At 39.3% G+C, this 72,089-nt stretch overlaps 2 protein-coding genes across 3 annotated transcripts in view; both read left to right on the top strand.

The window, feature by feature from the left end:
* Window positions 1-22,568: 22,568 nt before the first annotated feature.
* MTMR9 (myotubularin related protein 9) lies at window positions 22,569-55,986 on the top strand. Its single transcript, XM_083348438.1, has 11 exons — window positions 22,569-22,843; window positions 23,771-24,130; window positions 30,680-30,788; window positions 37,540-37,665; window positions 40,552-40,725; window positions 41,993-42,210; window positions 43,723-43,884; window positions 44,484-44,625; window positions 51,531-51,751; window positions 53,200-53,351; window positions 54,777-55,986. The coding sequence occupies exons 2-11, from the start codon at window positions 23,946-23,948 to the stop codon at window positions 54,953-54,955; spliced, it is 1,668 nt and encodes a 555-aa protein (XP_083204564.1). The 5' UTR covers window positions 22,569-22,843; window positions 23,771-23,945; the 3' UTR covers window positions 54,956-55,986.
* Window positions 55,987-64,097: 8,111 nt separating this feature from the next.
* Window positions 64,098-72,089, top strand: part of LOC310632360 (L-threonine 3-dehydrogenase, mitochondrial-like) — a 17,742-nt gene continuing 9,750 nt past the window's right edge. The window contains exons 1-2 of one of the 2 annotated variants that reach the window (XM_083349540.1): window positions 64,098-64,185; window positions 71,591-71,786. In XM_083349540.1, coding sequence (XP_083205666.1) covers window positions 71,603-71,786 — 184 coding nt within the window. In that variant the 5' untranslated portion in view covers window positions 64,098-64,185; window positions 71,591-71,602. The remainder of the gene's footprint in view (window positions 64,186-71,590; window positions 71,787-72,089) is intronic. The other variant, XM_083349541.1, reaches the window with a different exon arrangement.

Here is a 72,089-nt window from a genome sequence, read left to right as displayed (position 1 = left end):
GAATTAGTGATCTTCTTTTAGCAATATTCTAGTTGGCTATGTAATTTTAAGCTATCCATATAAAAAAATAATTGATTTTTAAAATTTGGTTTTAAAATTGGTAACCCTATTTTGCATTATTAAGCAACCTTGTCAATGGAACCATTACTAAACTGAACAATAAAGTTGATCATTATTGTCATTGGTGTTATTATTAGTATTATTATTTCTACATAAAATCAAATGTTGAAGGCACAAAAATGGCCTTCTCTTTGTTACTGCTGTATGCCAGGGCCAATGTTCAAAATTGCCCCAATGTCTATTGCCTTTGCCAAGTTACCAAACATTTGCTAGACAATAGCAGGCTCCTTGCTCCAGAGAACTCAGACAGTATGGAGCCAGCCAGAGAATACTCTTGGCAGGCACATCCAAATATCACTGTACTCCAGCAACTAGAGCACATTGTGAAAAGAACGATACTATAGTAATTCCAAAAAATATGACCTTAATTACACAAAAACAAACCACAACAACGAAAACTTTTAACATTCAGAACTTCAGAATCTTGGCTAGCATTCAATGGTTTTACTGTTGCTTCTGTCCATTATGGATATGAATTGTGATTATTACATCAAAAGCCACTAAAATCAGATAATAAGAATATTTTAAAAGGTGTGGAAAATTGTAGACAAGAAGGCATTGTTGAAAGAAAAATCTTCATCAGGGTCCAGTCCAAGCTGGGAATAAGCAAAATGGAGACTGCTTTAGAAAGAAGGTTGGAGCTTCTTGAAGAGCAGAGCCAGACAGAAGCATGGCTCTGGGAAAGCTGACCACATGTTGCTGGGAGTGGTGGTTTTTATACCTTCTGGGGCTTTTGAGGTTGTTTCCTGTTCCTGTTTGAGGCTTTGTATTTTCTGTGTCATGTATTTTGACCTAAGTCTGAGTGTGCCCTTTTGGTATTGGTGGGTTAATCCTATTATGTCCCCAGAGGTCATGTTTTTTAGATTTGGGTGGGGTATGTAGATTTTAGAGGTCATTGTCTTCTTAATCTCATAGTTTCTAGATTCCTGGCCCCAACCTTCCTGAAAGGATGATTGAATTTGCATTTCTAAAAGCTGGTTTCTGCGTAGTTTCTGCTTGGAGCTATTAAGAAAACTGCGCTTGCTTTTCTGCCTTTGAGATCTTCTCCATTATTCATTTGGAATAATAATAATAATAATAATAATAATAATAATAATAATAATAATAATAATAATAATAATAATAATAATAATAATAATAATAATAATGTTGGAAGGGACCTTGGAGGTCATCTAGTCCAACCCCCTGCTCAGAATTCTGTCTTTTTAATATTTCCAAAATATTCTTTCTCTGGATTCTTCCCACAGCATAATCAGCAATCAGGCAGGAATGACCCTAAGTCAAAGTAGTTTTTACAGAATATTACATAGCTGAGTATGGTAAGGATAGAACTTACACATTTCCAGGGAATCAAGCAGATGTATTATTATAAATGATCCATGATTATTATGAATTATGTATAGTCCACAGTACTATACAAAATTAGCTGGATATAAATCTTAAGCAATAACAGAGGAATGGTAGAGTCTGTAACAGGGGTTAAGTCACCAAGCTAGACACTGGAAGACTATGAGTTCTACTCTTACCTTACACATGAAGCCAAGTGAGTGACTTCGTGCCAATCACTGTTTCTTAACCCTTCAAAGGAATCAAAACTCTCCTGAAAATGTTGCCAAGAAAACTGTATAGATTTGTGCAGGCAGTTGTCAAAAACCAACATTGACTTGAAAATGCACCTACAGACACACACTTGTAAATGCAAATTATTTTAATAAAATTTATTTTATGCAGACTTGCATAGGATTCAGTTTTAAAAACTGTAATTCATCTGAGAGCTACTTATGCAAACCCATTGTTTTTGAGGCTATATGTTGCTAATTAACCCAGCTTTTCTGAGCTGAGGGCTGCCCAGAGGTTTGGCTTAAATTTGTATTGCAAACACTGACCCATTGGCTTGAACTGATTACATGGTCCAATCCAATTTGAAGAGCAAGAATTTTTGCTTCCAGTACGCCTACAAAAATATGTGGGCAAGCAAGATGAGAGAGATTTAAATGCATATTTTGCCTTTTCCCATAATTTGTTACTATTGTATATCACCAGATTGGACCGAGTGCTGCATAACAGAGTGAGCGCCTGTTACTCGTCCCAGCTTCTGCCAACCTAGCAGTTCGAAAGCACGTAAAAATGCAAGTAGAAAAATAGGGACCACTACGGTGGGAAGGTAACAGCGTTCCGTGCGCCTTTGGCATCTAGTCATGCCAACCACATGACCACGGAGACGTCCTCGGACAAGCGCTGGCTCTTCGGCTTTGAAACGGAGATGAGCACCGGCCCCTAGAGTCAGAAATGACTAGCACGCATGTGTGGGGCAACCTTTACCTTTTACCTTTTTATGAATGATGAGATTTTAAGGATCTGTGTAAGGGATGAGATATAGGATGAAGAAATGGATGTATGAAGAAATGGCTGTATTTCAAGAGAAAGACATAAATTGCTAAATTGTTTATACCTGTGATGAGGGAAGCCACACATTGTTGTTAGCTGCGAAGTCGTGTCCGACTCATCGCGACCCTATGGACAACATTCCTCCAGGCCTTCCTGTCTTCTACCATCTTCTGGAGTCCATTTAAGCTCACGCCTACTGCTTCTGTGACTCCATCCAGCCACCTCATTCTCTGTCGTCCCCTTCTTCTATTGCCCTCGATCTTTCCCAGCATTAGGCTCTTCTCCAGTGAGTCCTTCCTTCTCATAAGGTGGCCAAAGTATTTGAGTTTTAGCTTCAGGATCTGGCCTTCTAAAGAGCAGTCAGGATTGATCTCCTCTAGGACTGACCGGTTTGATCGCCTTGCAGTCCAAGGGACTCGCAGGAGTCTTCTCCAGCACCATAGTTCAAAGGCCTCAATTCTTTGGTGCTCAGCCTTTCTTATGGTCCAACTTTCACTGCCATACATTGCAACTGGGAAGACCATAGCCTTGACTATACGCACTTTTGTTGACAGGGTGAGGTCTCTGCTTTTTAGTGTGCTGTCTAGATTTGCCATGGCTTTCCTTCCCAGGAGCAAGCGTCTTTTAATTTCTTGGCTACAGTCCCCATCTGCAGTGATCTTGGAGCCCAGGAAAACAAAATCTGTCACTACCTCCATTTCTTCCCCATCTATTTGCCAGGAATTGAGAGGGCCAGATGCCATGATCTTGGTTTTCTTAATGTTAAGTTTCAACCCAAGTTTTGCACTCTCCTTCTTCACCCGCAACAAGAGGCTCTTTAGTTCTTCTTCACTTTCTGCCATTAGAGTGGTATCATCTGCGTATCTTAGGTTGTTGATATTTCTTCCAGCAATCTTAATTCCAACTTTTGATTCATCTAGCCCTGCCTTTCTCATGATGTGCTCTGCATATAAGTTAAATAGGCAGGGCGACAGTATACAGCCTTGCCGGACTCCTTTCCCAATTTTGAACCAATCAGTGGTTCCGTGTCCAGTTCTCACTGTTGCTTCTTGACCCGCATATAGGTTTCTCAAGAGACAAATAAGATGGTCTGGTACTCCCATCTCTTTAAGAACTTGCCACAGTTTGTTATGATCCACACAATCAAAGGCTTTAGCATAGTCAATGAAGCAGAAGTAGATGTTTTTCTGGAACTCCCTAGCTTTCTCCATGATCCAGCGTATGTTAGCAATTTGATCTCTAGTTCCTCTGCCTCTTCGAAATCCTGCCTGTACTTCTGGTAGTTCTCGATCCACATACTGCTGAAGTCTAGCTTGTAGGATTTTAAGCATGACTTTACTAGCATGAGAAATGAGTGCAATGGTGCGATAGTTTGAACATTCTTTGGCACTGCCTTTCTTTGGAATTGGAATGTAAACTGATCTTTTCCAATCCTGTGGCCACTGTTGAGTTTTCCAAATTTGCTGGCAAATTGAGTGTAGCACTTTTACTGCACTGTCTTTTAAGATTTTGAATAGCTCAGCTGGAATACTGTCACCTCCACTAGCTTTGTTGTTGCTCAGCTTTTCTAAGGCCCACTTCACTTCACATTCTAGGATGTCTGGCTCGAGGTCAGTGACCACCTCATTGTGATTATCTGGGACGTTAAGTTCATTCTTGTATAGTTCTTCTGTGTAATTTTGCCACCTCTTCTTAATCTCTTCTGCCTCTGTTAGGTCCCTGCCATTTTGGTCCTTTATCATGCCCATTTTTGCATGGAATGTTCCCTTCATCTCTCCAATTTTCTTGAAAAGATCTCTGGTCCTCCCTATTCTATTGTTTTCTTCTATTTCTTTGCACTGTTCATTTAAGAAGGCATTCTTATCTCTTCTAGCTATTCTCTGGAATTCTGCATTCAATTGGGCATATCTATGTTTTTCTCCCTTGCCTTTCGCTTTCCTCCTTTCCTCAGCTATTTGCAAAGCTTCCTCAGACAGCCATTTTGCTTTCTTGCATTTCTTTTTCTTTGGGATGGTTTTGGTTGCTACCTGTTGTACAATGTCGCGAACCTCTGTCCATAGTTCTTCAGGCACTCTGTCTATCAGATCTAATTCCTTAAATCTGTTTGTCACTTCTACTGTATATTTAACAGGGATATGATTTAATTCATACCTGAGTGGCCTAGTGCTTTTCCCTACTTTCTTCAGTTTAAGCCTAAACTTTGCAACAAGAAGCTCATGGTCTGAGCCACAGTCAGCTCCTGGTCTTGTTTTTACCGACTGTATAGAGCTTCTCCATCTTTGGCTGCAGAGCATATAGTCAATCTGATTTCTGTGTTGACCATCTGGTGATGTCCATGTGTAGAGCCTTCTCTTGGGTTGTTGGAAAAGAGTGTTTGCTATGACCATCGTATTCTCTTGACAAAATTCTATCAGCCTGTGCCCTGCTTCATTTTGTACTCCAAGGCCAAACTTGCCTGTTATTCCAGTTATCTTTTGGCTTCCTACTTTAGCATTCCAATCCCCCATGATGATAAGGACATCATTTTTTGGTGTTAGTTCTATAAGGTGCTGTAGGGCTTCATAGAACCGGTCAATTTCATCCTCTTCAGCACTGGTGGTTGGGGCATAGACTTGGACTACTGTGATATTGAATGGTTTCCCTTGGATTCGAACTGAGATCATTCTGTCATTTTGAGGATTGTATCCCAGTATTGATTTTCCTACTCTTTTATTAACTATGAAGGCTACTCCATTTCTTCTGAGGGATTCTTGCCCACAGTAGTATACCTGATGGTCATCTGAATTAAATTCACCCATTCCTGTCCATTTTAGTTCGCTGATACCTAAGATGTCAATGTTTAGTCTTGTCATCTCTTGTTTGACCACGTCCAGCTTTCCTTGATTCATGGATCTTACATTCCAGGTTCCTATGGAGAAAAAATCTTTACAGCATCGGACTTTCCTTTCACCACCAGACATATCCACAGCTGAGCGTCCTTTCGGCTTTGGCCCAGTCGCTTCATTCTTTCTGGAGCTACTAGTACTAGCCCTCTGCTCTTCCCCAGTAGCATATTGGACGCCTTCCGACCTGAGGGGCTCATCTTCCAGCGTCATATCCACACATACTTATGTATAAACATATACATATACAGTACATATACATTTCTCTGCTATATTCTTTTTTTCTTTTTGTGTTATTCTTTTTCTCTGGTGGGTGGGCATATAAATATAACAACTAGGCAATAATGTAAATTCAGGGAGGCAATGCTTTTTGCAAGGAACAGATCTGTACCTCCAAGAAGCTTAGAGTAAAAAATCTCACATAGAAGAAACAACTGAATATGAAGAATAAAAAATAATTGTACCTGTCCTGTCCTGTCCTGTTCTGGTATGAAGAATAAATTAAAAGAATCCTGAGAGCTATTTTTTTAAAAAAAATCTCCAGGACCCACTAGATGTGTTATTGGTGAAATTGTGATAATAACTTAATTGGGAAGTGCCGAAATGTCAGCTATTTGGAGGGAAAGGATTGCCAAGGGACAAAATTTAACCTTATAGTCTTTCTCAAAGGGGAAAAATGAGCTAGATTTCTTGAAGTTCAGAGATTATTTTTAAAGAGAGGAATTGTTTGCTTTAACATCACCATCCCACCCCCCACCCCGCAAAGTGTCCCTCTGAACTATAGGGATACTCTTGCTCAGTGCTTTTTTTGTAAAAGAAAAAGGTGCCAGAACTCACACGTGTCATACAACCCGCCTTGCCTACCCTACAAGGTTCCATCCAAAAAAAGGTGCCGGAACTCCGTTCTGAGCGTTCTATGACAAAAAAAGCCCTGCTCTTGCTCCAGCATGAGGTACTAGAAGCCATGTTGTCTATTCTTGAGATAGAAGAAATGAAAGATTTTTAAAAAGTGTAGCAATTTTCAAAAGACAATGAAGAAAGGTTAGCTTGGCCAATCAAACTTGCCTTGTCTTAGAAACAAACAATCCCAATTTGGGGGAAAACACTTTATTGGTTTCTTAGGCCAATAACCTCACATGAGTATTTTGCTAAACGTTCAGTTGCTTTATTTTCACCAGGCACTTCTATTACATTATTCCATCCCAGTGTTCGTTTAGTTTGTTAATTTTAACATGGCAGGGATTCGCATTTTTAATCTTATCAAGGAATATATGTGTATGTGTGTGTGTGTGTGTGTGTGTGTGTAAATTATTCAAATTGCTAATAAAGAATTTGGGAGGCTGATATGGCCATTTCAAACTTATTTTGTTCTCATCAGTCAGTCATACCCTTTATCTGAGATTCGAACCTGGGCTAATTATATATTAGGCAGTTGTTTTAATCCCTAGGCCACAGGCTCTTTCTCTCTTTATTAGCTAGGAAGCAAGGGAGATATATGTGTTAAGTATTTGTCAAGTCTTTTTGAATACCTTGCTAGTTAAATCTTCTTTCCTGTTTCAGCCTAGCCCAAGGCAGGCTATAGTCACAACTTACGACAGTTCATTATTTGTGTAAATTATTCAAATTGCTAATAAAGAATTTGGGAGGCTGATATGGCCATTTCGAACTTATTTTGTTCTCATCAGTTAAACAACTGCCTAATATATAATTAGCCCAGGTTTGAATCTCAGATAAAGGGTATGACTGACTGATGAGAACAAAATAAGTTCAAAATGGCCATATCAGCCTCCCAAATTCTTTATTCTTTGTTAGCAAGCCAAAAAAATTACATATATCTATATATCTATATCTATCTATCTATCTATCTATCTATCTATCTATCTATCTATCTATCTATCTATGTTTTCTGAGGTTTTCGCGGGTGTTTGTATGTGGATCTTTGGTCATTCGGGTTTTTCCCCACGTAGAATTGAAGGTGTAAGAGCAACGTTTCGACGGAATCCCATCCGTCATCCTCCGGCTGGTGGCTTCAGCTTCCTTCTTCTGGGAGAAGCATGTGGTAGTGGCTGTTTGTTCCTCTTTTTTAAACTGCCAGAGCGGGTGTGTTCTGTGGGTAGAGGTGTGCTCTGATTGGGTGGGGGATTAGCTGTGTTCTGATTGGGTGGGAGTGTGTTTTGAATGGGGGGGTGTTCTGATTGGGTGGGGGTGTGTTTTGAGTGGAAGGGCTGGTCTCAGCTGCCAGCCTTAGACCTGAGCTGGTGAGTTGTGCTGCTTTTGTTCGGCTTCGTGTTTGTGGTGGTGCCATGTTTTTGCAGTGGCTGTCAGTTTGCTTATTGTGTGGTTTGGAGGGGTTTAAAGTGGCTGGTGTTGCAGCTGTGGTTAGGTTTCTGTTTTGTGGTTGTGTGTCGTTATCGTTGTGAGTTCGGATTTGCTTTTTGAATGGTTGTGTGGTGGTGTTGTCATGTGATGTTATCATGAGTTTGGGTCTGGTATCATTCTTGGTGGTTGGGACTTGTCTGTCAATCAAGGCGGGTTTCCAAATGGCTGGTAGGCGAGAGGTATCATCTCGTTTGTTCATGCTGTGGGGGCATTTTTCTATCTCAATGGCTTCTCTGATTATTCTGTTGTTAAAATGTTCAATTTTGGCAATAGTTTTGGTTTTTTTAAAATCAATTTCATGTCCCGTGGCTTTAAAGTGTTGGAACAGGGATGAAGTTTGTTCTCCCTTTCTGAGTGAGTTCCTGTGCTCTTCAATGCGTGCACTTATTCTTCTGTTGGTCTGTCCGATGTATGTGGTGGGGCATGAACAGCTGTCACTGTTGTGACTACTGCCTGTCGATGGCCTTCGGTTAAACAGGAAATAAAGATTTGCCACATGTTTGGGGCCTAGCAAGGTAATCTAAGAGTTAACATATGACACACACACACACACACACACACACACACACACACACACACACATATATATATATATATATATATATATATATATATATATATATATATATATATATATGCATCTTTGGTTATTCGGGTTTTTCCCCGCGTAGAACTAAAGGTGTAGGGGCGACGTTTCGACGGAATCCCATCCGTCATCATCAGGCTGGTGGCTTCTGCTTCCTTCTTCTGGGAGAAGCATGTGGCTGTTTGTTCCTCTTTTTTAAACTGCCAGAGGGGGTGTGTTCTGTGGGTGGTGTGCATATATATAAAAAATCACACAACAACTATTTGAAATGGTATACGGTTTCTTGTCTGAGCAGGGGACTGGACTAGAAGGTCTCTTCCAACTTTGTTATTCTGTTTAAAAAGAATTTTGTGGCCCAAAAACATTGTAAATTTTGCACCCATTAAAGTAGGGGTTAGCAACTTTTTGGTGACAGGGGACCACATTTAATTTAGGAGGAGGAGAAGCTCTACACTGAGCAAAGGAGTTATTCAAGAAGGCAGAACTTTACCGTATGTTTCAGAAGTCTGCTGGACTGGAATGGCTTGTCAGCCCCAGGACGTAAGCAAATACTGTAAACACACTTTAACATTTTGCTTTATTTATGGATTCACAGGGAATGCTAAGCTTGGCATTTCTATCTTGCTGTTCCAAACTTTTGTCAGAAAAAAATCTAGTTAAGGGACTTGGGAGACTTGGGTTTGGGGTTTGGAGAATTGCCATCTCTGGTCTTCAATGGGATGGCACTGTCCCAGATGGATCCAGTGCATAATCTGGGGATTCTTCTAGGTTCACAACTCCTGCTCAAGGAGCAGTTGGCAGTCATGGCCCGGAGGGCCTTTGTACAACTGCGGGTTGCACATCAATTACACCCTTTCCTGGACTAACATATAGGAAATGGTGTAACTGGCACCCTTTATCTGCTCACAGTCACTCATTCCCTAGTCTTGACTATTACAAACTGCTCTACATGAGGCTGCCCTTGAAAAGCATGTGGCAGCTCCAGTCTAGTTAGCATAATATTTTGAAACTGCTAATGTTCATAGAATAAAAAGGATTCAGCCCTTCATAAGTTTTCTGAGCTCAGCCAAAGTTAGCTAAATGCTGCCATCTGCTGTGTCTAGACCAGGGGTAGGCAACCTCAGCTCTTTTATGACTCATGGACTTCAACTCCCAGAATTCCTGAGGAATTCTGGGAATTGAGTCCATGAGTCATAAAAGAGCTGAGGTTGCCTACCCCTGGTCTAGTCCTGCTACTGCCACTATTTGTAGTAAACTGTGGATTTCTAATGATGCAATTAATGTTATATGCAGATCTCATCAGTCAGAATAGCCTCTTTCAAGGTTGTAACATTCATTTAACAAAATGCTTTGCATCTCTCTGGTTCATGTAATCAGATGGTCTCTTATAAGAAACTTAAAAATCATAGTTTGACATGAAATCTTTGGAATGTTTTGCACATTCAGTAAATACATAATACTACATCTGGCTTTTAAGCAGTGGTATGATACTTATCTGATATCAGAACAAGATATTTGATTTAATTTGCCATACCTACAGGACCGTCTGCTGCCAGGAACGACTTCCCATTGCCCTGTGCGCTCACACAGAGAGGGCCTCGTCAGGGTGCCGTCGGCCAGACAATGTCGGCTGGCAACCCCCAGGGGGAGGGCCTTCTCTATGGGGGCACCTGCCTTGTAGAATCAGCTTCCCCTGGAGCTCCGGATGACCCCAGACCTCCGGTTCTTTCGTCGTGACCTTAAGACATTTCTTTTCCAACAGGCCGACCTGGACTGATGATAAGGGGTTTAAAATATGGTTTTAAGGTTTTATTGGTTGTAGTTGGGGCTATAGATATAGTTTAATTTTTAATATTTGTATTTTTACTTGTATTTTACTGTTGTTAGCCGCCCTGAGTCCTTCGGAAGATAGGGCGGCATATATTGTTGGGGGCAATTAAGCTGACTTTGTAATAATGCCGCTTGGGGGTGTGTATGAAAGCCCTAATAAGCAGGCATATACATAGAATGAAGGCTACTGCTAAGCTTGTAAGCCGTCCTGAGTCTTCGGAGAAGGGCGGGATATAAATGGAATTAAAATAAAATAAATAAAATAAGTCCCAATAAATAAATAAATAAATAAATAAATAAATAAATAAATAAATAAATAAATAAATAAATAAATAAAAGGACTTGGGGAGGGGCATATACAAATCAAAAGAATCTTTTCCACCCAGAAATGGACTTTCCATTTTTTTATCCCAATATGTATCTTTTGTAACTGCTACAACTTCAGCATTATTTTTAAAGTTCCTCCAGAAATTACCGATAACATTCTATAATTTTAAAGGATGGTCATACTGAGAATGAAGACAGTGAATTCAAAGTAATAGCAAGATTTTGCTTATTCCTTTCCACTATCCTTACTCCAAATGGGAATAGCAAGTGATGTCCAATATTCATGAACGGGACACTACTCTTTTATGGTAGGGTAATTTGAGGTGAGAAGTGTCTGTGGCTTTGTGGTTTGGAAAATGCTACAGGCCCTCTTTTCTCCCTCGAAATTTCCATCTCCTGCACCAAGGAAACACACACACAAACACACAAAATCAAGATATTGATGTGGCTTTATTGAAGAGGATCAGACATGATGATGTTTCCTAAACAGGATGCTTGGGGTGTGTGTGAAAGCCCTAATAAGCAGGCATATACATAGAACGAAGGCTACTGCTAAGCTTGTAAGCCGCCCTGAGTCTTTGGAGAAGGGCGGGATATAAATGGAATTAAAATAAAAAAATAAAAATAAAAATTTCTAAACTCATCACATACTAGTAGGTTCTCCATGCATCTTATAGGATCCACCATCTAATCCAGACATGTCAAACACAAGGCCCGGGGGCTGGATCCGGCCCACGAAGTGGTTTCATGTGGCCCGTGAAGCCATCCTGGAAACAGTGAGGGAATGGCCCCCACTGCCTTGGCCCTGGCCCAGAGACCCTCTTTCTGCCCGAGACCCTCAGATCTGTCCCACTCCTGCTCAGGCCCCCATAGGCATCCTTGATGCGCATGATGTAGAGCTGGCCATGCCCATCCAGTAGGCCATACACACTCTAGCCATGCCCACCCAGTAGGCCACACCCACCCTGGCCATACCCACCCGGCCCCCTGAGGGCAACCACAATGCTGATGCAATGAAATTGAGTTTGACACCCCTGCTCTAGATGTTTCAGATTATGTCTGCCTTGTCTGACAGCTAGCGGTAGTTTAATACATCTACAGTTTATCCGATTGGAAGACTATTTTAAGGCCACTGCCTCAGTTAATCCACTTGTTTAAAGTGCATTGTAACTTGATTTTATTTCAAGTGTTTCAAATGTTTAAAGTGTTGTCAACCATTTCAAATCTCTATTTTTCACATGTAACTACGCAAATTCAAATACATCATAGCAGATGGCAGCATCCAAGGCACCCTAGATGATCCCCCAAAAGCTAAAGACAGTAAGACCTTGTTAGTACAGGGAACTGTCATTAGCAATTGCCTTGTTTAGTAACTACCAGCAGTTACAAAGGTGATGAACTGCACGTTTTCTTCTTTGTCAGGTACTGACTGATTCATTGCAGTTTCTCCATTGATGGATTGGTAGAAACGTTTCTGATTGGATTGAAATTGGAGGTTCTGCTTATAATTTGCAATTCGAGGTTTGTATCTGCTGATCTTCCTGGCTATAGCTGTTATTTGCTGCTTTATTATTTCTAGTGCTTCCTTGATCTTCCTTGTTTCTAAGTGGTATTTCTTGATTATGTATTCTTTGGTCTTCTTGTTCTTCAGCTTCTTTTCTTTCACCTGTTCTAGCTTGCTTGCAACTTGCTGATCTTATTTTCCAGTCAAACCTTCCATTTTTGTGGTGCACTATTTGTTTTATTTTTCTTCTTTGTTGATTTTGCATCCCAGGTATTCAGTTATAACTGTAGCTGTGCTGTACATTAGTTGGTTTGTTTCTTGCAGTGAGTTGGTGCTTATACTTGATATTGCAGCATTTGCATCTTTTAATGCTTGTGTTAGCTGTTTCTTTGACACAAGCTTCGATACAGGTGGCCTTATTTTGTTGTTTTTGGGTTGTTCTAGATCAGGGGTGTCAAACTGCCAGCCCGCGGGCCGGATGCATCATGGCAAAACTGCGCCCACCCCATTGCCAGCAATGGGGAAAAAGTCACGATACATCATGGCACGTCATCAAACGTTGTGAGTTTGAAACCGCTGTTCTAGATGCTCAGTTATTCTTTATTTCAGTTCTTTTATTTCTTTAGTTAAAGGATTTTGTTCTTCCTGAGGAAGAGTTGCCTAGTTTCCAAATGAAAACAGCTATACATCTTTGCTGGATTTCGCTACTATGAACTCCCCCTGGTTTGCCTCTACATTCTGAGTTACCTGTGGCAAGGCTTTGATTTCTTTGCCCTGGGTCAGGAGTAGGCAACCTTGGCTCTTTAATGACTCATGGACTTCAACTCCCAGAGTTCAATTCTGGGAGTTGAAGTCCACGAGTCATAAAAGAGCCAAGGTTGCCTACCCTTGCCCTGGGTAAACCTTCGCAGTTCATCCAATTCTGTTGCTGTGAATACTTTATTTCGTATTATAAATCGATGTTGACCTGCTAGTCTCTGTTCTGTTATTTCTGATTCTGGATGTTGTTCTTTCCAGAACTGTTTTTGTTGTTAACAACCACTCAATGACTGAGTTGCCAGTCCCAACTGTGATTGCTAAGAGAGATCTTCTCCTCAAAAAACATGTTGACCACTAGATGGCAGTACGAGTTAGCATAGGCCAAGTTGACATGCTATAGTCAGCTAAAAGAAAGTTGGCTAGTTTGTTTCATACATTGTGGCCTTTTCAGGTATTTCTCATCCTATCTTTATTAGTTACACTAAATCCATTAATTCTAATTTGCCAGGGAAGAAAAGAAAGAATAGTAACGTGGATTGAGAAGCTGTTATTTTCATTCATAATGGCCTAATCTTCAGTGAGAAAATGTTAGAAGCTTCCAGAAAACCCCACAAGACCAACCACTTTGGATTAGGACTTTTCAATTTTAACAGATGACTGTTAATGGCCATTTTGCAAGGTTTAAGGTTTATTAAATTTATATGCCACCCTTCTCCCTGAGGACTTTACAAAGTATTTATTGAAAGCATGCCTCTTTTATCAACTTGTTTCTGTCAAACCTGGTGCCATCTAACACTGAATATTCGGTTTTTTTTCTTTTCCCTTTTCTTATTTTACAATGCTTGAATTTTGGGGGGAGCTTTTTCCTCCTCCACCACTGGCATTCTGTGGGATAAATTGATTTTTATTTTTTATTTTTTTAAAAAATCATTTATTTTGTGTTAATGCTGCTTTATTTTGCCTTCCTACATTTTTATATTGGGACGCTATTTCATAATTTGTTACATTTAATGTTGTTCTTGAGCCAAAGTTGGTGAAAAGTGGAACAAATGGTAATGTTGGACAGAAACTAATTTTAAAGTGCAGGCCATGTTCCCTTCAGACTTGTTTAGAGACAGTGAAGGGGCTACCATCCTAATCGGGGACATTCAACCTTTTTCTTTCTTTCCTGCGCTATGCGCTCCAGATGCTCTTGATTTTTTTTTTATTGAAAAGTTTTAACATACAATTTTTCCTTTAAAAATCCCCCCTCCCCCTCCCTTCTCCCTCCCCCCCTACCTCTCCCCCCCGACTTCCCAGAGCTAAATACAAGGTATATATAAAAAAAACAATCATAAACAACCATATACTAACAACCATAAACTCTAAAATCCATCACTCTCTAGCTTATATAGGATAAAACAAACCTTAGTGATATTAAATATATATAGAAAAACTAAAATAGAAAAAGAAAAAAAAGAAGACTTATTCAAATGCTACATAAAACTTCTTAACCCTATACTTGTTCTGGATAAACTCAATCCATTTTCTCCATTCCATAATATAGCGTTCTTGCGAGTGATCTTTCAAATAGGCCGAAATCTTCGCCATCTCAGCCAGGTCGGAAACCTTTAAAGTCCACTCTTCTATGGTCGGCAGTTCCTCTTTCTTCCAGTACTGACCTATCAAAAGTCTTGCTGCCGTAATTAAATTCAACATCAACTTAGTGTCCACAACTGTAGCATCTGTAATTATTCCCAACAAAAAAAGTTGCGGACAAAACTTTATCCTCTGTTTAAAAATCTTCTGCATGTTCCACCAGACTTTTATCCAAAAGGCCTTAACCTTTTTACAAGTCCACCATATGTGAAAATATGTTGCGTCTTCATCACCGCACCTCCAACATTTAGGCTGATAATTCGGATACATACTTGCAAGCTTTTTAGGATCTAAATGCCATCTATAAAACATTTTGTAAAAATTCTCTCTTAAATTTTGAGCTTGTGTAAATTTTACATTCCTCACCCAAATCTTTTCCCACGTGTCCATTGTAATAACTTCCTGGATGTTTTGGGCCCATTTTATCATACAATAATTAACAAGTTCTGTTTCTGAATCAATCTCTATCAATGCAAGATATATCCGTTTAATATGTGCTGGTCCCTGATTTCTGATTTGCTTTATCAAATTTTCATCAGTCATTGTAAAACCATTTTTCTGGTCTTCTTTCCACCTGGCCCGTAACTGAGTATATTGAAACCAATTTTGAACAACCTTCTCTTCTCGCAAGAGGCTATATGATTTCAAACACCAAACATTTCTTTCCAAGCTTAGGATCTCCTTGTACGTAGTCACATCATGTTTGAAACCAGCATGTATATTTTCTATTGCGTGTTTTGGAATTGCCCACAGTGGTATCTTGCTGCTTAACTTATGTCTATACTTCTTCCAAACTCTCAACAATGCCTGTCTTAAAATATGCACTCTAAACACATTGTCTACCTTCTTGTCATACAGCAAATATGCATGCCAGCCAAACAACAAATCGTGGCCCTCAAGATTTAATAATCTATCTTGTGTCAAATTAATCCAATCACTTATTCCTACTAATGCAGCAGCTTCATAATATAGTTTAAGATTAGGCATTTTAAGACCACCTCTCTCACGAGTATCCTGTATAATCTTAAGTTTAACTCATGGCCTTTTCCCTGCCCAAACAAATTTATTGATACCTCGCTGCCATTCCTCCAAATTAGAATCTTTCTTAAGAATCGGTATCATTTGAAATAAAAATAAAAATTTAGGCAGGACATTCATTTTCACTGCTGCGATCCGTCCCAACAAAGACAATTGCAATTTTTCCCAACTCTCCAATTCTTTTTGAATTTTCCCCCATAATTTTTCATAATTATTTTTATATAACTTTGTATTAGAGGGCGACAAAAGCACCCCCAAATATTTAACCCTTTTAACAATCTCAAATCCAGTTAATCCTTCTAAGAGAGCCTTTTGCGAAACTGTCATATTTTTGGCCAGAATTTTGGTTTTCTGTATATTAACTTTAAATCCAGAAACCTTCCCGTATTGTGTTATTATCTCCATCAGGTCCACAACAGAGTTCTCTGGCTGGGTCACTGTAACAACCAAATCATCTGCAAATGCTCTCAGTCTATAATCCTGATCTCTAATTTGTATCCCCTTAATTTTTTCCGAATTCCGTATTTTAACCAATAATATCTCTAATGTTAACACAAATAACAAGGGCGATAACGGACACCCTTGCCTTGTGCCCTTCTCAATATTACATGCTTCTGTCAGACTATTATTAACTATAATTCGGGCAGTTTGTTTTTGATATAATGCCCTAATCGGTTGTAGAAAATTTTCCCCAAAATCCATTTTATCTAAAACTTTCATCAAAAATTGCCAATTCAATTGATCAAAAGCTTTTTCAGCATCTAGAAAAATTAGCGCCGCAGGGATCTGGTTGTTCCTTTCCAAAAACTCTAACACATCAACTATATGCCTCACATTATTTTTCATTTGCCTACCACTAATAAACCCCGTTTGGTCCCCATGAATCACCTGTTGCAGAACCCTCATCAGTCTATTAGCCAAAACCTTAGCAAATATCTTGTAATCTGTATTTAAAAGCGATATCGGTCTATAATTTTTAACTTGAGTAGCATCTTGGTCTTCCTTCGAAATCAAAGAAATAAAAGCTGTTCTCCAAGACGGTGGCACCTTTCCCCCCCTCTGGATTGTCTGGAACAGTTCCTTTAACGGTTTCATCATCTCTAATTGTAAATTTTTGTAGTAAGCCGCAGACAAACCATCCGTACCTGGTGCTTTATCCACCTTCAATTCCTTAATTGCTGTAAAAATTTCTTCTTCTGTAATTAATTGATTAATCTCCTCTTTTTGTACTTGCGTAAGAACCAGGATGCTAGCATTCTCCAAATATATATCAATATCTTTTTCATTAATCTTCTCCTTAGCATATAATTTAGAATAAAAATCCACAAAAGCATCCTTGATAAGGTCCTGTTGAAACACAACCCTTCCTTTATACTCAATTTTGTCTATATTAGAAGCCCTTTGTTTTTTCCTCAATCTATAAGCTAACCATCTACCTGGTTTGTTAGCGTTGCAAAAAGTATTATGCCTGGCAAACCGCAAATTGGTTGCCACTTGGTCAGCCATTAATTTATCAAATTGTCCTCTTAACAGTTTAATAGCCTCCTTAATCTTCACATCCTCTGAATTCAAAATCAAAGCCTTTTCTTTCTCCTTTATTTCATTCTCCAGTTCTTTCCTCCTAGCTTCCACAGCACGTCTATGTTTATTATTCATATATATCAACACCCCTCTCATATAAGCCTTGCTAGCATCCCAAACCATGTCCATAGAGGTGCCCTTATTCATATTAATTTCAAAAAAATCCTTCATCCGCTGCTTGCATTCTTCCACATTTCTCTGATTTCTAAACAAATTCTCGTTTACGCGCCATGAGCGCCTGTCTCTATTCTCCTTATCAATCTCTAGCCAAACTGGACTATGATCAGAAATAGTTCTTGCACAAATCTTCACCTTTTTAGTCCTTAAAAAAAATCATTAGTCAACAAAATAAAATCGATCCTGGAAAAAGATTGATGTCTGTCAGAATAAAAAGTATAATCCTTTTCCTTCAAATGTCTCTCGCGCCAAATATCTCGCAGTTCCAAGTCATCCTTCATTTCAAAAAAGGATTTAGGCAGTCTAGCATGACTTGGGACGCGCTTAAAAGCTCCAGCCTTGTCCATCTGTACATCCAAAACACCATTCCAATCCCCCATAAAAATAAAAGATTTATAATCCAACTGGGTAAGCTTTGTATGAAGTAAACTAAAAAAGTCAGCTTGTTGTTGATTAGGAGCATATAATCCAACTAGAAGCGTCTTTTTACCTTCTAGCAGCAACTCTATCATAACGTATCTTCCATGCTTATCTGCTTCAATTAGGTCTGCTGTTAAAGCACTTTTAACATAAACAACCACTCCATTTTTCTTATTCATTGCAGAAGCAACAAATTGCGTACCCAACCTTGAGTTCGATAAATACTTCTGATCCACAACCCTAATATGCGTTTCTTGCAAACATATAACATCTATCTTGAATTGTTTTAAATATTGAAAAACTTTCTTCCTCTTCTGTGGTGAATTTAGTCCATTAACGTTCCAAGTTAAAAATTTAGTTGCCATGCATATCATCCCAAAGCTCTTGGAGCACTGCTTTGATAGGACTATCTTTTTTAGGCCGTGCTCCTCCCACTGCTTGGCTGTAAGTACGTTGTGGAAGTTCCATAGATTTCTGCTGATCTTGTTCTTTTATCTTTTTTGATCGTTTTAAAGCAGCACGCGTCACCCTCTGTTCTCTAGGATCATCCAAAGAAGTTGTAGCTTGATCTCCTCCAGCACCGTTCTCCTCTGTCTGTCCATCTTCAGCCTCTTGATGTTCTCCTTCTCCAGATCCCTTTGCAGCTTCCAGAAGTGTTAATGGGGTTGCTTTTAAAACATTGTTGTAAAAATCACGCGCTTGCATCACAGTAACCAGACGGTACCTTTTACCTTCATGCATCACCATCAACCCAGCTGGGATCTCCCATCTGAACCTTATATCTTGTTGCTTGAGCTCTTGCACAAGAAATGTAAAATCCTTCCTTCTCCTTAAAATCTTTGGAGGAATTTCTTTTAGAACCAGAACTTCTTGATCAGCAATCACAACTTTAGTATCATATGCAGCTTGTATAACTTCATCTCTAATTTCCCTTTTTGCAAAATAAACCACCACATCTCTAGGCAGCTTTCTCTGTCTAGCAATCCATGAATTCACACGAAACACTTTGTCCATGCCTTCTTTTATTTCAGAAGCTGGCTGATTCAATACCACTTCGAGAGCCTCAGAAACCAGCTGCTTTAGATCTTCCTTAATATTCTCTTTTAAACCTCTGATTCTAACAGCAAACTGCATCTGGTAATATTGAGCAAGACTCAATTCTCTATCCATTTTGTCTCTTAAATCTTCATTTTCCAATACTTTTGCTTCTAATATGGCATTCTTTTGAGTCAAATCTTCCACTTTTTCATCCAAATCTTCCACACATTCAGCCACTTTATGCACTGAAGACAAAATGTCTACCTTCATCACACTGAACTTCTGTTCCATCCTCTCTTCCATTCTCTCCTCCAATTTCTCCAATTTCTCCTCCATCTGTGCAAATTTATCACCCATTGATTCCAGAATTACCTGGGTATGTTTTTCAAGAGCATCTTGTAAATCCTTCGATGTCAATACATCAGGAGGATGCAACGTCTGCAATGATGATTGTTGCACCGGAGAAGTTCCAGCACTCCGAAGAGTTTTAGGGGGAGGTTTAGCCGCCATCTTTTACTTACAATTATGACGCACTTTCACTTTAAGTTTAAAAAGTCCATCAAGCTCGAGAGTAAAATAAAATAATCCTCTTCACCTTTTCCTCTTGTACCGCTCTGCCTGCTCTTTTTATTCCATAGTCCTTCCTTCAGGCAGGGGTGGTCGCAGACGCCTGGCTCTGCTCCAAGAAATCCGGAGCAGAGACGCTGACCAGCTGGGAGCGACCCAGGCTACGGGGGAGTTCGATCCTTCAGCCGCCCAAGCTACAAGCTCAGGCGGCCCCGGAGAACTCGACCCCTACCTGGGGCCTCACCCCTCCTCTTCTCCCGAGGAGGGGGCTTCAAATTCACCCGAACAGCTGATCGGCGCTGTTTCGGGCGAAAATTACTCAGCTGAGCCGCGGGCAGCCCGGGAAGGCTGTCTCCGGCGCCGCGCAGCCACCGGAAGTTCCAGATGCTCTTGATTTTTATGTCATGCAAACTTCCTTCACAAATAATCTCACACACCTATGTTATTACCTGGATATGTGTTTCTTACAATCACAGCAAAGCCTAAAGAACAGTGATTATCCAGAAATTCATTTAAGAAAAACCAGAAACATAGATCTCCTTTTCTTAATCTGATGGTTTTGCAGACACAACAAAACTCAGCTACAATGCAAGAACCTGATTCCAAATGCATTGCCACCCAACTCCTTCCCTAACTTGATGATCTTTTAGAGCCAGGGCCTGGTTGTCCCAAGAGGTTGGAGGCTGTGGTCCATCATTGCTGGGATGCTGCAGGTCCACTATAACCTATTCCCATATATCTCCAATGAGACTAATTTGTTGACACAGAGGCCATCCTCATGATCCCTCAAGGCAGGACTGGGGTTCTAGAAAAATGTGTTCAGAGGTGTGGGAAGTCATCCCCCCTTAGAAAAAATATTTTTGGAAATATTTAAAAGGCAGAATATATTTCCCTAAAGGATTTTAAAAGCAGAAACCAACCCCACCCTCAAGTCTCTGTCCCAAACAGAAACCAAGTCTGTAGAATTGCAGATGTGATAATCTTGTCAGAAAGACTGGAGTCAGGAAACTGGGATTAGGAAGAAAGATCCCTAGAATCAACAATCCCTCACACCAAAAATCCAACAGTCATCAGCCACAGCCACAGGGAAGCAGGACTGACCTTTGGGACATAATAGGATTAACTCACCACCATCAGAATACCAGAAAGGCACACTCAGACTCAGGTCAAAGTTCATGCCACAGGAACAACTCCAAACAAAAGGCTCAAGAAGGTATAAAAACCCATTCCCTACATGTGCTCGCTCTCTTTTCTTCCAGAGCCATCTTCCTGTTTGGCGCTCCTGTTCAATAAACTACAACCTTCTATTGAAGGAAAAGTCTTCATCATGGTTCAGTCCAAGCCAGGAATAAACATCATGGTGGCTGCTTTAGAAGGAAGGTTGCAGTTTATCGAAGAGGAGAGCCAGACAAAAAGATGGCTGTAGAACAGACATCAAACTTGCAAAGTCATTGCACAACATATCAGAGCTTTTTCTCCGTTGCCGGCAATGGGGTGGGCATGGTTTCCTCATGACACGTCCAGCCTGTGGGCTAGCAGTTTGACACCCCTGCTCTAGAAGAAAAGAGAAAGCAAGCACACGTAGGGAGTAGGTTTTTATACCCTCTGGGGCTTCTGTTTGAAGTTGTTTCCTATTCCTGTTTGAGGCTTTGTATTTCCTGTGTCATGTACTTTGACCTGAGTCTGAGTGTGCCCTTTGGCATCTGTGAGTTATTTTTATTTTATTTATTTATTTATTAAATTTTTATACCGCCCTTCTCCCGAAGGACTCAGGGCGGTGTACAGGGCAATAAATATCAAAATACAAAAGTTAAAAAAGATTAAATAATTATGCCCAAAATAATACAATAGTTAAAAGCTATGTTAAAACCCAAACTCAAACCCCGAACCCATCAGACCAGACCGGCTTGTTCAAATATAGGTTTTTAGATCATGTCGGAAGGAGCGAAGGTCGGGGGCCATCCGGAGCTCAACCGGCAAGCGGTTCCACAGGTCTGGCACGCCCACAGAGAACGCCCTCCCCCTGGGGCCACCAGTCGACATTCTCTGATCGGAGGCACCCTGAGGAGGCCCTCTCTGTGGGAGCGCACTGGACGGAGGGAGGTTGACGCCAGCAGCAGGTGTTGCCATAGGTAATCCGGACCCATGCCATATAGGGCTTTATAGGTCATCACCAGCACCTTGAATCTCACCCAGAGGGCAACTGGAAGCCAATGCAGCTCACGGAGCAGAGGTGTAACATGGGAGTATCGGGAAACTCCCAACACAGCTCACGCGGCCGCATTCTGCACCAGTTGAAGCCTCTGAGTGGTCCTCAAGGCCAGCCCCATGTAGAGACCATTGCAATAGTCCAAACGAGAGGTCACAAGTGCATGAGTGACTGCACGCAAGGCATCCCGGTCCAGATAGGGCCGAAACTGGTGCACCAGGCGAACCTGGGCGAAGGCGAGTTAATCCTATTATGTCCCATCTTAGACTTTTGGTATGGTATATAGATTTTAGGTGTCTTTGTCTTCTTAATCTTCTAGCTTCAATTTTCCTGAATGGTTTACATCTGCATTTCTATAGAGCTGGTTTCTGCTCGGGGAAGGGAGACTTGGGGCTATTAAAAAAATTGGGCATGCTTTTTTGCCTCTTTAAGATCCTTTGAGGAAGTATATTTTTCTGCCCTTTTAATATTTCCTTCTCTGTGGGGCTGACTTTCTACAGCAGTTGCCATGTTGTTTATTCCCAGCTTGGACTGAACCATGATGAAGACTTTTCCTTCAACAGAGGCTTCTCTCTCTTCTCAATTTTACAGGACTTAGCAGTTTTTATCTGCCTTGCAAAAATCCCGAAGGCCACGAGGTGGAAGCAAAAAGATGCAAAAATCTCCCGTCTTTCGTGCGATCTAACGGTCGTCTGGATTTGTGCAGTTTTGGGAACTGGAAGCCCTAATGTTTCATACCATATTTTCTATCACTTTTGGCTGTGGAAAGACGATCGTGATTTTGAAACAGATAATTTCAAGAGGAAAAGAATATACGATAGATTGGTGTTATTGTTGTTTTTTTAAAAAAAAATACATAAGATGGGGATTGTGGAAGGGTAGGAAATAATACCAAAAATAACATAGTATTGGAAACGCGTTTCCAGTCGACAGTTTTCCCGAAGAGGACGCTTCCGGTAAGGGCAAAAGCAAAAGAAAGCGGCTGGCGAGGGTTTTTTCACCCTCATCGCCGGGAGAAGTCGGATTGGCCAGGAGAGCTTGTCACGTGGGCGAGGCGTTTGGACTGGCCACGCTTTGCCCCGCCTCTCCGTTGTGGTAGCCCCGGTGTGGTGCATGTGTGGTTGTTTTCTCCTCCATATCCGGGGTACAGATTGGGAGCGTTTCCTGTCGGCTGAATCTGCGGGAGCCTCGGTGGGGAGACCGGGAAGCGGGCGGAGAGGATGCTGCGGTAGGATGGGAGTGGGGTCGCGGAAGAAGGAGTCCTCTCTCTTGCTCACCCACTGCCTCTTTTAAAAAGAGCCGCCCGTTATTCCAACTGCAGCGGCTGCCTTTTCAGTCTCTGCCGCTTCTCCACCCTTCCTAACGCGCTGTGATCGGATGCCTAGCTCTGGGTTCGAAAGGTGGGTATTAATTAAGCCTTTCCCCCCCCCCTCGCCAGTCCCGCCTGTCCTTTGCAAGTTAAGGTCTTCTCCAGCCAACCCAAAATCCATTTTCCCCCACCCCAGAAGTCTCGCCTTCCTCTTCCTGATTTGGTGATGGTGTGTGGGGGGGGGGCAGGGATGATAATTCACTGAGTAGTACTGTAATGGCTTCTTGTAATTCTCTTTAAGAAAGGGAAGCTGGCGTCCTTTTCTCACCCCTTTTCTAACCTCGTTTTTCTCGAGAATTAGAATAGGAACTCTTTACTTCCTTTGCATTATCTCAGGGATCTTCAAACTTGGCCCTTTTATGACTTGTGGACTTCAACTCCCAGAATTCCTCAGCCAGCATGACTGGCTGAGGAATTCTGGGAGTTGAAGTCCACAAGTCATAAAAGGGCCAAGTTTGAAGACCCCTGCATTATCTAGTTAAAATATTCTAATGCATTACTTTCTACCCAGTAATCCTGAACTGGGATTCTTACCCTGCCCAGTTGCTTCTGGGTTTCTGGGCTTAAAAATTCTAGCCTAGCAAATTGTTGTGGTTTTTCTTGAAATACTGTGAATGGTAAAGTTTCCAGATTTTTCTACTGTCCTTGAGATCCTTCTTGTTAACCATACAGATTTAATCTCCTTATCAACTTATACCTGACTCTTTCCTACATGTTGAAAACACTGCAATTGTGACATCCAGAATCATGCTTCAGTGCCTCCTTGGATTATGACATATTTCCAGTCTTACCCCAACTTTTCTGCTCTGAGACTTTAGGCCATAGTTTGATCCTTTCCTAAAACTTTACCATATCTGCCCCTTCTTTGATGAGCATTCATGTTCTTTTAAATAATCTTCCCTTGTGAAAGCTAGGGATGATTTATGGTTGCTGTGTTTTGTTTTCTTCCCCCATCCAGTAAGAATTTGGAACTTGCTATGATGACCTCTGCCAGATGGTTAACTCTCAGCTAGTACTGTTATCTTGAGAGTTGTAACTGTTTGTGAAAGCTGTCGAAAGGTTGAGACTACACCTGGCCATTGAGTTGGGATTGGCTTGCCTGGAAGGACAATTGTGCTGGTTCTGGAGGCACTATGGAGTTTGCTGAGCTTATCAAGACACCCCGGGCTGACAATGTAGTTCTTCACCGCCCTTTCTATCCAGCAGTGGAGGGAACCCTATGCTTAACGGGACACCACCTCATCTTCTCCTCGCGACGGCAGGACAATGTTGAGGAGCTTTGGCTTTTGCATTCCAACATTGATTCAATTGAAAAACGGTGAGGATATTTTAGTTCATGAAATGGGTGGGGGGTGGGGTGGGAAAGAGCAGTGATGTAGTCCAAAAAAAATCATACATCTCCCCATGGTCAAATTTTGCAGGTGCGGGATGCAGGAATGGCCTGGGTTAAAGATAGTAAATAGAATTGAATCCTAGCTAGATAGGAGTGCCATCATTGTCCATTATTAAAATGAAGTATCTATACTGTATTTTACTGTTTTTAGCTGATTTGCATAGCTGTTCTCCAAATAAATAGAGCTTAGTTACACCCCAGTTATTAAGCAACCTGTATAATTCCCTTATCAGCTTCCAAGCACTATTCAGGATGTTGAGCATAGGCCCTTAGCCTATTGGGACCATATATGTGAAGATACATCTTCCCACACCATTTCCTCATGTGGGCTGAGAGGGGAAAGATGGGTTTGTTTTTATCCATGCTTTTAATGCTTGTTGTGAGCCTCCTGGTACCATTACATGAGATGGGTGGCTATATATGTTCCATTAATATGAATTTTATTTATTAATGTATCATATCTTCACTTGAAATCTTTCTTGAGTACTGTCAGTTGATGTGGAACATTTCATACCAAGGATGGGAAGAAATTTATTCTGTATTATATTGATAATCTGATTCTGAAATAGTCTCTTTCTGGAGGCTTAACTAGTACTGATACTACAGTCTTTTCAGGACCAGACTTTTGTTCCCCATTGATTCAGACATTTTTTATTGCTTTTATTACCTTTCCTGCTTTGAGTTCCTGTCAGAATAGAAAGATGGAATATGTGGCATAAAATAAATTTATAGTAATTTATGATCTTGCTGCTTCTTAGTTTATTGCTATTTGAAGGCTAAATGCATTCTGTTGCATTATTTTTCCATTGGCTTAGACTTATATTGTTGAATGCTTTTTCAAAGTTGATGGGGAAGGTATGAATGTTTAAAATGAATTATTTTCACGTAAAATATACTTTCTATTTTTAAACATTTAAAATATCTATTCTTATGGGAATTTGAAATGAAATGAAATTTGCATATTGTGGAAAGAAAAATCCTGAAACATTTTATTTTCAAATGATGGCTGATTTAGAAGGCATTTTCTTAAAAAGGTATTCCTCCTTATGGAAAAATAAGAGGGAATATCAATGAAGCTTGTCAGCTGAAGCTTTAATAAATATATGCACTAAATAGAAGGTGCTTAACTGAAAAAAATCATTAGTAGAAGCTTTTCTTATAATTTGCCTTTTTGTGTCAGAAAAGGCTTCATCCTTTGATTTCAGACCATCCATTAAATAGCAATTGAGGACTTAGTCACCTGTTTGAATATCTGGATTGATCCTCTCTGAAAACATCACTTGAAAGGCAGTTTAATATTTCTTTTCCGGAGATGTACTATCTCTGAATATTGAGTATTATTCAGCTGAGTCATCAATCAGTTTCCATATGTAAATCAGTGTTTTTTTTTCAAAATTGGCAACTTTAAGATGTTCTGGGAATTTTGGGAGTTGAAGTCCACATATCTTATAGTTACCAGGTTTGAAAACACTGATCTACCTTAAATTAATCATCTTCCACAGATGCATCCAAATCTTTTATTAAGCCAGCTCAGTTGCATTATGTTGCCATTCCCCTATTTATTTTGGGTGGTGGTGGTGGTGGGATGACATGTATGGCGGACCCACACATCTGCAGAGGACAACATCAGAGAAATCTGTTTCAGAGAATTGTGAAATAAATGTTTATTTTTTTCCTGTTAGATTAATTGGTGGAATGCATCTTATTTTGGGGAAAGCATTGAACTTAGTTATTTAGACTTTGAGAGCTTTACTTTTTCCAGCTCCAAGGAATCAAGGATAATGTGTTTTCAAAATTGCTTTTATTTTAAAGGGCTTTTAGAGAGATATAACCCACAGAACCTTTATTTTATTCTTGTGACCAATTTTTCACATCATATAGGTAGTTCTTGACTTATGACTGTAATTGAACTGGACATTTCACTTGTACATCCTGGTTGTTAAGTGGATCACCATGTGATCAGACCCAATTTTATGACATTTTTGCAGCTATCATTAAGTGAATATTGAGGTCATTAAGTGAATCCATTTTACCTAATGGCTGCTTTTTCTTGGAAACCAGAAGTAAACCCTGGAAATTAGCAAAAAAAATCAACCATTGTGGTTATGTGACTGCGGGATGCTGCAAACAGCCGTAAAGGTGAGCTGGTTGCCAACCACCTGAAATGTGACCACAGAGGAGTGCAGCTGTCATAATTTTGAAATCGGGTTGTAAGTAGCTTTGGGGGGGTGCCCATCATAACTTCAGTCGCTAGGCAACCAGTTGTAAGTTGAGGTCTACTGTATTGCTGTCTTCAACACTAAAAGGCAAGCAATTTGGAGCTGTATTCAAGCTTAAAATGGGACAATTAACCTGCTTTGTCCTCTCTTGCCTTTTTTTCTTGCTGCCCTGATATTTTATAATTTACTTGAACATGAATAACTCTTAGAATAACATCTGTAAACCTTCTCCCTGTATAGTAGCACGTGGGTTGCTACAATTCATGGATATGTTTTGCATTATTCAGACTCAATGAAAAGGTAATGTAATTACCCAGTCACTACCATGAAGGTAAATAGTCCTGATGAAGAACAATCTTGAAATATTTGTGAATGAGTATTTCTTTAGAAATGAGAAAAATAAACCCCTGCATTTTTATTCCTATAAAAAGATCTCAATAAAACATATTTAAGACTGAACAAACCATTGTTGCTCTATCATATTGTTGGGTGCCCACCTGGAGTTTTTATTGGTCTTTTAAAATATATTTATCTGATGCAGAATGGCCGACTGTGTTGGCACCAGCTTGATTTCAGGAGAACAGCAATCCAATGACAGGGTGCCACAACAGAGGAAGGCTGTCACCCACATCTCTACTTGACAAAAAGTGTTTCTTTCTGAGATCTCTGCCACTGTAGACATAGAGCAGCCAAGTAAAGTTGTCACATTACACTATAACCTAGAAGAATTGGGAATGTGATTTGTACTCTTGTCTAGTCTCATTCATATGCAATTTTATCTCCTTATTACTTTAGCCACACTTTGCTGTGGCATCTAAATAAGAATGGCTGTTATTAGGGTTAACTAAAATTATGGCACACTTTTGAATGATAGTTTGGAAGACATTCTGATTAGCATTGCCCAATTTGAACATTATAGTCAGTTATGAGGGAAATTAACTGAAATCTGTGTGTCTCTGTGTTGGTAGGTTTATTTTAACGTTAAGAGACAGAATAACAAGAACAAAAATCCAGAAAAACGCATTTCCAAAAAGTTATAAATTGATTTGCATTTTAATGAGTGAAATAAGTATTTCCCCTATCAATCAGCAAGATTTCTGGCTCCCAGGTATCTTTTATACAGGTAACGAGATGAGATTAGGAGCATTCTCTTAAGGGAGTGCTTCTAACCTCAGGTTGTTACCTGTGTAAAAGACACCTGTCCAGAGAAGCAAGCAATCAGTCAGATTCCAAACTCTCCACCATGGCCAAGACCAAAGACCTGTCCAAGGATGTCAGGGACAAGGTTGTAGACCTACACAAGGCTGGAATGGGCTATAAGACTATTGCCAAGCAGCTTGGTGAGAAGGTGACAACAGTTGGTACGATTATTCGTAAATGGAAGAAACATAAAATAACTGTCAATCTCCCTCGGTCTGGGCTCCATGCAAGATCTCATCTTGTGGAGTTTCAGTGGTCATGAGAATATTGAGGAATCAGCCCAGACCTACACCGGAGGATCTTATCAATGATCTCAAGGCAGCTGAGACCATGGTCACCAAGAAAACAACTGATAACACACTATGCTGTGAAGGACTGAAATCCTGAGCGCCCGCAAGGCTCCCCTGCTTAAGAAAGCACATGTACAGGCCCATCTGAAGTTTGCCAATGAACATCGGAATGATTCAGAGAACTGGGTAAAAGTGTTGTGGTCAGATGAGACCAAAATTGAGCTCTTTGGCATCAACTCATCTCGCCGTGTTTGGAGGAGGAGGAATGCTGCCTATGACCCCAAGAACACTATCCCCACCATCAAACATGGAGGTAGAAACATGCTTTGGGGGTGTTTTTCTACTAAGGGGACAGGACAACTTCACCACATCAAAGGGACAATGGACTGGGCCATGTACTGTCAAATCCTGGGTGAGAACCTCCTTCCCTCAGCCAGGGCATTGAAAATGGGTCGTGAATGGGTATTCCAGCAGGCAATGACCCCAAAACACGGCCAAGGCAACAAAGGAGTGGCTCAAGAAGAAGCACATTAAGGTCCTAGAGTTGCCTAGCCAATCTCTAGACCTTAATCTCATAGAAAATCTGTGGAGGGAACTGAAGGTTTGAGTTGCCAAATGTCAGCCTCGAAACCTTAATGACTTGGAGAGGATCTGCAAAGAGAAGTGGGACAAAAATTCCTCCTGAGATGTGTACAAACCTGGTGGCCAACTACAAGAAATGTCTGACCTCTGTGATTGCCAACAAAGGGTTTCACCACCAAGTACTAAGTCATAATTTGCGAAGGGGTCAAATACTTATTTCACTCATTAAAATGCAAATCAATTTATAACTTTCTTGAAATGCGTTCTTCTGGATTTTTTGTTGTTATTCTGTCTCTCACTGTTAAAATAAACCTACCATTAAAATTATAGACTGATAATTTCTTTGTCAGTGGGCAAACGTACAAAATCAGCAGGGGTTAAATAATTTTTCCCCTCACTGTATCTGAACTAAGCTGAGTACATTCCGTTTTTTAATAAAACTGGTTTACAGTATTCTCATACAGAGAAAAGCAAGAGATCCATTTAAATTTTTCTTGTTGTTTTCTTTCCTCCTAGATTGTGAAGAAAAGCAGTGTCTATTTCCCCCATTCTACTGCTCTATCCAATTTCATTTCAGAAGGAAAAATGATAGCTACTTGCTTCATCATTCATATTGGGTTTTTTAAAGTAGCCTAGCACCTTGGTTGTAATTAATTATTTCCTTGCAAAGATTAAGATGAAAAAGAGCTAAAAGAAAGCTGAATCATAGTTGCTATAGTATAGTAAAAATACCATTTTTCAACCCTCCTCTCCTTATTTGGCCATGTCTAAGAACGAAAAATATTGGCTTAGATGAATTCCTCCTGATCCTCTCAGGATTGGCCTTGGGATTTCAACAACATTATTGGAATGATTTACTAGCATAAAGAAATTGCTCATATGGAAATTAGATTACATGAAGTCTTTTAATATGTCTCTCCCATGTCTCTGAGTTTGGAGCAACACTCCAGTGAGGTAGGCTTGACTGAATGCAAGCAGTTTGTGTAGTTTTGGATCCCACAGTTTGCGTCTTTGCCACGTGGGAATCAAAATCTTAAGTCTTCTGCAGTTCCAGTGTGGCCTTTGTAGTTACACTATTATAAGATTTTTAACCAGGCCCAATAACGGCTATAAAAAATAATGCTGCTTCTGGGTGGGTGCTAAATGCCCATTCAGTAAATAATAACAAAGGGTTCACATGTCGTGGAGCAAGAGGGAAAAGCAATCCTACCAGTACTACAGCTATATCCTCATAACTTGCCTTTGTTACATGGGCAAAGAAAGGCGATGCATTCCCTTTTGAGAAGCTGAGGGGGTGGTATATTTGTGTAGCATTCTGAGAAAGTTCTGAAAATTTTGCATTTGAGAAAGAAAATAACTGTTGGTGTGTGACAGCACATAATATAATCCTCAGATTTATAGCTGACCATCTACTGATGCTAATCCACTGGTCCTGGCTAATTTAGCATTATCTCACCAGGAATGTCTGATCCTGCATGTTTGATTCTACATAATAGTTGGTAGTAGTTCCCTCAAGAAATGTTGTGATCCGCTGACCTTTACTGTTGATCAACTCTCAATGTTCTCAGCTAACATGAAGTCCAGACCTTTTGTAGAATGATATGTTTTCAGAATAGCTGAGGAGAATTTCCTTTATACTACAGTAAACATTTAAGTATTATGAATAGCCAGAAAGAGCCCCAAACATTGTTAAAGCTTGAAGCTGTCTCAGTATTTCATGTTTATTAATCCTCACTTTATTTCATTAGTTCTAAATCCTTAGAAAGAAATCTTCAATGCAGTTTCTGAATTATTTTCTTTCCAGTTAATCTATGAGACTCAAAGGGATTGGAGTAGAAACACTGGAGTAGAAATATTTTTGGATACATGTAGGCAAATATAGAATGGTTAACGTCATTTCCTTCTCACCTGCCAGCCATTCTTTAAAATTACATCCCATCCTTATGTTCTTTTTAACTTGATTGCTATAGGTTTGGAAATTTTAATTTGCGAAAATAACCTGCAGTTCTCCTGTTCATTGATATATTTTTCGGTTAAGGCTTTTCAACTAGCAGCGCTAGAATGTTGTAATGGCTGAAGTAGGATAGGATTTAAAAGTTGTTCATTGTGAAGGCCATGTAGGTGTCTACAGTTGAAAAAGTTTATTCTCCACTCTTCAATACTGATGTTTTATTTCATTACAGTTTTATCGGCTTCTTGGGCACCATCATTATCAAATGCAAAGACCTGCGAATTATCCAGCTTGACATTCCTGGCATGGAGGAATCTTTGAACGTTGCTAGTTCCATTGAGGTAAAGTAATTTAGAGAAATTAGAAGAACTCAGCAAAACTCTGGTTCTGTTCTGCAGAGATTCATGTGAAAGATGGGGCTGGGATGGTATCTCTTTCTTAGATGCATTAGGACAAGGTTTCTCAACCATGGCAACTTCAAGACTTTAATTCCAGAATTCCAGCTGTGCTGGCTGGGGAATTCTGGGAGTTGAAGTCCACATAGCTTAAAGTTGCCACGGTTGAGAAGCACTGCATTAGGATATTTTTAGAATGGGAAGCTTTCTGAAGGAGGTATCTGAACATTGATAACAAAACCCCTAAATTATGTAGAGAGGAAATAAATCCTGGTGAAGAATCTCTTTGTTGTCTTATGAATGTAAATCACCTATTTCATATCTGCAGATGTAGTCATCCTAATGGATTTCTGCTTAAATTAGACCTCAATCTAAGGTACACCTCTATAGAAATTTAGAAAAACTGCTCTGGGAAAACCTACCAGAAGTCGTCGAATGATGTATATTCCATAAAGCAAGATCAGCTTCATTGATAAAACAAACTTGTAATTAAAAAAGTAACTCTGTTAGTATTTGTAATACCGGAATTTCAGTAGGCTGTGCAAGCTGCATCTGCCTTTTTACTGTACTTTTCTCTCTGTGTGTCTTTTCAGCATCCTTGTGCTTTATCAGGCAGAGGTTCATAAACACTTTTTTTTGCAGAAATTGTAGCAGCATTTGGTTAAATAAGAGAAAAACAGCTCCTGTTTTTCTTTTCTTTTTTAATATTTTATTGGGTTTTTTTAACATAAACACCTTAATATTTGGTAAACAGCACATTGTCTGGGCATACATTTACAAAGTAATCACTTATAGTCAGTTTTTATTATTCCAAAGTCCAGATAGTAGCTTTACTTGATTTTCTCTTCTTGACATAATATTCTCTTTACCAACCTTAAATCAATACAATTATTAATTTAATAGGCAACAATTTAAATATAAAATTCTTCTAAAATTTACCAAACATTGACGAACACGGCAGCTGTGCAAACGGGATGGCGGCGGTTTCGAGAGTGCGCGCGCACCTCTCCCAAGGACGGCGGCAGCTTTCTGACGCCTCCGGCTGGAATCGCACCCATTAGCAGCAGCGCCAGGAGTGTCTGCCGGGGCAAACGAGGGGAAGGTCGGCTCCCCCAGCCTCGCAGATCCTCGGGAGCGGCAAGGACCGGGTTTCTGCTCGGAGGGAGGGGGGAGCGCAGCTCGCACGGTCTGGCTTCGTCCTCTGGCCCGGCCCAAACGCCGCCTCGCCCCCTGCGCAGGGGCCAGGCTGGGCACGCGAGGCGTTGTTCTCTTCCCGCAGAGCAGCCGCGGAGCAGACAAAGAAGGGAGGGATGTGCTCCCTCCTTCTGCCCCCCTCTGGAAAAGCGGGCGGGGGCGGGCTTCCTGGCTGGGCTTCTTCGGGATGGTGGCGCCTGAACAAAGGGCAGGAGCTGCCCAAGGTGGGCTGCAGCAACTCGCTTCTCTGCCCCCCCTCCAGGCAAGCGGGGCTTTGTCCCCCGCCTCTCCGGACCTGCCCGCGACGCTCCGACCCTCCCACTTTTAAAAGCCGCTGTTCTTAGGACAAAAGCCCCCGTCGCCCCCTCCCCCCTGCGCGTGCCGGCCTGCCCCCGTTTGACGAACGCGGCAGGTCTCCGGATGGGACGGCGCGCACCTCTCCAAAGGGGAGACCCGTCGCCGCACAGGTGCCTCCCATTTTTCGCATGCACAAAATGTTTTTTGCGCATGCGCAAAATGTTTTTTGCGCATGCGCGTGAGTGGACGCATGCACGCGCACTTTTTGCGGCTCCCACTTTTTTGTTTGTGTGATGGAACCGGTTCTGAGTGGCTCTTTTCCTTTTTCCGGTTGCCGACCCCTGGCCTAGCCCCTTGTGCAATCCCAGGCCACATTCTGGAGGTAAGAGGATGCAGTAATACGAGAGAGCTGCAAAATTGATTCGTTATTTATTCTTGCTTTTAGCAGCAATAACTGCGTTGCTTGATGACTTTGCTAGCAATCTGCAACTTTCCTTTCCCCCCTGGGGAAAGAATTCAAGAGTGCTACATTTATTTTTTCCTGCTAATTACACTATACCTTGTGGGTTCTTTAAGGAGCTTATGAGGGGAAAAAGTGTCTGAAAATTAAAGGATGTATGGATTGAGTTGTAAGACAGGGAAGGGGAGTACATGGACTTAATGCACTTCGAGTTGCTGACAGGTGTGCCACTAATATTCTGACTGGACACCTGCATGCTCTCAGGGCTCAAAGATTATCTTCATTCTTCATAAGGCAATGTTGTGGATTAACTAAATTTTTCTGGGTTCTGATTTTAAGGTGAGTATCCTGAGCTATGGAGGCCTTTGATCTTCTTCTTTAATATATAATAATAAAATAATAAGAACTAAAGGCTCAAAGGGAAGGCAGATTAGAAAGAACAAGACCTTTTGGGGTTTTCAATACCCTTCCTGTTAAGAGTTCCTTAATAAGGTTTGGTCTTCCTTTCTAACATCAATAAAGGTGGTTTTTCCAGAAAATATGTGACGAACTGTAATTAGTGATTTAACTATGTTTTCTTTTTGGCTGTGTTTTAATTTATATATAATGTGTGTTTAATTGAGGAGGGCTTGGAGAGGTAGAAGTGGCCAATATGGAGGCTGCACCTTGCCCTCCAGATCACTGTCTCCCCTGCAGATCTCTGAAGAGGAGGAAGGGAAGCTATGTGAGGGAAGGCTGCCCCAACAAGCCAGCATCCTTACCATGCACAATTGGAAATGGGAATTCTCTTTCGAGAAGGGCCAGCCTCCCTTGTGCAGGACCCAGGAGCGCTGCTCACCTGCCACCTCCTCTTGCTCTCCAGAGATCTGTCAAGATAGAAGTTGGACTCGGAGGAAACTGCTTCTTGCAAACGTCCTCCATCTCCTGCTTTACCGGGAGGGGCACTGGACAGGGAAACGCCAACAATGTCTGAGATTGGAAAAAGAACATTTCTTTAGCGTGCTACACACACACACACACACACACACACACACACACACACACACACACACATACACAAACATTTCAAGCTTGGAGACTTGTATCCACATCTGAGCTAGCAAATTGCCAATCATGCCTGGGCTTGGGGAGAAGGCTCTCCTTCCTCTGTGGATAAAAGTTCCCAAACCTGGAATGCAGTTGTGTGTGTGTGTGCGTGCGCGCGCACGCACACATGCACTTGGCTGCTAGCAGTTGGGGAGGCAAGGAATTTGTGGGGCACCGAGTTGTCCCCCACATCAAGTTAGCCAGTGCGACATATTCTGTTTTGGCCCAGCTCTCTCAAGTCAACTGTGTCCAGTGAGTGGCGTCAAGCAGGCCATGCCCACCTGCTAGGTGACTGGTGGTACTTGAATATTGCCGTATCCTAAAAGTGATGCAACAGGGACACGGTGGCTCAGTGGGTTAGGACGCTGAGCTCGTATCTGGCTTGTATCACCGAGACCTGGTTGGGTCCAGAGGGTGGGGTCCCTTTGGTTGACCTTTGCCCACCAGGTTTCTGAGCGCTACACCGGCCCTGGGCTCAAGGTAGGGGCGGGGGAGTGGCGGTTGTTATTAGGGAGACCTTATGTCCGCAGGAGACCACCGTTCCTCAGATAGTCGGGTGTGAGTCTCTCTTTTTGAGGTTTGGTTCGGGGGCGCAGTTGGGCTTGCTGCTGGTGTACGTTTCGCCTAGTCACACAGCGGCAGCCCTGCCCGTGCTACTCGATGTCCTCTCCGGTTTGGTGATTGAGTTCCCCAAACTTCTAGTTTTGGGTGACTTCAATCTACCATCCCTGGGAGGGTCATCTGAGTTAGCCCGGGAGTTCATGGCTTCTATGTAATTTCTGAACCAACTCATGAGGGAGGCCACACCCTTGACCTGATTTTTTTATCTGGACGGTGGTTGGATGATCTTGGTGGGGGCTCTCCATTTATTATGCCCCTGTCATGGACCGATCATCACCTCCTGCGGCTGGTCTTCCGTTTTGCCACCCCCCGCCGTGGGGGTACGGAGCCAATTAGATGGTACTGCCCCAGACGCTTAATGGATCCTGATAGATTCCAAGCGGCGCTGGGGTCCCCACCTGCCTCCATTGCTCACAACTCGGCGGATGCCTTAGTGGAATCCTGGGAAAGGGCAGCCACTGAGGCACTTGACCGGGTTGTACCCTTGCGGCCCCTGACCCGGTGCAAATCCCAGCGAGCTCCATGGTTCTCTGCGGAGCTCCGGGAGATGAAGCGTCGGAAACGGGGCCTAGAGAGCTGCTGGAGGTCTAGCCGATCTGAATCCGACTGGTTGCGGTTAAGAACCCATATTAGGTCTTATCTCGCAGCGATGAGGGTGGCGAGGTGTAATTACTTCTCCACCCTCATCGCGTCCGCAGATAATCGCCCGGCCACCCTGTTTAGGGTGACTCGCTCACTTAATCAGGAGGTGAGGGAGGATCCCTTGCAGGGTCGTGCCGAGGAATTTAGTCAACATCTGTCGGATAAAATCTCTCGGATTCGGACCGGTTTGGACTCCAGCTGGGCAGAGTCTGGTGATCAGGACACGAACGGTCTTGTCAATGTTATCTGGGAGGAGTTTGATTCTGTGACCCCTGATGAAGTGGACAGGATTATGGGGAGGCTGAGCTCCACCACATGTTTATTGGATCCGTGCCCTTCCTGGCTGGTTTATGCAGCTAGGGAGAGGACACGAGGCTGGCTCCAGGCGGTCATATCTGCTTCTTTGAGTGAGGGTTATTTCCCCACCGTCTTGAAGGAGGCGGTGGTGATACCTCTCCTCAAGAAGCCTGCCTTGGACCCAGCTGTATTGAACAACTTTCGTCCAGTCTCCAACCTTCGCTTTCTTGCGAAGGTTGTTGAGAGTGTGGTGGCGCATCAGCTCCCTCTGGTCCTGGATGATGCGGATTATTTGGACCCCTACCAATCGGGTTTCAGGCCCGGGTACAGCACGGAGACGGCATTGGTCGCTCTGGTGAATGATCTCTGGAGGGCTCGGGATAGGGGATATTCCTCTGTCCTAGTCCTATTAGACCTCTCGGCGGCTTTCGATACCATCGACCATGCTATCTTGCTGCGGCGTCTCAGGGGATTGGGAGTGGGAGGCACAGTTCTTCAGTGGTTCTCCTCCTATCTCCTGGGACGCTCGCAGTCAGTGTTGGCAGGGGGGCAGAGATCGGCCCCTAGGTCTCTCGTTTGTGGAGTTCCTCGGGTCGGTTCTCTTGCCTCTCCTGTTCAACATCTACATGAAACCGCTGGGTGAGATCATTCGTGGTTTTGGAGTTGGGTATCATCAATATGCTGATGATACCCAACTTTTCATTTCGACCCCAAACCACCCCAGTGATGCCCTCGCTGTGATGTCCCGTTGCCTGGAGGCGGTACGGGTCTGGATGGGGAGGAACAGACTTCAACTCAACCCTGACAAGACTGAGTGGCTGTACATTCCGGCATCCCGGGACATTCAAAATGTTCCATCGCTTTCTATGGAGGGTGAGCTCTTACCCCCCGTGGATAGGGCTCGCAACTTGGGAGTCCTCCTAGACTCACGACTTACCCTGGAAGACCATATAGTAGCCGTGACTAGGGGGGCTTTCGCCCAGGTTCGCCTGGTGCGCCAGTTGCGGCCCTATCTGGACCGGGATGCCCTGTGTACGGTCACTCATGCGCTCGTGACCTCTCGCCTAGACTATTGTAATGCTCTCTACATGGGGCTTCCCTTGAAGACCACTCGGAGGCTCCAACTGGTACAGAATGCGGCCGCGAGAGTTGTCTTGGGAGTTTCCCGGTACTCCCATGTTACACCTTTGCTCCGCGAGCTGCATTGGTTACCAGTTGTCTTCCGGGTGAGGTTCAAGGTCTTGGTTATGATCTTTAAGTCCTTACATGGCATGGGTCCGGGATACCTCGAGGACCACCTGCTGCCGGCGTCAACTCCCCTCCGCCCTGTGCGTGCCCACAGAGAGGGCCTCCTCAGGGTGCCTCCAGTCAGGGAATGTCGACTGGTGGCCCCCAGGGGGAGGGCCTTCTCTGTGGGTGCCCCGGCACTATGGAACCAACTGCCGGTTGAGCTCCGGATGGCATCGGACCTCCGATCCTTCCATCGCGGGTTGAAGACCCACTTGTTCGAGTTAGCTGGTCTGGCCTGAAGGGGAATATGGGTTTTTTAATCGGTTTTATTATTTTACTATTGCTGTATTTTAATTGGGCATGGTTTAATTCTCTTTTAATTTTTGTATACCTATTTATATATGCCCTGTGAACCGCCCTGAGTCCCTTGGGAGAAGGGTGGTATAGAAATCCAATAAATGAAATGAAATGAAATGATTAGAAGGTCGGCAGTTTGGCGGGTCGAATCCCGAGTGCCGCGTAACAGAGTGAGAGCCTGTTACTCGTCCCAGCTTCTGCCAACCTAGCAGTTCGAAAGCACGTAAAAATGCAAGTAGAAAAATAGGGACCACTACGGTGGGAACAGCGTTCCGTGCGCCTTTGGCGTCTAGTCATGCCGGCCACATGACCACGGAGACGTCCTCGGACAAGCGCTGTCTCTTCGGCTTTGAAATGGAGATGAGCACCGGCCCCTAGAGTCGGAAATGACTAGCACGCATGTGTGGGGGAACCTTTACCTTTACCTTAAAAGTGGTACAATCTCTGAAAAGCCCTATATTATATGGATAACTAGCACATTGTAATACTGTGTGCATTTTCCCCTTCCTGTAGGCACTGTCTACCTTGGATTCCATTACACTCATGTATCCTTTCTTTTATCGACCCATGTTTGAAGTAATTGAAGATGGCTGGCATTCATTCTTGCCTGAAAGTGAATTTGAACTTGTCAATTCAATAGTAAGTTTTTATTTTTATTTTTAATCACATTTTTACTCCTACCCATCTCACAGAAGCGACTCTTGGCGATGTATAACAATCAATAAAAACAACCAGTGTATAAAAACAGTCATAAAAATTATAAAGTCATTGTTAGAAATAAAAAGCACTATAAAAAAAATAAAATATACAAGAGTAAACACAATGGAGCCATGTAAGAATGTCTCCAGTTCCCTGAGACCTCAAGGGCTGGAGACATCATAAGGTCTTGAGGGACTTCTGGCATGATAATAGGTTGGGTTAATCTGACTTTTGGAGGAAGAATGTTACATAGAGTGTGTGCTAAGGCCCATCTCCTGGGACCCACCAAAGATAGGTCTTTAGATTTTGATACCTGCAGCATACTTCTGCCAAATCTAATGGGATAGGCTGATGTAATTGGGGAATGGTGGTCCCCCAGATAACTTAGACCCATGTTAGAAAGGCTTTAAAGGTTAAAACAAGCATTTTAAATTGGACCTGGATACAGACTGGCAGCTAATGCAGTTCACAGACCAGAGGAACTATATGCATTATTTTGGGAGCACAAATAATTGCCTGTGCCACTGCATTCTGAACCAGTTGGAGCTTCTGGATATTCTTCAAGGACAGCATTATAGTAGTCCAGTCTGTAAGTGATAAGGGTATGAATGACCGTGAGCAGAACCTGGCAATCCAGGAAAGGATGCAACTGGAGCACATCGTGAAGCAGTATGTAGGCTTTCCTAATCACAACAATCACCTGCTTTTAAAGCAGGACTTAACGAATCTAGGTGGTTCCCCAGATTGCATACCAGGTTTGTATAGGGTGGTGACACCCCATTCAGCACCAAAGATGGCATAGTCCTAGAACCAGTAGGCCCCCAAACCCAAATCCACTCAGTTTTGACAAGGTTCAGCTGAAGCCTGTTCTCCCATCCAGACCCTCACAGCCTCCAGGCACCATGATAAAGTGTTCACAGCATTGCTTAATTCTCCAGGGGCAGAGATATATAATTGGGCACAATTAGCATATTGATGATCTCCCACAGTATGGCAATGGAGGAGCTCACCCAGCAGCCTCATGTAGATGTTAAATAGGAGAGGGGAAAGCACTGTAACCTATGTCATCTCCCATAGTAGGGGCCAAAATTGGGAGGAGCCAATCTGGAAAAAGAAGGTGAACCAGCACAATACCCTGCAGCCCATCTCAATTCAGTCAAGAAGAATACCCATGGTCTATGTATTGAAAGCCACTAAGAGGTGGATGATATTGAAAGCCATCAAGTAGGGCAAAGATGGATGCCCAACCTCCATCCCACACATGGCAGAGATCATCCAAAGGCATTACCAATAATGTTTCCAACCCATATCCAAGTCTGAATCCTGACTTAAAGGGATCCAGACAATCTGCTTCATCCAAAGCCCTTTTAAATTGTTGTGCAGCCATCTTCTCAACCACTTTTCCCATAAGGGGAGGTTAAATGCTGGAACAAAATTGTCCTCTATGATGGTATGCAGTGATGGTTTCTTAAGGAAGGTCCCCATGGTTCTGTAGGTTCTCTGGGCTCAATTGGAAACCACAAAGGAAGAACGTGGTTCTTGGTTCTCTAAGACCTATCAGAATAGAAGTCTTTTTTCTAATACACATAAACAACAAGTAACAATACAGTGAAGACCTTAATATTAAGTATTAAACTCAAAATAGATACCTTTATTCTATAAATTATAATTTAAGCATTTTCAAGTTATCAATGCTACACTCAGGTGTAGATTTAACATTTAAACAACTTATCAACATTAACATTTCAGAAATTATAGTTAATATTGACATAACCTTTATTAAATTTTAAAAGCTTAAGTTATCTATATCATCAGAGTGTTTAGTTGTTACCGAGATATACAATATTCTACTTGTGTTTTATAAAAGAAAATAAATAAAACAATATTAACTTGGGAGGGAGAAGGAAAGGGGCTTCTAGAGAAATGTCAACTGGATCATATTACTGAGGGACATTTAGTATGGAATGAGAACCTTTCTTCCATCAGACATTTTAAATGGCAGTAATAGCATTACAGACAGTAGTTCTGTAATGACATGTACCTCACATTAAGTGTCCTGGAAATCAGGCCATCGTGTTGTGCCAAAATAAATTAATGGATTGGTCATCACCCTTCATGTGAACATGACAATTGTATTTTGTTAGCCCAGTTTAGAATGAAAAGGAAATGGTGGAAGTTTTGAATGGCTTTAAACACAGCTCAGATGTTGCATTGGTTGCCACTCAGCTTCCAGGTGTATCTTAAGGTGCTAGACATCTCCTTTAAAGTCCTACGTGACACAGGGCCTCATAATCTGAGGGACGACCTCCGTCCAATTGTTTCTGCCCTACTGGTACATTCAGGCAGAGTGGGTGTCCTCCAAGTCCCTTCTATTAAATGCTGCCGTCTTGTGGAACCAAGGAAGCATATCTTCTCTGTTGTGGCTCTTGCCTTCTGGAATAGCATCCTTCCCCCCCCCCCCCCAGATATGTATAACTCCCATTCTCCAAGAATTTCAGAAGTTTCCTCGATTGTTCCCATGCTATGATTAAAATGATTAGGTTGACTTTTGATGTAGCTAAAGGTTGGTTAGCTGGGCAACATAAAAATCAAATTAATAAATATTCTCAGCTTTCTGAATTTCTCATATAGTTCTAAACTTAGGATATGTCCAAGACTTTGAATGGGTTAAATTAAATGCACACTTAGGAAATGGATGTTTATGCAAAGATTTATTTTGTAAAATTGCAAAGTGATTCTGAAGCCAAATTAATTTATGAGGAAAAAAAGAGAAAGTAGGTCAGACTGATTTTGGTGGATTCTTACATACATAGTATTCTTTCCTAGACAAATGAATGGCGGGTGAGTTACATCAACAAAGATTTCTCAGTCTGCCCTTCTTACCCACCTGTTGTCACTGTCCCTAAATCAATTGATGATGAATCTTTATGGAAGGTTGCCACTTTTCGCCATGGTGGACGCTTCCCAGTACTCAGCTATTATCACAAGAAAAATGGGATGGTGAGTTGGACACTTGGATTACAAGGCATGTGTTTTCTTTGTAATAACTACGTATTAAAAATGTATGTATGTTGCAGTACTTAAATGCCATAATTGAAATTGTTGTACTGGAAGCTTGAGAATTTAGTGGTAGCAGGAAGAGAAGATTTATCTGAATAGGTTGATATATATTAGGAAGAATCAATTAGCAGCCTGAGACTTTAGTGGTTACATTAATTAAATGCTCCCAGTGATATAAATAATTCCCAGAGATGTGGGAATTCTTTTTACAGTTGGTTATAGTTGGTTCTTGCACTTTTATTTTAAATCTGTCTGATTGTTTAATATTAATAGAGAGTGAGGCTGCACATTCAGTAGCTTGTTGGAAGCTGAACAAGCATCATTCTCTTTTCGTACCACAGCCATAAATTTGAAAGGAACATGCCTTTTTCAGAAGGATATGTTAAAGTTATCTGAAGAGTACTGTGGGTGCATTCCTATAGAAAAGCATAATGCTTGACAAACTGCTGCCCCTTCATGAGAAGATATGTTTGACCTTTACAATCACTACTTTCCTGTTGTGTGTTCCTAGAGGTTGTCTATCAGCTGTATTCAAATAAGAATTATTGTTATATTAAACTTACATACTTCTGAAGAAAGTGAAATGGGATGGAAATAGGCTTTGAACTTACACATAAATGCTCATTTTTATTCTGCTGTCCTAATATTTGCAGAAAATTTACTATCACTTTTGTATTTCTTTTTTTCCCCTCATCTCTTTGAAAATCAACGTAAAATTGTTCTCACTTGAAGCATAGAATTATATCCTGGATATATATGTGCCAGATTTCATTCAACTTTTGTTAAGGAAAATGTGTTTTCATATTAGTAGTGAAAAATTGAATTATCAGGTGAAATGTAGAAACCCTTTTTAGTGTAATAGAATGCATAAATGACTTTCAGGAAAAAGGAGAAGAAATGTTGTCTAGGAAACAATCAGTTGAAGAGAAGCAGGAGCCCATAGTTACTTAGCAGTCAGAGAAAGGAACTTAGGAAAGACCCACTCTAATGGTTAAAACAGTTAAAAATAGAGGCCTTCAGATTTTAATGCAGCCTTCAATAAAACAGAATTAGGTCATCTTGTTTTTCCTATCTGGTTTACCCGGGAGGGTGAAAATCAGTTATTCCAGAATGGAATCACAGAATACCTTTAACACTACATTGGCTTTTATACTACAGAAGACTTATCTGGGTACATATTCTTACTACAGTTTGTTGGTCCTTCTAGGTGATAATGCGCAGTAGCCAACCACTTACAGGTACTAATGGGAAGCGTTGTAAAGAGGATGAGAAGCTGATCAATGCCACCCTGAGGGCAGGCAAGCGTGGATATATCATTGACACACGATCTCTGAGTGTCGCTCAGCAAGCTCGGGCCAAAGGTGGCGGCTTTGAACAGGAGGTTCATTATCCTCAGTGGAGAAGGATTCACAAATCCATTGAGCGGTGAGTTTCTGTATGAGAAAGACTTGCTTTCAAGAAATTTAATTTAATTTAGAAGCTTTTTTTTTAGAACATGAGAATTAGGAGATTTGAGATACACAGATGAACCAATTGCTCATACAAATAAACAGTACCAGATTAGGCACCAGAGTTTAATGTAAGAAACCTTTGTATTTTCTTAAACAGCAGCTCTGGGTTTGTTTAAACAGATAAGAAATTTTTTGAAGAAGTTCCCCAAATGCTGTAGGGAGCACATCGATTATGTATAGGTGTTGGGGCAGAAGATGCTCATATTTTTATGTTTTTATTTAGTTATTTATTTAAAAAATTGATGGTTGTAGAATGAAGAGTGTATTGTTTTTGTGTTGTTTGAAGGAAATGTGTGTAAAGTCCAATGGAAATTTAATGCCTTTTCCTTTAAAAAAAGATCCAAAAACTACACTACAGAACTGTTGAGTTTCATTGTAGAAATTCAGTTGGATATTTGTAGAGATTTCAGGACTTGCAAACATGGCAATGGGTCGGTGAGAATGCATGTTCACTATGATCTATCTCTGCAAGACAATATCACTTTCGAACTTGTCCAGGTTCTTAGACAGAGAAAGATCTTCTGTATAATGTGCTGCTTTTTAACCAACTCTTTTTGCAGGAGATGCAAGGAAACCTTGACTCTACTGAGTAGATTATCAGAATAGAGCTGGAAGGGGCCTTTGAGGTCTTCTAGTCCAACCCCCTGTTCAAACAAGAGATCCTATATCATTTCAGACAAGTAACTATCCAGTCTCTTCTGAAACCTCCAGTGATGAAGCACCCACAACTTTTAATGGCAAACTGTTCCACTGGTTTAATTGTTCTCACTGTTAGGAAGTTTCTTCTTAATTCTAGGTTGCTTCTCTCCTTGTTTAATTTCCATCCATTGTTTCTTGTCCTGCCCTCTAGTGCTTGGTGAATAGTTCGACCCTCTCTTTTTTGTGGCAACCTCTCAAATACTGGAATACTGCAATCATGTCTCCCCTATTTTTTCTTTTCTTTAGACTAGCCAAATCCAAGTCCTGCAGCCGTTTTTCATATGTTTTAATCTCCAGGCCTTTAGTCATTTTAGTTGCTTTTCTTTTCACTTTTTTCAAAGAAAAACATCTTTATTTGTAGTGTGTTGGCCAAAACTGGATGCATTATTCCAGTTTTGGCTTTACTAACGCTTTATAAAACAGTACTAATACATCACGTGATTTTGATTCTATGCTTCTGTTTATATAACCAAGGATTGTATTAGCTTTTTTGGCTGCTGCTGAAATCTCTTCAAACATTTAGCAAGATATGAGGCTTGGCTCATAGTTGGTAAAAGTTCTAATATTGGAATTGTATGGTATTTAGAGTCCTACATCTATTTCTTAAAACTGAACACTTGAATATAGGAAATACAAAAGGTGTTCCAATTTTGATAGTAAAAGTATGCATCATGGATGTGAGGTTGTTTTCAAGTTTGTTGCCCTTTTCTTCCCAATGTGCCTATAGATACAACATTCTGCAAGAGAGTCTTATCAAGCTTGTGGAGGCCTGTAATGACCAGTCTCATAATATGGATCGCTGGCTAAGTAAGTTGGAGGCTTCAAATTGGCTGACCCACATCAAGGAAATCCTGACCACAGCTTGCTTGGCTGCCCAGTGCATTGATAGGTAAACATTTGGGCACCTGCTTCAGTTCGTTTATTATTTATTTAAAACATTTGTATGGCTATTCATCTTAAAACCACATCCTGCATGTCTATGGAGATTCTCAAGTCATCCAGGTCATGGATATTTCAAAGGTGCTTTTTCAAGAGGCAACTGGACTTTCTTGTTTTTCTTTGAAGACATTTCGCTTCTCATCCAAGAAGCTTCTTCAGCTCTGACTGAATAGAGGGGAATGGAAGGATTTATATTCCTTGCAGACAGCTGGTCATTTGCATTCTTTTAGAGAGTCATTGAGGCCACTTGGGGGTTCATCTGAGTCCTCAAGGTCACCTGATTGGTGCAATTGGGTGTGGAGCCTTCTTGGAACTGCTAAAAGGGCTACGTTGTAGACTGGAGATAGATGATGTCATATCCCTCCCCCTCTATTTTGTTCAACTTTGAAAATTGAAACAGCATTTTGAGGGAGGTTGAAAGTCTCAGTTCTTGAGTTTTGAGGCAGAGTCATGAACTGAACCTGTTTCACTGCTAGATAATCTTTTGCTGTATATACATGATAAGCCCATTAAGCAGTTCCTTTTCTTGAAACACATTTTCTCTCCTAGGGAAGGAGCATCTGTCTTGATTCATGGAACAGAAGGCACTGATTCAACACTACAGGTGACTTCTCTGGCTCAAATCATTCTGGATCCCAGATGCAGGACCATTCGTGGATTTGAAGCACTGATTGAGAGAGAATGGCGTCAGGTATGAGCGGCTATGTTTTCACCAGCAAAACTTTGTGTTGTATCTTCATCTCTGAAATGCTGAACATCATTCATTTGCTAATTCATGCAAAGAGTAACATCTTACCAGGAATCAGTTGTGGGCAAATGAAATAGATGGGTTTGTTTGTCAGACTTTATGTTGCCAAATTATTCTGGAGTCTAGGCTACTAATGACAATCAAAATAAAGTATATCAGAAGATGCCTAGCTTGTTCCCATAATCCAAATTAATATCCAAATATTTGCATTTTGTTACCTCAAGAACAAGCTATCTGGATACAGACAAGTTATACTGCAAGATTCTTAGTGCTACACTCCTGGCTCTGAACTCAAGGCTGCTAAGAGACTGAAAACCTGGGAGGTCAGATCTGAGGGCAATAGTCCTCCCTCCACCCAACGAGATTGTCCATAATACACACCAAGTGTATTATATGGATGAACCATTTTAATTTTGAATGAAAGAATTGCAAATTAGAGTGAATCAGTGATCTTCATTTTGAAATGTGTAATTTTATTCGAATGAGACTGCTGACAGCCCAATCTAATAAAACATTTTGGTATGTAGCAAAGCCTTTAAAAACAGGGATGTAATATAAAACTTAAATTGTTATCCTCTCTGGGGTTTGGTTTTTTTCCTCTCAGGATACTCAGCAAAACAAGATTATTCGAAGCTAAAGCTGTAATCTGTTCATATTTATTTGGAAAAAGAACAGTTGTATAACATTGGGCTTAATGTGCAAGTTAAATATGCTCATGATTAGTCTGTGTGTATTCAGCATTTTCCATATGGAAAATTTGATAGCTTCAGGGAAAACCAGTAATTGTCCAGATGATGGAGATTAAATATTTAGTCAATTAGCATGGTGAAGTTTTTATTTGAACAATAAGAGATCAAGCTCTCATGGGGTTTTTAAAACACAATTCAACAGACACCTGAAACATTACTATTATGAAAAGGAAAAAGATGTGGTTCACAGATACAGCAATTTCAGGGGAGTCAAACTGATGAAAATAAAATAGAAAAAGTAACAAAAATTAATTGAAAGACTTTAGAGGAAAAAGTCAACTATAATTTTATAGCAATTGGAGCTTTTAAAAGCATGCCAAAGATTCACCAAATATTTGGAAATTTTAAATTTGATATTGCTGACTGCAAAAAGCCCCCTTGCTTAGAACTTTGTATATACTACATTAATTTCATAACTGTAATACAGTAATAATAATATCCATACCAGCCCCGCCAGATCTTGATACATTATTTTCTAAGATTTTCTTAGAAAATATTTTCTAGTCTGTGGTCCCAATAATAATTAGATTAGATTAGATTAGATTAGAACAGAACAGAATAGAATAACAGAGTTTTTTAATAGTAAAGCTAAACCTTTTACATAAATTCCAGTACACAGATTTCTCAACTGTATCATGCTTAGTCTCTACTGAACTGATCCACAATGTCATCTTTTAATAATTTCAGTTTTCAGCAACTGCTATTAATTTTTTATCTGATTTTTCTTCATCATAATGCATGTATTAACCAAGTAGTGTGGTTGCCTGGAGGTGGAGCTCTGTCCTCACAATTAGGAGGCTATGAGTTTGATCCTAAGTAGTGGCAGATATTTCTCTCTCTCTCTCTCTCTCTCTCTCTCTCTCTCTCTCTCTCTCTCTCTCCCTCTCCCTCTCCCTCTCTCCCCGCAAAGAGAAATTATCTGCTATGACCTTTACGTAGGTGTCAGAAAGGGCATCTGGCCAGTAAACACAGTTACATTCAGTCACCTCAACTCTATTCCAATGCAAGGGATTACAAGATCATTAAAAGAAAAAAATGCATATATTGACCATAAAGAGATTTATATTTGGAGGCATTAATTAAACTTCTACCAGTAGTGATTCCATACTGTGTATGATACAATCAATCAATTTATGTTTCTGTTCTTCCTCTATTTTACTTGAAAAAAAAATCTCCTCCCACCTTTACTTCTGGTGAAGTAGAGCCTGTCAATTGCTTTTTGGGTGAAAAGTATGATTTCTGATAATGTTCTTGTTTTTTATAAGGTACATCTAATTCAGCTTGTATTAGTCAATTTTACCTGCAGCATGTCAGTTAATTGGATCATCCCAAGTATTTATGGCTTTAATTATGTTTGTTGCATTTAATGTTGTTTTCAACATTTTTCAGATTCATTTTATATAATTAAAATTAGTATTCTTTTCAACTTGTTCATGTAGTAAGCTGGCAGCTTCCATTAATCTTAAATAATGGAATTCTTCAGTTGTAATTTATTCATTGGCTGTAGCACACCAAGAACTTTGCCTCCTTTAATTACTGAAGTTGCACATTTGGATAGACTGAATTGCATTCCTATGTTGTCACTGAATGCATGAACACTGTTCAGTAGAAATTCAAGTTCTGCTTTCGATTTTAGGTCATCCATCTGTAGCAAATAGCTAGTTTTGCACCTTGCTTTGGGTCGGGTGAAAAACCTAATCCTTAAAATGTTTTACAAACTTATTACAAGTTTTTAACTGTTCAGCTGAATCTGCTGCTGGATGTACCTTGTACAGTCCATTATCCTGCCTGAGAAAACTATGTTGGCCATTTACTGGTGATATAGTGATGGTAAAAAACTAAGCTCTACCAACACTACATGTAGAGAGATTGTGCTCACATAAATTTGCTGCTAAATTTAACCATCTGTGCTACAGTTGTCTGCTAGTTTGCATGATTGCTATAGACACCAGAGTAAACCAAGATGCTTTCTGTAAGCAGAGAGGACACTCGGGAGCAATCATTCAGGGATCTTTCTCATCTTACCATTTCACCGGGCCTCAGCAGAATTCTAACCATTGTGCCTTGAAAACTATCCAGAGTATTCAAGAATCCTTCAGATTCCCAAAGACTGTGAAGGGAATAATTTTAACTGAAAAATGTGATCTTTACAAGCCCATTTTTTATGCTTTACTATGGCGTCTATTCTAGTAAGGATGTAATCTTGACCTTATAACCCTTCTTTTAACTCATCAAGATGAGAAGAATGTAATGTGAGAAGGAACTCATCCATTCTTCAATTAATAGCTATTTGAAAGTTTCTAGCAACAAACCAGAGCTTACTAAATCATATTCATAAGAAAACAAAGAAGAATGTGTGGCCATGCATATTTTTAATGTTTCAGCTCTCTCCTACACTGCTGGCAGTTTTGCACATGACTGCATTTCTTGTGCGCTCATTCAAGATATAGTCCACCATGAGGCCGTAATTGGTAGGAATATACTGTGACCCAAATATGAGTTCATGTGACAGCTTCCTTTCAAAAAGAACTGCCAATTTGCTGCCATTGGCTTGAAGCCTCGCAACAGCTTGCACAGAAACCCATGCGAGACATACTCATGTGTCTGTCCTATTTATATCCTTTGTAAGACATTATCAGGAAAACAGTTTGACAATTAATGCAAGATGCTTCACAAAGTGGAAGAGGAAAAGTGTCCTAAAATTGTAAGCCATGATAGCATAAATAGGCAGGACTGACAATATAAGACTAAGAACAACTCTATTGAATCAGATCATGGATTGCCCCTATGACCATATAGGACAGATGGGGAGGAAGCTAACCATCAGATTTCAAGAATACAAGTAAGCGTTCAGATGGGGAGACCTGAACTCATTGGTAGCCTCACATTACAATGAACAAGGGGACACATTCAATTTTGCAGCTACTAAAATTGTTGGAAGAACAGGCACAAAAACAGCCAGGGAAGTGATTGAAGCCTGGGAAACAGGCTCCTCATCAGTCAACAGGAGTGCTGATTTACCCCAGTCTATCAAGTACTTAGAAGGCAAGAGCTGGGCAACACTAGCAAATGACAGCTAATAAGTTAAAAGCCAGCCATCAACACACCCCAATCAATATCTAAAAAGCCACTTACAACAGGCACTATAAATACCGCACACACACTTATTAGAGAGAAGTTCCCTGAGGATGGGCTCCAGCACGAGTCTGAAAACTTAGAAGACAAAATCTCTATTTCCGGTGACCGACCCAGATTGGATCCTGAATCAGATCAATTCAGCATCTTATTTTCAAATGTGACCTTCAATCAATCAAAATAGAGCTGGAAGGAACCTTGGAGGTCTTCTAGCCGAGCTCCCTGTTTAAGAAGAAGTCCCTATATCATTTCAGACAAGTGGCTGTCCAGTCTTAAAAACCTAGTGTGATGAAGTACCCACAAAGCCTGAAGGCAAGCTGTTCCACTGGTTAATTGTCCTCACTGTTAGGAAGTTTCTCCTTTCTCTGATCCTTTGAAAATTATATGTCTGGGAAACTCACAGGAAGGATGTAAAGAAAAAAAAAGAATCCTGTGTTGTTTGCCTGGAGCAATATATATTCTGAAGAATAAGTTTGCATACTTCTAGATTCCATTTACTACTGCATATGTATTTTCTAATCATCTGGTAATGAAGCCAATGAAGAGCATACCCTGTTGATCAATAAGTTGCTTCCATGTCTACCTAGATGCTTAGTTTTTTGGGGAATGGGAAGATTAGATTAAGTAGTAGTGCCCAGCCTTTCTTATCTAGTGCCATCCAATTTGTTTATTGGCTGGAGATAATGGAAGCTATCCTTCAATGTTTCTTTGAGACCATTTGTTTGGAGAAGACATTACTAATACTTAACAAGCTTAGTTGTCGATTTTACAACAACACTTTTCTGCCAATGTTAGATTTTTTATTTATTTATTTGGGTCACTTCATCTTAAAACTACATTGTAGAACTTGGAAAAAGTCATGAAAAGAGCAACTCAAGCAATCAGGAGACTAGAAGAGAGTTTGGGAAAAGAAATGATAGCATTTAGAATATTTGAGGGTAATATATTTGTTAGTTAATGCCCTGCCTCTCCTTTTAGGAATTCAAGACAATATAAAAATCCTGCCTGTGGATTTTTTCCCCTACAGTAAACTGGGAGTAAGTTACTTGGAAATAGTGATTGACCCCAAATCATCCCTTGCATTTGTGAGGTAGACACTTAGGTTGACCACAGAGTTGTCCAGTTCTAGTTCAGCTGTTTAATCCTTTCAGCCTAATGGTAGAGCTTGATGCAGGGGGAAGTAAGAGAAAATATAATAGATAGAAAGGCATGCATGAAATAGATTTTTCCCTCTCTGTCATAAAGCTGGAAGTCAGGGTTGTATATTGAAGCTAAATGGAGTTAATTTGATAAAAAGGATTTTTTTAATACAACATAATTGAATAATGGAGTTCCTATGTCATTGGATTGATAGTGGACACCGGTTTAGAATTTTTTTTTAAGAAAACCTAGACAAATTCATGGAACTATGAATGGTTACCAGTTTTGAGTGTTGCTTATCTCAATGTCAGGTACTGTACCAAATATTGGGAAATGATAGGAGAATGATGATATAATTTTCCTGTCCCTGTTTGCGAGTTTTTTGTTGCCTTTATTTATTAATTCCCTAATTACTTTTCCTAAGTGTATCATTTATCACTTACTTAAATACTATTTGCCAAGAGTTTGGGTTGCTGGAACTGACTGATTCAAAATGTGCCTGATACCAGCTCTTAACATTTGCAAAGATCTTTCTGCAAATATCTACTAAAGATTTTTTAATTAAGTCATCAACTGAGTGGAGGGAACAAGTGGCTGCAAATAATGTGAAAGTGCAGGGGGCCCTAGAACTTCCAGAAAGGTTCTTCTAGACTTGAAGCTACTGCCTGGGGGGCCTTTTTGCAGCTTCATCATCTGCACCAGTTGTGCCCTTTCCTTGACCGGGAGACTTTTCAGATGGTTACTTGGGCCTTGATCATCTCACAATTGGATTATTACAATGCACTTTACATGAGGCTGCCCTTGAAGACCAGCCAGAAGCTACAGCTGCTTCAAAATGCAATGGTGTGAGCAATGATTATGAAATAATGACTAATATTAATAAAGATTTATACTGGGTTGCATAAAACATGTCACCACTGTTACGTGAGTTGCATTGACTGCCAGTTGGCTTCCAAGTACAACTCAAAGTATTGCCAACATAGCTCTCTTATGGCATAAGGCCTAGATGTCAGAGAGATTGCTTATCTCTGTATCTGCCACCTGGCATGTTCCAGTAGAGAAGATGTGCTTCAGATCCCTTTATTAAACATTGACATCTTGTGATGTCTTCTCTAGAACAATATCCCTGCAGAGATGAGGCTAGCACATTCTCTCCTATTATTCTAGAAAGCTTTGAAAACTGGTCACAGGCCTGGAGTTGAACTGGAGCTGTGATACAATGTTGTATTTTTAAGGGGAAAACTAAACCTCTGGTCCTGGTGACCAACAAGATTGGATCCTGGAGTTGAGGTTTGTTGTTTAAGGCTCCTGATTTGTTTTGTTGACTTTGTTGTTTATTAGATCATTTTAGTCTGGGCTGTCCACCTGTTACCTGTTTTTATATTTTCTTCCTAGTTTTGTACGTAGCTCAGAGTCCATTAAAATTGTGTGGCTAATTTAAATAAACCTAACTCTAACATCCCAATGGACTTAAGTAAGAAAAAGGCAGCTTCCATTGAATACTAAAAAGGAACACTTTCTAACAATAAAGCAGTTCAACTATTACAAGAGTCTCCTTTTTACTAGATGCTTCACAAATAAAAGAACTGTTTGTCATTTGGGTTTCTATGCTAAGCAAGAGTTTGAACTTTATGATCTAGCTAGCCCCTTCCAACTATAAATCTACATTGTAGTATGTTTTATGTAAACCAGAATAAATCTTTATTAATATTAGTCATTATTTCATAAAAGGAGAATTTGCTGTGGTAGAAATAGCTAATAACCAATACATGATTATTTTGTCTAAATATATAATGTATATATTTTTATGCTATTACATTACAGGCTGGCCACCCATTTCAACAGCGCTGTGCCCAATCAGCTTATTCAAATAGCAAGCAGAAATGGGAGGCTCCTGTATTCCTCCTTTTCTTGGATTGCGTCTGGCAGATCCTTCGCCAGTTCCCTTGCTCCTTTGAGTTCAACTATCATTTTCTCATCATGCTCTTTGAACATTCTTACGCCTCTCAGTTTGGAACCTTCCTGGGTAACAATGAAAATGAAAGGTACGATGAACATTTTTTCTGAGTTTCTTGGAGGCTAAGCAATATTACTGTTCATTCAAGGCAGTATTTATGTCATTAATATTAAGATTATGGGACTCTTGGCTATTAATTTGAAAGGTTTCAAATTTGCACATGAGCCATGCCTTTTATCAAATCGGGATTAGTTCATCTATTCCAGAAATGGTTGTGCAGGTTTCTTGAAGTCTTCTTTCTCCTCAGGTCCATCCCTCCTCAGGTCCATCCCTCCTTGGTGCCATGTATAGGAAGACATGGCACCAATATGTAGAACATACCACTGGATGAAGAATAGGGTTTTGGAAGATGGTGAGGGTCTTTTTTGACCTGTCAAAGACTCTGATAGAGCTTTTGCAGGTCAACTATTCTGTAGCTGTGATCCCAAAGGAGACAATAGCAGGAATGATTATTCCGACACTGTTTTGAGCATAGTTGCATTTAACCATGTAACCTGAAGTTCACAACAGTTTTCAGAATCACATGGGTGGAATTTGGGTGTGAAACAAGAGATATAGTCTGCTGATAGACATAATAGGTAAAGTAAGCAAAAAATGAAACAGAACCACAACCCCAAACCCAGAAACAAAATTACAAAAACCTTGGCCTTCTCCCTTTGCTGTCAGGACAATATTTCAGTCTTATACACAGCAGCATCTGGGAGGAGTCATAGCCTATAAATACTAAAATGTTTTCCAACTTTGAATTAACAAAAACTGTGGATGTCAAGGTTTAGAAAGATTGACTGAATATTTAAAGATCTAAGGGCTACAATGATGAATTGGTAATCTAACTTATCAGAGAGTATATCTTCTTTACTTAATGTATATGTTTCCCCACTAATCAAGCAGTGCTGTCTCTGTGTTTACTTTGAATTTCTTGCAAATATTGCATGGTTGTGTTTCAAAGATCACTTTGAAATCCTAAAGTGTGTTATTGTTTCTGGCTGCAAGGGGGATCTTGCATCTCATACTGCTAAAACTTAACCAAAAGCAGAGTTTGTATTTTCAAGGAGTACCAAGAAGACATATTTACTAAATGCATGTTTTCTTTATCCATTGACTTCCTTTGTTTTCTCTAGTACAGTTGTATAGGCTATTTGTTTTGACAATATATAGAACATCCTGCACATTTTTTCTTTTTAATGTTTTAGTACAGGAGCACCTATTTTACAGTTTCTCCAGGACTGAATTTACTAGCTAGAATTTTTTTGTATCATCTTGTTTTGTTCTCTCATACTATTACTTGCAAATTGAAAAGGCATGATTTTTTTTTCATTTGTGTTACAGAAGTTGTAGAGCTTTTTTTAAATTCAGTCTTTCACATAAGAAAAAAAAATCTCCAGGTTCAACTGCAAATGTTGTGAATAGAACAGATAATCTCTGCTGGCTTTTTCAGATTTGGAGCATTTGTATTTACTTCTAATTTTTCACCAGGTCTAAGCTTAAGTTGTCTCAGAAGACAATGTCCTTGTGGTCCTGGGTGAATCGGCCAGAAGAACTCAATCGATTTAAGAACCCTCTCTTTGAAGCCAACAGTCTAGTCATCTGGCCTTCCGTTGCACCACAAAGTCTGCAGCTGTGGGAAGGTACGTCATCTCCAAGCAGATTTGGAGGGCTTAGGACATCAGATTTGTTGTTATTCCTTATTGGTGACATTAGCTACCTGCCACTAAGGCAGGTGTGGTCTCAGTCCTATACTCCAGGTTGGTTTCTGTCACATGTTCTCCATGGAAAGAGTCCAGAAACATGAATATCAAATAGTGCTGGCTGGCTGAAGTATGTGTATCTACTATTTTTCCACTATGATCAGGAAGTCTGAAGTGCTTCCTCCTCTCCTATATATAACATCTGCTCTGATCGGCATTAGAAGGCCTGCTTTGTTTCTCCTGCCATTTGAGAAATAACAGATAAGATATAAGAGATGAATCTTTTAAATCTTTGCAGATTTAAAAATCTTTCTTAAATCCATGGTTATAGCAGTAATTATATGAATTTAAGCAGCCAGATACTTTTCTACATTGAAGCCTTATCTAGTGTTACCGTATAGGTAATATTGAATAGCTCCTTTCTCAGAATGTTTGCAGAGCCAGAATAGGCAGGCCATTGCCCACAGGCTGCAAACAGCTGTCCTTTCGCCCTCATCCCCTCTTCAGATGACATTGCCAGAATTTGTCAGTATGTTTTTTTCAGTGGAGTTAATTTTATTTCCTTTTTTTTTCTTTTTTTGAAAATAAAAGAAACAGGGTTGTGCCAAATTTCTACTAGACTTAAAACTTTTTTTCATTTGAAGGGGAGGGGGTACATGTGTGCAATGATCTACTCACTGCTGCCAGCTTTCTGTCTTGAGATCCAATTTAACAAAAAAAGACCTTTTTCACAGAATAGGGTAAGGTTTAATATTTGCAGAGCTGTTAAACTAACGGTTGTTCCTGCCTTCATGATTGAAAACTGTTCCATAGAGAGGTACATAGTTGTATAACATTCCTCTTTAAAATGTTCACAGCTACCTCACTCTGAGAAAGCCAGTAGAAATTCACAACTAATGTGATCTTCTTACTGGGTTTTTTTTTTAAAAAAAATTAGAGTCGTTACTAGAGAGTCAGCCTGCATTGCTTGGTTTTGCTTTCTGGGAGTTAACAGGAAAAAAAAAAGCTGAACTCATTGACAGACTTTTCTGGCTTGTTGGAAAGCAGCTTCTAATAATCCATCAGGCCACAGATGATTGTGCTGTATGACTCAGTTTTTGTCTCTTGCCAGAATGGAGAGCTTCCTCCACCAACTTTTCTGTCAGGAATAGCCATTTGAGATCAAAGTAATCTGAAGGAAGTGAAGCAGCACCTGATTGTTCTTGCTCTTCCCTACACTATCCCCATATTTTAGACTTTTATTCAGTGTTTTGATAGAAATGAAGGCATTGCATAAATAAAATTGCCCACTACTGATTTTTATGAAATAGCATTTTAAACAGTGGTTGCTGTTGTTGTTTTTTTTATTAAACCCCCCCCCCCCAGGAGTTTTTCTTCGCTGGAACAGGTCCTCCAAATTTGTGGATGAATCTTATGAAGAAATGATCAACATCATAAAATATAACAAGGAACTCCAAGTGAAAGTCAACATGCTGAGACGGCAGCTAGCGGAGCTGGAGATAGATGACAACACACAGGATGATGGGATGCCAGAGAGCCCCTGAAATCTGGCAGAATATAGGGCCAGATTGTTCCTTCTTGGTTAAGCGAGTCTCTTCTACACACTAAGCACTAAACAAATAAGACTTGCATGCGCTCAAGCTCCTTTTTGGTGCAATCAGGTTGAACTTTTTCTCTCTTTTTTTTGCTTCAGAGTTCCTCACTTGGCACTATTGTCACCCACCATCCATTTAGGAATGTGGTGCTTGTTTTTGTTTACATGATGAAACTTGTAATTTAGCTGGTTGTTGTCCCTCCTTGTCCCCTCCAGAGAGGTGTTTCATCTTTAATAAATTGTGTGTTCGGTTACAGTGTCACTCAGGTTTTTAACCACTACTAAACATCAGTGAGACTTACAATAGTTGTGCCTTTAGCTTTGTGGAAATTTTCATTCTGCATCTGGCCAATACTGTCAGAGGTTTCCATGATTTGTAAAGGATAATCTTTGTGATCTCTGTGGTAAGGCAGTTCTAAATTTTTCCCTTCTTCCTCAAAGTAAACTTTTTTGTTCTTGTTTAAGACACTGTAACTTTGGGCTTGGATAGGACCTTCAGTCACAAATTAAAACAATCTTTTTCTGTGTTCGTTACTCCACACTGCAACTTGCAGAAACGAAAACAAGAAAGTGTCCAATAAAAAGCAAAACTTTTTATTACTTTTTCTCTACCCTCCACACTAGATGGAGCAGGTGGGGCTGATCACATTCATTTCTTCACATCTTGGTTCAACAGGAAGTAGATTCTGCACAGCTGGTAGGCAGGTACATTTTGGAATGCTATCCATTAAGATGTGGGAACTTCATTATTTTTAGTGAAAAAATATTTTCATATTTTTTATTTTTGTTGACCTGTCTGTGGAAATGCTAACTTGCCAAAATGGGAATGTGCTGTAGATACATAGTATCTACTATAGTAAATGCAAGCTTTTCTCACATGTAACCAATTCTGGTGTAATGTTTGGATGGTTTTGCTGTATCATTGAATCACTTCTCAGTTGGGGAGACTGTATCTGGATATTTATGCAAATACATGGATTTGTATTCAATTTTTAATTAATTTTTAATTTTAATTCCATTTATATCCCGCCCTTCTCCGAAGACTCAGGGCGGCTTACAAGCTTAGCAGTAGCCTTCATTCTATGTATATGCCTGCTTGTTAGGGCTTTCACACACACACACCAGCGGCATTATTACAAAGTCAGCTTATTGCCCCCAACAATCTGGGTCCTCATTTTACCTACCTCGGAAGGATGGAAGGCTGAGTCAACCTTGAGCCTGGTGGGATGCGAACCTGCACTAGTTGCAGGCAGCTGGTGTTACTTAAGGAGGCATTAGCCCACTGCTCCACCAAGGCTCCTTAACAAAATGCACTATTTGGCTGAAAGTATAGCTTGACTGATGGATAAGTAATGCATATAGCACCAACATCATGAAACCTAAGTAACTTTGATCCAGAGGTTGTTATCACTAATAGTGAAATGACTTCGCCCAACATGGAAGCTTCTTACCATTAGCTTTGTGCTAGTGTGTTAAGCTGAAGGTAGGAGAATTTAAATATCATATCCACTTCATAATCTGGATTCAGCTTGGTTTGCAGGTTAAATCAATTTGGCCTGGGGGTTAAATTGTCCTATTCCTATGGAACTAAAGCATATTCAAACATCATTGAAGAGGGAGTATCTGTGTTATGCATGCTCACACTTGTTAAAACCTTTAACAAATTACTAATGTTAGGTGTATATGTCAGAGCTGCATTCTGTTGTAGAATTTCCTCTTAGTCAAAGGCTTTTGAGGAATATAGCTATGCTTTCATTTTTAAAACATGTGCAAGTAAGAGGCCTTACTTTGTATTTTGCTGTTTCTTTGAATGTTCTATAATACTTCTTTTTCTTTACCACTTAAAAGAAATAACTGCCTGTTTTATTCTATTTCCCTTAGATATCTGTCTCACTAGACATGTCTGTTTCCTGATCTTTGGAACACACAACCCTTCTTGATCTGATGTGGATTTTTTTAAAATTTCCCCATTTTGATCAGAAGCTTTTTCTTAGACACAGTCTCTCTTGAATGAACAAATTTTATTCTTTGCCACCATGTCAACTTAGCTGACAGTATAAAAGGTTCCCCTCCTGAAAATGCAACATAATACAGTTGCATTGCTGAAACAATAGAGCATTCAGCATTTTATTGTTAATGTGAAATATATCATCCCTTTTAATGAATTTTACTAAATATTTTGGAGTAGGAACATCACATGGCTTTTTTTCTTTTTGGTGCGGAGGAAGGCTTTGAATTGTGGATAATTGTGCCTAACCTAACCTGCTGATCATCTCCTTGCACCTCTCCCCAAATCCTTTTGGAAGAGCCAGGAATGTACAGTTTTCATTTTCTTCAAAGAATGCTGCTCAGAATTAGTAGTCTGTAACTCGTTATTTTTACTAAGATACATTTCTTTCTAAGTAGAGTGATAACTTGCTCTTATCAATAGATTGGAAGCTGCAATAGATTGGAAGCTGTTCCAGGACTTTACCAATAATGGTTGGGCTTACCAGACACAAGTATTTGCCACTACAAGGTTTAGAGTGACAAAGGCGCATTTTCAAATTCATTTGGGTATCACACAAAGGTAGTCATGCGGTATTAGAATAACAGAGCAGTGGGAAAACTGGGAATGGGCATTTTTTAGGTGCTACCCTTTATCTCAGTAGCCAGGACTAAGCAGGAGATGTGGGCTAACTTCACCTATACTTGCCTTTCTATAATTTTGTAGTTGGAAATTATGGCATATTATAGGGTTGCTTGGTTTAAGAGGTTGACTAGGATGTTACTTCCATTGAATTTCTGGGAAAAGGTAAAATATCAGGGATGAAAGTTCAGAATCTTCACCCTGAACTATTCTCAGCTTAGCTTGGCAGCTTTTACATGGATTTTTAAGCCCAAACGTAACCTTTTCGGCATAATCTACTTCTACCCTCATATGGACTCTTAACTGGCACCACTCTAAAGTATTGAAATAATCAGACTCCTTCCATATCTGTTTATTTTTAAGTTATTTTCTTCTTAGGTTTTGATGTGACTTTTGCATATTATATTTATATAGATCATTATCTTCAAGAATTGGTTGTAAGCTATTCATAATCTTATTGGCTAATTTTTGAAAGGTGTTTTATTAAAGGGAAGTGTAAATAACAATATTTACAATGCAGTATTTATTATTTGAATGAATTAGACCTTAGTACAATTGTGTTAACAGTTATAAATATGTCATTTCATATGGTTTCATAATAGTTTCAAGATTGGTTAACATTTCACCCTTTTCCAGAAAAAAAATCAATTGTATTTTCATACTACTATGAATTCTGGAACTTTCTTTCCTCATTAAAAATTAGGTCCTTTATAACAGTGCAAAGATGGCCCATCTTGGTTTGGCTGCTTGATTTCAACAAAGCAATTAACTTAAACATCAACACTTCTTGTAGTGGATATTACAAAATCATATTTATGAAGGTTTTTCATTTTCTAAAATGTCTAAATCTTTGTCTTTTTTTTCTCCTAATGTCTGCACATGAGACAGAGAATTGAGGTAAATTCTGAATACTATTATAGGGATTCTATGTATTATAATAGTGAATTTGTGTAGAAAAGAGTAACCTGGTTTAATTTCTATAGCTGAACATTTCATATGACTAGGGTCGCTTTCCACTCTCTCTCGGGCTCTGCAAATATAATCTAATTACTATATTGTGTGGATAGATGCTAGCGCTTGCCAATATTAACAATTTTCTCTGGCTACAATCTGCCTGCTGTAATTATTTGAAATTGCTGCCTCAGCATTCGTGAAGTCTTCAGTTTTGAAAATCAAAATAAACTTGAGAAGTTACTCTTTTATTGGATGGTTAATATTTTTCTAGCATCTGATAGTTCCATAACTTATTCTACAATAGGTGTCTTAAGGTGTTGCCTGTTTTTCAGAGTACCAAATTTGCTGGCCTGGTGAATTGCCAGACCAAGTCAGCCTGACAAAAATAAAAGAAGCTGCTCTCTAGGAGTGCCTGACCCCAGCATCTAAATGGGTTACCTTTGCCCTCACCTCATCACTTCCTTCCTCTTCTCTTCCCTCATTGTTTCTGCTAGAAGGAAGAAAGGAGAAGAGGAAATGTATACATGCTTCCATGCTTTTATGTGTAAGAAAAGAATAATTGGTAGATTCTTATGGAGGAACAACTAATGTTATGACTAGAGATTATTAATTTACAGGCAGTTAATGTCTGCCCCCCCCCCCCCCGATCTATTCTTTGGATGGATGGAGATAGATTTTTGCCTACTGTTCCTTTGGCAAGTTTTGGCACTCCACATGTAATACCCATGTAACACCACTGCTCCACAAGCTATGCTGCCTCCCAGTAGCCTTTTCAAGGTGCTGGTTGTTACTTATAAAGCCCTTCATGGCTTAGGGCCAGAATACCTGCAGGACCACCTCTGCCTGTCTGTCTTTTCTGGGAAGATTATGTAATGTTAGTTTCAGTCTGGCTAGAAAAAAATCCTTAATAAATAAATTCCCATTTGTTTTTTATTTTGACTTGGATTTGTTGTACTCCAAGATATAGGCCAATGCTGATTAATTTTTGCTGTACTATACACATCATGCCTATTGTTTATTCAATGTATCAAGTCTGGATGTGCTTTTTGAGAATAAAATTGTAAAGCTTAGCATTTTGAACTGTAGATCGCAAACCGAATAGTCACAATAACCAATCTTCTATGGATATTTTATTATTATAATTAATATAATTAATTCCACTATTAATAACTCTTTCAATTGTAACAACATGAAAGAAGAGTAGCCATGTGTTCTAACAATTCCTATGTAAAACAATTTACTTTTTTTGCAAACCTTAAATGTATGCAAAATTTAATTTAATTTAAAATAACACAAGCCCATTCATGAAAGCAGGTCATTACTAAATAGAATATTCTTTATTGGCCAGGTGTAATTGGACACATAAGGAATTTTCTCTAGTGCATAAGCTCTCAGTTATTTACAAACAACAAAGTGATAAATCATAAAAAACAAAACAAAATGATAAATCATCAGATACCAATAGGAGATTGTAATAGGAAAGATGAGAAGGATAATAGTAAATATTCTTAGGCATAAGACAGTGCTGTGGGAATTAGATGTTTAGCAGAGTGAAGGGAAAACTGTCTTTGTATACTTTATATCCATTTAATTTTTATTATAAATGCCACAAACTATACAAATTACATATTTTTTCCATTTCATAGCCAGCTACTCCAACTACTTGCATTTTCTTCTTTCCGTCTATCTTTGTAAAAACATATAGAGTCACTTGGGCAGCAATAGAAATACATAAATACATAAATAAATACAGGGCTTCAAGCTTTTCATTGAAACCACTGATCAGTGTGATACTTTAATTAGCCATAGCTTTACTAGACAACTTTTTTTCTCCGTTTCATCACACTGGGACTTGGAAGTTTCAATCCGGTAAATCAGGCCCACTGAAGTCCATGAAGATTATGCTACACTCAAGAATCAAGAATCCCAAGTTTAAATTTTCCATATGCTTATAACTGAAATCTCCAGTTCTGGCAGAACACATTTTCAAAAAGATTTCCTCACTTTTTATCTTTCATTTTTTTAAAAAAAATAGTTTATTTTGAAGAGTGAAGTACTAACAGAATATACAACTGTAATGGTTATGACATTCAGTGTAGTATAGCACTTAGAGCAGAGGTCTTCAAACTCGGCCCTTTTATGACTCATGGACTTCAACTCCCAGAATTCCTCAGCCAGGCACACTGGCTGAGGAATTCTGGGAATTGAAGTCCATGAGTCATAAAAGGGCCGAGTTTGAAGACCCCTGACTTAGAGTGCTAACAGGGAGACCCAGTTCTAGTTCTGGTCAGGTTACTTACTACACACACTTATCAGTTCCAAACTTGGAAGTCAAAAACATCTATTTACCAAACACTATTAAGCCAGGATGGTAGATTATAGTCTACAACGTTTAGTGAAGAGACCTTGGTTTAAGTCGAGGAGGATGTAATACAAAAAGATAGGAACCTGATATTAATTTTAAAAAAGGAGATATAAGCAAAAAAGAAAAAATATATAAAATCAATGTAATGATTAATTACTATCAACTTAGAATTTAAATTCGTAAGTTTATCATTAAATTTAGACCATGTGGGAACATATTGCTTCATCTTCTCATTTTTAGAATATAAAACTTTCAAAAATAGGCAAAACATGCATATCTTCAATCCATTTTTTAATATCAGGACGGTTAAATTTCTTTACATTTATGTAAAATTAAATCCTTTTGCTGTGTCCCAGGTTCAGTAGAATCAAAGGGTTACATAAAATGATAATTTCCCTATTTTAAGAATATGGTTCATATTTATGTCTTTACCTGCTATACTTATTTTCAAAATCCCATTAATATGCACAATGATTTGAAAGTAAAACAAAGACAAAGCTAGGCAAGACCATCACATTGGGTAGAACTTTGAAATTTCTTGCAGTTTCCCCACAATAGAGATCTAATACCCAACTCATTTTGGAAGAATGCAGTACCACAGATAGGGGGTTTGTGTTATTAGCCTCTCACAGTTGTTATACAGATCAAATAAATAAATAAATATATCTTTTTAAAATGAATGTATTTCATTCTTAATTTTTTTTAATCCCATTTATATCCCGTCGTTCTCCGAAGACTCAGGGCGGCTTACAATCTAAAGCACAATGTGCTTAGCAATAGCCTTCATCCTATGTATATGCCTGCTTATTAGGGCTTTCTGGGGGCCCCAAGCGGCATTATTACAAAGTCAGCTTATTGCCCCCAACAATCTGGGTCCTCATTTTACCTGCCTCGGAAGGATGGAAGGCTGAGTCAACCTTGAGCCTGGTGGGACTCGAACCTGCACTAATTGCAGGCAGCTGGTGTTACTTAAGGAGGCATTAGCCCACTGCTCCACCAAGGCAAGACAAGTTTACATTTCTTAAAATTTTAATTGATTGATTTTCCAAGATTGCATATTCCAATTCTTCATTCCATAATTATATACCTGAAGTTATGTTAACTTCCTTTCTGCTTTTTAGTTTCTTATAAAATTGGATTCTTGGATTAAGTTCAAGCACTGCATCACTTAAAGTTCCTAATATTTCAGGTCAGCTTCCAGGCTGTTAACACATCTAAGGCATGCTGCTTAGTCAGTACATACTTCAGATGAATTTATTACCAACAGGAGGTTATACATAAACCATATTCATAATGCATGACATAATGCATCAATTAACCCTTATTTGGACCAAACATTCTAGTAAAACATATCCTCTACTATTTTCAAATTAGGGTTATTCCACAATGCCAATTTCTCATGTGTTTTGGGATCAAAATGTGGGCATTTATCTATAAACAAACATGTCTAGAATAGGGGTGTCAAATTGCTGGGCCACAGGCAGGATGCATCATAGCAAAACTGCACCTACGGTTTGGCAATGGCAAAAAAGTCGCAACACATCATGTGATGTTGCAAGTTTGACACCCCTGGTCTAGAAGCTTTCAAGACTGAAAATAAATATTCCTTTTTTACTATTTTATTTTATTGAAGACAAATACAAAATACAAAACCCAAAACAATACAAAAAAAGAAACCACAAAACATTCAAGGCATTAAAAAAGAAAAAGGTGCATCAAAAATCCCAACACCTATCCCCCCTAATTGAATACTGATTAATACATTGCTACATTGATTTCTACCCCTTGTGAAACAGCCCTCCCCCCAATTTTTTTAAACTAATCTATTTGCAAGTTGTTGACCTGTCTTCTACATATTATATTAATGACAAAATAGTTAATAGGAAGAATACTAAAACTTGCAAAACTCTGTTAACAAACTGTTATTGTAGTCCACTTATAGAAATTTTACCATGGCATCTTATCTATCCCAAGTCTTCCCAAAAATTAAAAATAGTTCATCCTGGATCAAATAAGTATTCGTATTTAATATGCTTGGAAATAAAATCTTCCAAGATTTCAGAGAGATTATACACTTGCAGTACAAATAGGCCCAAAGAGAGGAATATTCATGATAGATAGATAGATAGATAGATAGATAGATAGATAGATAGATAGATAGATAGATAGATAGATGGACAGACGGGAGGGGGGGTTAAAATGAAGGCTCTATAATAAAAGTGAAAATCTGGTAGGTGAAAGTTGCCTATCACACAGTAATTTCAGACTGGCCAAAGATATTTGGGAGCTTTAGTCTGCCTTAGGTTTATATCTCATGAACCTATTTATGTGTACAGTATTTAATAGGAATTAACCTTGGAATCCTTAAATATATATGAATCTCCATGTGAAATGCATTTCAGTTAATCTTGCCCCTAGACTTAACAGAAATTTTAGTCATTGTGTTACATGTACTGAAATTGCATCTATGCCTTTAAGATGTATTTAATTGAACTTATGTGCTATCTTTTGAGAAAAACACAAACTCAAGTCTTTTAGAGTCAGTACAAATTGTAATCCTTGCTTCTTGCACAATCTATTAACAATTCAAATCTGAAAGGCACCATATTATAGCCAATTAATAATGTAACTAAAGAATGGGCTTGTTGTACCTTCTCAAAAGCTGTGATGACTATTATTTAGAGAGGTTGCCACCTAAATCTCACCTGCTTTAGAGCTGCTGAGCAAAGCCACCAACCAAACCGAACATTTTTATTTTACGTTGTTACCCCTCTGTGACAACTCCGGCATCGTTCAACCTGCACTGTTCCTTTAATAATTAACGGAAAAAAGACAAAGCCACATTTACCTATAAATAAAAGCGACGTCACACCGGGTCATGGATTTCGTTTTCTACACGTCACTGCCGTTCCCCTGCCTGTGTTTTTTCGGAGCGAGCCGCTCAAATCCAACCCAAATGTTCCCAAGGTAACCGCAGTAGGTGCCAGTGGCCCATTGCCAGCAATGTCAATGGCGAGTTGCGGTTTCTTCCGCTCAGAAGCCGGTGCATTGAGGAAAACTGCCAGAGCTGCTCGCCAGTACCCAATCAGAGGGCAGGGTTGAAGCGAAGGTGGGAGGGACTTGCAGGCAGCAGCCGGTGCCGAAATATAAGACGAGGAAGGCGAGCGTCGCGTGTGATTCTGCGGCGAGCGTCTCACGCTCACGTGTGTCGTCTGAGAAGAAAGACTTGAAGGTGAGCAAGCGAGGGCTATTCTGCTTTTCTCTATCTTAAGTTCGTTTCCTATCGTTTAGTGAGCCGTTATTTAGGATGTACGCATATTTGTTCATTTTCTCAGTCGGAAGATGGTGATGCTTGAAGCTGTTAACACCAGTTACTTCAGTAGTGTGGCATATGTGGAAAGTCGGTTATGGGAGAAGATTAGTTGGAATATATTCGGAAACGTCTTTGGCTGCCTGGCTGACTTTTAACTTTTTTAAAGCTCTGCTGTCGATTTTGCTGTTCACCAGTTTTTCATCAATATTTTAATAAATATCCCGAGGTGGCTAAACAATTAAAATTGCTGCAAAAATTGATCATAGTCATATTATTAAAGGGGTTGATCATGGGGGGAGTACCTTTTCCTCAATGAAATGGCCATAAAGTCCTTGTAGTCATCTTAGCCAGCAGCGGGCAGAGTTAGGGGCATTTGGAGCACATCTGAGGGGCCCAAGGTTGGCCAAATTGGTTTAGGGATTTCTTATTTCTTTCCCCAATCCTTTCAGAGTATTATTTCACACACTGTAGATCTTCAGCGTTTTTTAAGATACAGGTAGTCCTCGACATATGACCACAATTGAGCCCAAAATTTATGTTGTTAAGCAAGACATTTGTTAAGTGAGTTTTGCCCCATTTAATGACCTTTCTTGCCACTGTTGTTAAGTGAATCACTGCAGTTGTTAGTTATGTGGTTGTTAAATGAAGCTGAGTTTTTGATTGGCTTTGCTTCTCAGAAGGTTGCAAAAGGTGATCACATGATTTTGGGACCCTGCAACCGTCATAAATATGAATCAGTTGCCGATATCTGAATTTTGACCATGTGATTATGGGGATGCTGCAATGGTCATAAGTTTGAAAACTGGTTATAAGCCACTTTTTCAGTATTGTTGTAACTTTGAATGGTCACTAAATGAACTGTTGTAAGTTGAGGATAACCTGTACATCCTTGCAAGTAACTTAAGAGTGAGGTTCCACCCTACAGCATTTTTATTTCTGTTCAGAATGAATGAAACAAAGAGAGGGAGGGGATTTTTTTGGGGGGTTTGCTTTTCTATATGTGGCTGGCAGTTCGCCCATAATTACATTCATTCACAAAATTCCAGATTTATATCCCAATCCAAGATGTCATAACTTACTGTTATCTTCGTAAAAATATTTTCCTTTACTTGACTGTTACATTATTTTTAAAACTCCTTTTACTTCTATTTTTGAAGTTTTAGACTTCATTTTTACTTTGACCCATCTTACATTTGGTTCATTTCTTGTGAAATTCATTCCTAACAGTGTTAAAATATTGAGTCTAGGATGTTCAGTATGCAGAGCACGGTCCCTTCTCTTTCTTTACAGATAGGGTGAGGTTTGAAGAAAGCAAGAGGTATTATAATGAGCTTTCTCAGAAGTATTAAAAATTCCTTTAAACATCTATAACTATTTAAAATGTATGTTCTCTTTCATTGCCTTCCCTAATAATGCTGCTTGCTCTATGCTCGTCTCCTATATTTGCTTTGTCATATAATTTAAATCCTTTCCTTTTTGTATGCTGTGTGTAAAAGAATATCTCTCTGAAAATACGTACATCCTTAATGGATGTAGCAATATAAAAATCCTTGTGCCAACTGTCAGTCAGGTTTATGTAAGCTGACTGACAGAAGCTCTGTGAAGCTTTGGAAAAAATCCTTTCCAGTCTGACTTGATGTCTTCTCATGCACCTGTTTTGTCACAGTTCTCCATTTAATATTCTTAACCAAACTGTAATGTTTTTATTTGTTACTCACTTTTCTTACCAGCTTACCATCTCTTCATCCTAAACTCATTGACTATACATTTTCCTTCCCTTGATTTCTTCCGCCTCTGTGTTGTGACATCGCCTTTTGTTTTCTTTGTCTGAAAAAATGCTGATTCTTATCAGTGCATTCCTGAATCATCATCTTATTTTCTTCAAGATTACTTTGGTTTGGTTAAACCATAAAATTAAACTCTTTCGCATCCTTCTCTAAGACTGTTCCTCTACAAATCTGGTCTGGGAAACTTTCCTGCTTCTTTCTAATTATTGCGTTGAAGTTCACCATCATCACTTCCTGAAGCACCTTATGATTACAACACTTCTTGTAAACTTGTCTATATTCCCTAAAAATAAATTAACTCAAGGGTCAAATGATGAAGTTTTGCATGTTAAGCAATCAATAATTAGTAGAAAAATGGTTGGAACACCATTTTTTATAAAAAAATAAGATGTACATTTAATAAATAATTTTCCATTCATTTTATTAGGATATGTGAGTGTCCCTTTATAGGTTATCCTTCGATCCAACTTGGAATCCCTGTAAGGACCAGGATTCTTCAATTCTAAGAGAGCAGAGTTAGTCTTCTGACCAGCATGACCAGTTGTAAGAAGCAGTCCAACAGTTTCTAGACCATGTGCTTCCCATCCTATTACTGTACTTTATAGCAGAAAAGTGTTATAGAATCTTAAAAAAGTATAGTAGTAAATATTGTTAATTAAATGAATTCTTAATGACTAATAATTTTGCTGGAAAGTACCACTTCAAGGAATGAGACTCTTTTATTTAAATATGAAAAAACCATTGATACTATTTTTCCAGAAAATGATATGCTGAATGTTGGAGTGATTTTTTTTCTCATGAAGTTTGATATGTAATAATGATGGTGATGATGTTGGAAGGGACCTTGGAGGTCATCTAGTCCAATCCTATACCATTTCAGACAAATGGGTGTCCAATCTCTTCTTAAAAGCTTCCCGTTTTGGAGAATTCACAGCTTCTGGAGGCAGGTTGTTCCACTGATTAATTGTTCTAACTGTCAGGAAATTTCTCCTTAGTTCTAGGTTGCTTCTCTCTTTAGTCAGTTTCTATAATCTTTATTTCCTGTTTCCAGCCTATCTTGAAGGCTATCAAACAGGCAGTAGTCACACCGGACAATTCATATATTTGTGTAAATTACTAACAAAGAATTAAAGGGAAACTGAGATGCATTTCTGACTCCTTAGTCGTCCTTAGTCAGCTATACCCTTCTGAGATTCGAACCTGGGCTGATTGCATCCAATAACACTGCCTTGGATGCAATCAGCCCAGGTTCGAATCTCAGAAGGGTATAGCTGACTGAGGACGACTAAGGAGTCAGAAATGCATCTCAGTTTCCCTTTAATTCTTTGTTAGTAATTTACACAAATATATATATATATATATATATATATATATATATATATATATATATATATATATATATATATATATGTGTGTGTGTGTGTGTGTGTGTGTGTCAAATACTTTGTTAACTATTTAGCTTTTTTCATTAGATTAGCTGATCTTTCTTTTTTCTGATAAAAATTGGAAATTCTTTTTTGGAATAGAAATATATATTTATTTGTTGATCAGTATAAAAGAAACATATTCTCTATCCATTTGCAAAACTTTCAAGAACTACTTTCTCCTCTGTATGGCCTACAAATTATGCCTAAGTCTTGTCTAGCTACAAGATTTTGCTTTCTGGGTTCACATGTTGCACTGAGTTATTTTTTTAAAAAAAATCATGGTTTGTTGAATAAGACATAGAAGCCTCGTGCATGTATTATGAGTAGGTTCACTCATTGCACTAAAGGATCATTAAAAAACAACACCCGCCATCAGTTCCTTTCTGTATCTTAATAAGGCTTTATTAGATTTCCATTAACAATTATTTGTGCTTTCTGTGAAGTATTAATCAATCTTACCTATTTTATAAAGTTTTCTGCAAAGTTTGTATCTCCCAAAACTTGGAGCAAGTAAGCCCAGTTCAAAATGTCAAAGGCCTGCATATAAGAAAATCAAGGCAGCTTGTTTTTCATTATGTTGCTCTAAATATTACAAAATATCCAACACAGTTCTAATATTGTCTTTTAAGTATCTTTTAGGTAAAAAAAAACAAACCCTCACAATATGCTGTAATTTCCTATCCTTTTGAAGAGGGACATGAGCTATAATATAAACCTTAAACAGGCCTTACATTGTTTTTTTTAAAGCATATATACACGCACCCTATAAGCTCCCCAAATGCCCTCCCCCTTTAAAAACCCTCTTTGAATATCATGGTCCAACCAGTCGGTATCATTCTCCTGCCCACAGAGACCTTCACTTATGCAAAAGAAGCATCAGGTGCTGTACTCAGCTGGGAGCTCATATGATTGCCCAAATGAGAGAGAAATGAAATCCTTATCACAGCAGTTTCTCTTTCATTTTGACCATTGTCTGTCTTCTTGCTTAACAGCCAGAACATAACAATGTTTGTATGGTATTATTTAATTGCATAAAAATTAAAGCTTACTGTAAGCTTCAAAACAGGAAGAGTAACAATTGCGCAATCATCTATCACAAGAAGAGCTTATAATGAGCAACCACTACAGTAAGGGTGTGTCTTTGCTTTGCCTTTCCTATCTGGCTATCAAGGCAGAACTGAAAGAGGAAAAGAAATCCAGAATCCCATTAATTATGACTATACTTATAGTAATAATTCTGCCACATACTGTATTATGTGCTGCTTTTGCCATTGCCTCAACGGTCCCATGAGAAGGAATGCAAAGTAGCCTTGTTATTTAAAAAATGTTGAAATCCTTGTAATACACTATGCAGATTATTATTTTGTGACCTGTGTATTGCCCCAAAAATGGATTTTAGAATTTTTGTATGAACAACTCTTATTAGTAGAAATGTTACCATCTGACTTTTTATCATTTTATTGACTAGGAAATGAAAATTTTCATTGAATTCACTATGTTCACAGATTACTTACAGTAATAAAGTTTTGGAACTATAGTAATACATGTAATAATTACAATTGGTTATTGCCATTTTGATTTTGAAAGAATCCAGTATATTCCTAATTGGGCTCTTTATTAGCTTTCTGCTAAAAAAGGCCTGCCCTTATAGCAAACAAAACCTTTATAACCTCTGTCCAAGGAGGAGGCAGCTTTTATGAGAAACTAGATGATGATCCAGTGACATTATTAAGTATTTTTCTGTAGAATGTGAGAAAAAGCTAAGTCTGCTTTTGAGTAACTGCTTACAATGCTAACAGTTCTGTCATGTTTAAAGAATTTGTTCATTTTAATCTTGATTTCTAAAAATATCATTTAATGTGTTTGAACAGACTCATACTTTGTATTCTAAAACCGCACAGCTATAAAGATTTTTATCATCTCTTTTTAATAGTATCTTTCCACAAATAGTTCTATTGATACTGAAAAAGTACTAGTGTCTAATTTATATAGACATGTTTTTGTTCTCCTACAGAACAGGTGTTTCTGGTTATTTCGGCATGCTAGTAATCTGTCACATGGTATGATATTTTATTAGCTGTCGATAACACAGGCTTACATAAGTCTGTTGACTACAAATCTGGTATTTGGTGTTCTTTGAGGGTTGTACTAATAGTACTTTAAATAAAAGGGCCTCTTCCACTGATATCAGCTACAATAACATCATTAGTTTCTTCACATGGTGATGCTTTATCCAAATAATTACAAAGCAGCAGCATTTGAGTGCTTATTATGCTTCTGAATTTAAAAGATATTTGCACTAATAGCCCAAATGGCTTGAACATATGTCTTGATTATAACTAGTGATACAGAAAACTATTTTCTAAAAGGAAAATTTTTCCAATATTTTCTCTATGAAACTTTCTAATTCACATCACTAGTGATGCTCATTTTTGTATGCAAATTTGACCAAGTTTCATAAGGAATGAAATTTTGAAATATTTTTCGATACAAAATGAATTTTTGGTGATAAATTTTAAACTGCACTTTGAAATCACATTATCCTAATATTGTACTGTAATTGCAGTTTTCATAATAATCGTGCAGAGTTAATTTAACTTTCCTGATTAGAGAAAAGCAAAACACATCAGTATTTCTTTTCCAGAAAACATCCCCAGCAACCCTGTGATGTGTTTTCTTTAAATTTTCCTGCCTTGTCTGAGGTCATGTCCTTTGAAATTGAAAAAGAGAAGCATGATGTGGCTTCACTTTTTGCTGATATGACATGCACAGAACACACCCTTTTCTATGTAGAGAACAACTCCCAGTACTTCAGGAAATCTGATTGGCTTAGCAGAGAGGCTGTGCCCTATAAATATACCTCTTTTGCTTTTCAAAACCACTTGCAGAAAAGACGGTAAGTTGATTATCTGGCATCATCTGTTTTACATAGGGAGTGGAAACGTTTGCAGCTTCTTCTTTTTTTTTGCACTGAATTGAAAGCAGTTTTTTTCCAATTTCTAATAATATAAAGTGAGGCTGAAAGAAAATGTATCTAGTAGAATTTTGATCATTTTCCTGAAACAATTTAGGCTTGGTTCTTTTACTGATTTGTAAGACACTGTATTAATATTAAAGTTAGTAAGTGTTTTGTTCATTTAGGGGGATATTCTAAACTTGATGAATTCTGACCAAAATTATAATTTAATGTTAAAAGGTGGTTGGTTGTGCGTTTTTTAATTTAAGTTTTTTCCCCTGTCAACTGTTAAGTCATCCTGTGAACTGCTGTAGAGTCTCTAAAGTGAATTATTGTGATTATGATTATTAGCCTTTCTAATATTTGAAGTGTAAAATAATTTATTGAGTGTTTTTGGTTCATTTGCAAAGAATGAAGAAAAATTCTATAATTTCATCAATAATGAGTTTATAAATTAACTTCTTAACATTTATGTTAGCTTGACAGCACAACAAATGGCTAGGACATTGTTAATTGATTGATTCTAAAGAGTTATTATGTGGCATAGTTAGTCACTAAAACAGTGAATAATGAAATATTCTGTTTTTAGACTTTACTCATAGTGAAACCAAAACTAAACTGCTAAAGCTGTAATTTGGCTGCGAGCTGAATAGCAGGATATAATTTTTGTTTGTGGTTTTTAAAAGATTTTGCATTTTTATAGCATCTCTCCCATTTCAAGGAGGGGAAATACAGAACTGGAGAATATATGAATTTAATCGGTTGGTTTTACATTTATATATATACATGTATACATACATACATACATACATCCCATTTATTAGGAGAACTAGCTTCTAAATATCCTCAATTATTATCCTGTTGAGAACCTGGTGAATCCTAACGATATTGCAGATAATAAATAGGTTTTTAGATGCCAGTTTATATTTGAAGTATGCCAACATCCCATTTATTTTATTATATATTTAACAATCAGGTGGTACAGGGCATTTGGTAGTATAAAAGCAGATGGGTGAAGAGCATATTATGTGTTGCAGCTGACAGAGCTGTTGTTTCTATCCCTTTTATTGGTAACTGCCAGAACTTCAGAAATCAAACTGGCCACTTTGCAGTGATAAACAGCTACTCAATGACTTTCTCCTTTTCTTTTCCAGCACAGTTGAAAAATGCCCGCCATCAGGAATTTGACTTGTGCTGTTAAACATCTGTTGAACAAACCTGGCTGTGGTTGTCAGGTTGCTCTTGTGCCAGCTAGATGTCTTAGCATTTCACCCCGGCAAGTGCCATCAGATGCCAGCTTTCATTCAGTATGTTTTTCAGAAACTGATCATCCACGGGTGTTAATTACAGGTCAGTCAAATTTTAGATGCTTCTTTGAAATAGTTTAATACGAGATATTTTGACTTACTTTTTTGCTAATTTTATCTCATTGTGTGAATTGATATTCATTTGATTTCTATTTAAACAGAAGTTTTGTGTGGTACTTAAATAGGTTGGAGCCCAAATTTTGTTATGAAATGGTTCAACTCTTCTTAATCCAGGCTATAGCAATTCCATCATTAAAGAACAATAGATTTGTTCCTAAAGCAATTTCAGATAACAACAGGGCTTTGGAGAAAAATAATCTAGTTCCTATGTGCCTGGCATATTATT

Source organism: Vipera ursinii, assembly GCF_947247035.1.
Source record: "Vipera ursinii genome assembly, chromosome: 1".
NCBI classification, from domain to species: domain Eukaryota; kingdom Metazoa; phylum Chordata; class Lepidosauria; order Squamata; family Viperidae; genus Vipera; species Vipera ursinii.
The sequence above is the reverse complement of the archived record's forward strand: the minus strand, read 5'-3'. Positions and strand labels throughout refer to the sequence as shown.

Excerpts from the sequence above, each read along its gene's own strand:
- MTMR9 (XM_083348438.1), top strand. The coding sequence starts at position 23,946 with ATGGAGTTTGCTGAGCTTATCAAGACACCCCGGGCTGACAATGTAGTT. Across the intron at positions 44,626-51,530 it reads TTGAGAGAGAATGGCGTCAG|GCTGGCCACCCATTTCAACA; the intron begins GTATGAGCGGCT and ends ATTACATTACAG. Across the intron at positions 53,352-54,776 it reads AAGTCTGCAGCTGTGGGAAG|GAGTTTTTCTTCGCTGGAAC; the intron begins GTACGTCATCTC and ends CCCCCCCCCCAG.